The sequence below is a fragment of the Oncorhynchus mykiss genome, chromosome 13 (assembly GCF_057628025.1).
Source record: "Oncorhynchus mykiss isolate SJ-2025 chromosome 13, ASM5762802v1, whole genome shotgun sequence".
NCBI classification, from domain to species: domain Eukaryota; kingdom Metazoa; phylum Chordata; class Actinopteri; order Salmoniformes; family Salmonidae; genus Oncorhynchus; species Oncorhynchus mykiss.
The window spans coordinates 72362696-72434784 of record NC_143034.1 but is presented as its reverse complement, the minus strand read 5'-3'; the positions used below and the strand labels follow the sequence as shown (position 1 = coordinate 72434784).

The following is a 72089-nucleotide window of genomic DNA, read 5'->3' as shown; positions in this document are numbered from 1 at the left end:
GGTAGTTCATTAGGGTCACGTTACAGAAGAAAATGTTCCATAGCTTCAATACCGCCCTCGTGTGGAATATTAGTGTATAATGACTCAACATCAAAGGTAACTAACAAGGTATTCTCAGGGAGAGGATCAAGAGATTCAATGATAGAGATCATACTGCTGGTGTCCTTTACAACGGAGGGAAGCTGTTCTGCGAGTGGTCTAATAAAAAAGTTAACAAAAGTAGATAGAGGGGCCGTTACTGCATCATTGCCCGCTACAATAGGGCGCCCTGGAGGTTTTGTAACATTCTTGTGTAATTTCGGCAAAGTATAGAAAGTGGCAATTTTAGGGTGTTGAATAGCCAAAAAGTCGTATTCTTTTTTGGTCATCTGACCAAAACTTAAATACCCATCTAGGACAGTAAAGACAGTCTTCTGAGATTGGGCAGTGGGGTCACTTCTGAGGTGTTGTCAAACAGTTGTCTATGTCCTATCCATGAGTACAACTGACCGACCCTTATCAGCAGGGCGGGTAAGGACTGACATATCGGATTGTAAATCAAGCTAAGTTTGTTTTTCATCCTGAGGTAAATTATGGAAAGATGTGTACTCCTGTTTGTTCTTACGGAGATGAACAACATATTTTTCAACAAGTCTGCAATATGTCTCAATAGAGTGATTGTGATTGGCTGGAGGTATAACATAACTATTATTTCTAAAAGGAGTCGGAGTATGTGTAGGTGAGCAACCTACTTGTTCAGTACAAATATCACGATTAGGGGAGCTAAGTTATTCCCTTAAACGGATGTTTCTAAAAAACTGAAATATATCTACCTTAACATCAAAGTGGTTGCACTGAGTTGTAGGCATAAAATATAACCCTTTATTAAGCAAGGAGACATGGGCAGGGCAAAATATCTTGCTTGATAAATTAAAGACACCATGTGAACGGCCCCTTCTGCCTCTGGTAGTCTTTTAAACTAACCATCTAAACATGAATTAACTAGGAAGTCGGGGCACCATGGGAATGTGTCGTGTTTTCATTCTGAAAAGTAATGAAATCCTAGTCGGCATGAACCAGGCCTTTACTATGAATCATCCATATACAAATTTGCTCAATAATTGATTTACTAACTAATTAAACAATCACAGAATATACATTGCATAATATAATTACACAGTAAATACTGTCCCTAGTGGACTAAACAAAAACAGTTTGGTTATAACACGATAGGTTCAGAGAGGAAAAGGGGGGAAGACAAAGGAACATGGGTCTCTATTGGACATGGGAAGCTATTCCTGCATAAATTTGAATACATATGCACTTTAGCAATCGCTCGTTCGGATAAAGACATGTAGTATTTACGATTGAGCTGGTGATGTGAGCCTCTGGTTTGCCCAGTCGAGGTCGCCATTGTCCTTTGTAGATTCTGCCGGGTCGTCGTGGAGTGAGATGTTCATCTCACTTGTGGTCTTCTGCATCGGTCAGTGTTCTTACTAGATTTGATGCCTTTCCAGCTGCAGTCTGACAAGTCCTCACGTTATTTGGAAATTACCTGACTTTGGGTCACGTGGGGCTTTTATAGAAATGTAGTAAAGGGGTTGGTTCATCATTTCAAACCAATGTCTGTTCACTTGGGCGTGGCCACTGACTGGACACGAGTTACCATAAAAACAAACATTTTTAATTTTAGAGGACTTAAATCACATTGTAATCTTTTCAAAAGTATTCTTATACTTAGTCAAACATTTTATCCAACCTTTAGATGCAAGCCTCATAATTGAGGACATTGTATAAACAGAATTAGGGTAATGTGGCTGTGCTGTCTTTTCAGGGTGTCACAACGGTGAAACAATGTGGACGGATCGTAGCTGGGTCCCCCACCGACCGTTTACACATTCTCCAAAATAGGAATATTGTTACATTCTCAAATTATGGAATGTAGTAGAATTGGGCGGGAGAGTCCCTTTGCTTTACTGTGAAACTCTCTCTCCATACTGCATGGTCAGGGAGAGAAGAGTCTCTGCACAGAATTTATGATGTTGTTGTTAAAGTCATAAAACTGCCCCCTCCTAACAGAAGAAAGGGGGGGGGGGGGGGGGTTCACATCTCTGCTAGAGTGCTAGCGTCATGGCAGTCCCCCTCTGGTGTTTAAATCTTGGAATTATTCGGCATGTTGCAACCCACCATAAAAATGACCCAAAGATGTTCTGGATCATTGTCGCTGTCCCCCTCTGGTGGTTGCTGCTGTAGGGTTGGAGAAAAGTGTGACACCAACACGGCTCTTGAGGACTGCAGCTGCCCACCGCTGTGAGACAGAATTCCAGTATCAGGAAGTAGCCTGCTGAAGATTCTCACCCAGAATGTAAAGGACTGGAAGAGGATTTGAGAGTTATCTAAATCACGCTTGAGAGAGAAAGAGGATTTGGACAATAAGGTCATCCTGAGATTCCTCTCCAACTCCCTGATAGTTCACATGCATAAAGACCAACGGTGAAGAACGGATCAGTATAGTACAGCAACACTTGGTACCTACACACAGGGGAGCAGGGTGGCTGAGGGTGGTACCACAGTGTTGTGCAGTGAGAGAGTGCTTTGGCTCAGTACACAGCTCTGGGACTCCCTTCAGACGAGTCCCTTGGACATTATCCCAGATATACTGAGTTACCTGCAACAACACGGGAAGATACTATTAGCATAGGAAACAAAAGCAAGTGTGACAGCACATCTCTAGAATAGAATGTGTTACTTAATGAATTGGTTTAAAAATATTTTGAGATGATATGGGCATGAAATGCAATCAATACATGCTAAATGGGGGTGATTGACTTACAGTAACATTGGAAATGATTGGCACCCTTGATAAAGATAGCCCGAGAAAATTGTGTAAAATATTACAAATACTGAGCTACTGTATATTGTATGTTCCAAAACATCGGAAAGTAGATTATTTCATACCAATGCAATTACTCTGAGAAAAATGCATTGTTTAATTAACAAGTTAATTAAAAAAATATAATTGACATCCTTGTTTTCAACACTTTGTGCACCCTCTCCTTGCAAGGAAACTGGCACTTAGCCTTTTTCTATAATCTTTTATGAGATTGTAAGAAAACGTTGGGATGGATCTTAGACCATTCCTCTATAAAGAAACTCCACATCCTTGATATGCTTCGGTCTGTGCTTATGGACGACCTCCTCAATTCAAACCACAGGTTTTCAATAGGGTTCAAGTCCCAACACTGTGACGGTCATTGTGGTCAATATATATCCGTATACATGGATGAATGCTTCTCCCTCTCTGTCACAGATGCCATGGTTGCCCTTAGTTTGAAGATGTAATCCGGAGACAGGTGTATTATACAACAGCCTTCTGTGTATTCTCTTTTCGACTCCCTAACGCCAGAATTTTCTCCATCTCTATCATACTCTAATTCCTCTGATTTCCTCTGATTTCAAAACTCGGTTCTCCAGAAAGTGGAGAACAACACTTTGCAGTTGTACTACGTGATATCTTTCAAAAAAGCTGGGTTAGAAAGCATTACCTACACATTCTGACCAGCTCATGTTATAGACAGAAGCATTCTACATGGTAGACCAATCTGATCTCATCTCTCGTCATGTCCACTACAACCATTTTCTCAGCCAATCATGGCTAGCGGGAAGGTTCCAACTAGTCCCGTAATTTTACAACTGTATTCGTATTTAAACTTTTTTTTGAGGTATATAAAAGTTCACATGTTCCAGAAGGTAATTCTGCCATAAATGTACTACTAATTAGTTGAGTTCATGATGTAGTTGACCTTAACAAGACCCCAGGAGAATCTTTCAAACAAGCTTCTAGGGCTATTCATACAGACACTGAACTTCACTCCCTTAGCATACAGAGAAACACAGATTCAACTGGACACCATAAAAAGAAAAAACAAGCGTTTGGCAAAAAGTCCTTAAAAAAAATAAGCATCCCATTTCAACTTTGTCAACTTCAGATTATGCCAATAGCAACAACTAAAATGCAGAAGTAAGCAAGTGGTGAGTGTCCTTACAACCGGTCACAGCCAGTCCAACACTGTCTGTAGGTCCCAGAGTAGCCTTTGCCCATCTGTGGACCGTGCACCATAGCCAAACAGAGCTACAGTAGGCCTTTATTTGCAACACAGGCCTGCCATTATTCACTTTGAACTGGACTGTGTGTTTACAGGTAGTTGCAATAGCGCAACTTTAGATCATTAGAATGCATTCGCCAAAAGCCAACTGAATGGATTTCAGCAAATATGTCAATACCACTTGGGAGTCCTTTTACATTTGGAAACTTTACAGTCCTATTGAAGATTAGCTCAAATCTAACAAAGGAACATTAGATGAACCCTCTCAAACTTTCAGTTAGTTGGCCTTCAAAATGGCACTGATAAATGATGGGGAATTGTAGCCTACTCGCTCTTCTGTAGTTTGCCTGCCAACAATGCATGCTTGCATTCACCGGCTGGTACATCTTCGTCTGGGTTGTGGGGCACCTTCCTGCAGTTGCTGGCGTGAACACACGTCGACCGGTCTGCAACCATCAGAGCACCTGCAATGCACCAGTCCAGAGCTGTTGGTGCCAAGTCTTTCTGCGGAGGTCCTTGATGACCACTCAACCTCCTGGCTGAAATTTGTGGAGCTGTCTTCCCTTTGGTTCAAGCAATGCTGGGGAAAATAGACTTCAGATCACTGTTAAAAGTGCAGCACAGTAGCTTACCATTTAATCCTCGCAACTCATCAGTGTCAACCTGTTCTGTGGGCACGGGGTGTTTAGGATTCTCATGGGTCTTCCTGTGAGTATTTCATGAGATGCTAAACCAGGGGTACGATGCGCACGTCCATGCATGTATATCATATTTCTGTTACCTATGGCAATCTGGTCTCAGCCTTCCTCTGCCTACGTTGTTCGTCATATAAATCACACTTAGCACAAACCACAACTCCCCCCTTTAACACATGGTCTTGGTCATGTGCCAAGAACACTTATTTCTCCATTCTCACTTCCACAGGCCCTTTCAGATCAGAAACATCCTGTAGAGAAAACATGTTTTTAACATTTAGATGGGAAATGGACTGGACTCTACGCACCATGTTTGTACATTTGTGGTCAGTCTTCTCATTGTAGCTGTTGTATGGGCCCTGGGAGTAGTGGCCACATTGCAACTGAAGTATACAACACCAGCATCCTCCCACGGTGGGACTTAAATAACAGCCGCTCCAGCACAAGCCAACGGCAGGCTCAGGACGGGAGTTCAGTAAATAATAGCTGCCCCATTGTTTAAGAAGACGGAGATCGATGCATCAACGGGATGATTGTCCTCTTTGTACAGATGAAGAGTGTACTTCTGTAGAACTGTTTCACTGTTTAATGATCCCCTTAAGAATTCTTTGCTCAATTTGAAGGTAAAAAACTCAGTGACACAACAAAGGCCATTTACACAGATAATGTACTAGTGTAAGAAAGCCCCCCAATGCTTTAAGTTTTGCTTAGATTATGGCATAATTGGCTTAAATTATGAATTATTACTCACATGCTTACTTGTAATTTTGTATTAGGTTGAGATTAGTTTCAAAACGGTGGAATATAGTGGCAAAATTCCAAACTATATTATGCACATAATTTAAACCTTAAACCTTAAACCTGTACAATTACACTGTCTGTTTATCTTATGTAAGAAGAAGCCAGTGTCTTCCCTCTCTTGTTTCTGAGTAACTTAGTCACGTGGCCAAAGACAAAAGGCCATCTGAGAGTGAGTTTTTTGGTCCATCCTGTTCTGGTCCTATCTTTTAAGGGCACAGCTGTGTGGACATATGAAGAGAACAGATGCTAGCTTGAGCAGCAGCAACAATTCTATCATCCGACCAGAGTAAGAAAACTGGCATTATCACTTGGTTGTACGCTATGCTCCCACCATGATCTCACACGCCTGCTAAACTGCCACATAGACAAAAGAGGTTGTATTTTCCTATAAAGGCTGAGACCCAGCTCTTGTTTGTTGTGTTCTTGACCGTTGCACCGTTTGTGCGATTGTTAACCAGCTCCCTTTCTGCAAATCTTATAAAAAAGAGGAATCTACAGTCTCTCTCTTCCTTTCTGGTTAGAATTTCCATGACAACTTCCCACAGGAAGCAACCGAGAAAGAAAGTCATTTTTCTGCCATAAACACATTTTTAAAACTGACTTTTCAAAAAAACAGTAATTATTTTTATAATAAAGTATGTTTTTTTGTTGTAGTAGCTACTATCTTGTCTCATCGCTACAACTCCCGTACGGGCTCGGGAGAGACAAAGGTTGAAAGTCATGCGTCCTCCGATACACAACCCAACCAGCCGCACTGCTTCTTAACACAGCGCTCATCCAACCCGGTAGTCAGCCGCACCAATGTGTCAGAGGCTACACCGTGCACATGGCAACCTTGGCTAGCGCGCACTGCGCCCGGCCCGCCACAGGAGTCACTGGTGCGCGATGAGACAAGGACATCCCTACCGACCAAGCCCTCCCAGTCGCGGCTGGTTACGACAGAGCCTGGGCGTGAACCCAGGGACTCTGATGGCACAGCTGGCGCTGCAGTACAGCGCCCTTAACCACTGCGCCACCCGGGAGGCCCCATAATAAAATATGTTAATAACACCGTGGACGTACAGGTATTTTTTCTAATATAATATTTGTGAAATTCCCAAAATAATGTATTTAACAGTATTGATATTGTTTTTAAGTTTGAGGAAAATAACACAGCACTTGCCATGGCAAAATGTATAGAATTGAGAGAAATTATCTTTAAAACGAAATTTTCTCTCAGCTCCATGGAAAAATGTATAGATTTGTAGGAAATTAACTTTGAATCCATGCAGAATTGCAGGAAATTGTCTTAAAAACTGCTATAAAAAACACAAAGATGGTAGACTTTAAAAATTCAGCTGTGTCGACTGCACCCGTTGCCACTCCCCTTTACCACACCCTCTGTCACACCCACTTCCTAAGCCCCTTTTTTATCCAGGAAAAACCCTGCAATGTTCAATCACAGTGAAGTTTCTGCACTTCCTGTGAGGTCACGGCCAACTTCTTGCACTTCCTGTGAGGTCATAGAGGCAGCTGAGCACTTCCTGTGAGGTTACAGTCTTTCAGTGAGAGCCCTCAGCCATTAGAGGTGCCGGTTTGAATTGTATACAGGGTACACAGTGAGGACTGCGACGGCCCCCTACCAAGTCCAGCAAACAATAAATAAATGTGCCTTCATGCCTCACCAGTGAGTGGTTTGGGGGGTTGTGACAGTGTATGGACAAAGAGGAATAATACCATCCCCTAACACTGGAATTGCACACACATCAGCAGACAACAATGTTTCTCTCCACACGCTTCCCTCTCGCTCCCTGGGTTCTGTCCTGCTCTACCCACAAAGTCTGGCGAGTTGGAGAGGGTGCCGATGATGCTGTATTTTCGGGGGCCGTGGGGTCATGAGTCCCTCGTGGGCCCTCTCCGGGGTTCGCACGGCACACCACAACTGAGAGAAGAAGAAACAATCCCCCAATAAATAAGACAGGCAGTAGCTAGATCATTCACCTCTCTGTCTTCCTAACAGTTCCCGTATTATACTCATTCTCTTTCCACTGAGTGTACAAAAAATTAAGAACACCCTCCTAATATTGAGTTGCCTCCGCCACCACTTTTGCATTCAGAACAGTCTCAGTTCGTCGGGGCATGGACTCTACAAGGTGTCGAAAGTTCCATAGGGATGCTTGCCCATGTTGGCCCATGTGACTGTGAGCAGGCCTAATTGCCCAACATCAGTGCCCGACCTCACTAATGTTTGTGGCTGAATGGAAGCAAGTCTCCGCAGCAATGTTCCAAAATCTAGCAGCAAAGGGTGGACCAACTCCATGTCAATGCCCATGATTTTGGAATGAGATGTTCGATGAGCATGTGTTCACATACTTTTGTAGTGTATTTTGTCTTGCCCATTCACACTCTGAATGGCACAAATACACAATCCATGTCTCCATTGTCTTAAGGCTCCAAAATATTTGTTTTACCTGTCTCCTCCCCTTCATCTACAGGGATTGAAGTGAATTTAGACAGTGACGTCAATAAGGGATCATAGCGTTCACCTGGATTCACCTGGTCAGTCTATGTCATGGAAAGAGCAGGTATTCACAATGTGTTGTACACTCAGTGATGCTGTTAAAATACCCAAATATTTGTATTAAAACCATATTTGTGAAACCATGATGTGATGTAAACTGAGTTTACAAAACATTAAGAACACCTTCCTACTATTGAGTTGCACTCCGCTTTGCTCTCAGAACATCCTCAATTCGTCAGGGCATGGATAAGGTGTCGAAAGTGTTCCACAGGCATGCTGGCACTTGTTGACTCCAATGATTCCCATAGTTGTGTCATGTTGGCTGGATGTCCTTTGGGTGGTGGACCATTCTTGATACACACAGGAAACTGTTGAGTGTGAAAAACCCAGCAGCATTGCAGTTATTGACACAAACCGATGCCCCTAGAAGACTACCATACCCCGTTCAAATCACTTAAATATTTTCTTGCTCATTCACCCACTGAATGGCACACATACACAATCCATGTCGCAATTGTCTCAAGGCTTAAAAATCCTTCTTTAACCCATCTCCAACCCTTCATCTATACTGATTGAAGTGGATTTAGAAAGGGATATCAATAAGGGATCAATAATGTTTTGCACTCTGACAGGATTGGATGTTTATTTTTTTAAATGATTTTAGTCATTTAGCAGACACTCTTAACCAGAGCGACTTACAGGAGAAATTACGGCTAAGTGCCTTGGTTAAAAGCACATCCGCAGGTTTTTCACCAAGTCGGTTCGGGGATTCAAACCGCTCTTAACCGCTAGGCTACCTGCTACCCAATGCCAATGTTGCTTGACTTGTTTGTGTATCAGCACATTTGCTTGACCTAATCTTTGCAACACTTCGTCCATGTTGCTTGACATAGGAGTTTTCAAAGAACCTTTAGTCAGGGTGAGCTTTGCGCCGACTCAGTCTGTCTTATCAAACTTCCTGGTAGTTTGACACAACGGTGGATAACAGTTACCTGAATAACTTATTTACTTGACACTCATACCTTATTGACCTTTAAAAACATTCAGTGGAACTCACAGGGAGGGTTAGGGCATGTTTTTCAAACTTCCAAAATATCATTTTTTATTTTACTTTGTATTAGAACATTGAAATGTACAAAAGTAAGGCTGCAATTTACATGATGACATTAAAGTGATAGTGCAGCGATTTGACATATTTAGATATTTGTTTCCTTACCTTGAAAGCAGTCTATGGGAAATGTCTCGGAGTGACTGCAATCCACACTCGGAGTGACTGCAAGACCCCCCCCCCCCACACACACACACACAAACAGTTACCCTGCACCCCACCTCCCAATGGACATATCTCATTGTTAAAGCCTAAATATGTATTATTATTCTTTTTTTATTACTGTTTCATTCACTTCTCACTTCCTCCTCCCCTAATAGCCCCCATGGACATTACCCGACAGACTTTACCCTGCCCCCAACACCCAACGGTCATTTATAACTGCTACCGTTGTAAATGTGTATATGTTATTACGTGTCATTCTCTTTTTATTCATTTTATTTTTACCTGCACTGTTGGAGCCCGGAGAACAAGATTTTCACTGTACCCTATAATTACATCTGTGTCCCTATACAAGTGACTAATAAGCTCATCCAATCTAAACCTTTCACAACAGTCTGACTATGAACATCTGGATGAAAACCAAATCAAAAAAGACAAAAAAACAACTGATGATGCAATATGAAAAGAAATTGGTGGAGGAGATTAATCATAGACCTAAATTGACAAACTTTTGTTTGATTAAGAACAAATTAACGTGTGACAGAAAGGTTATGTACACCCTACAGCCGGAGATCACTATGTGCACAGGTATGAACAGGGACATTGCCCCTGCATGTGTAAACAGGCTGGTATTGTGGTGAAATAGTATAGGAGAGACTTTGTAACTACTGTGACCTCGAAGAGTTAAGGAGTGAAATTCACTAAATACTCTATTGCCCATTAAAACATCGGTGGAAGAAGGAGAGGACCAAAGCGCAGCGTCGTAAGTGTTCATCTTATTAAATGAAAAAAACTGAACACTGAATAACAAACAAACAACCGAAACAGTTCTGTCTGTTGCAGACACACAAAGACTGAAAAGAACCACCCACAAAACACAATAGAAAACAGGCTACCTAAATATGGTTCTCAATCAGGGACAACGATAGACAGCTAGCTGCCTCTGATTGAGAACCATACCAGGCCAAACACAGAAATAGAAAATCATAGAAAAACTAACATAGACAACCCACCCAACTTACGCCCTGACCATACTAAAACAAAGACAAAACAAAGGAACTAAGGTCAGAACGTGACCATGATATACGTGTCTTTCTATTCCAGAAAGCCCTCCACGTACAGTTGATGCCGGAAGTTTACATACACTTAATAAGTTGGAGTCATTAAAACTTGTTTTTCAACCACTCCACAAATGTCTTGTTAGCAAACTATTGTTTTGGCAAGTCGGTTAGGACATCTACTTTGTGCATGACACAAATAATTTTTCCAACAATTGTTTACTGACAGATTATTTCACTTATAATTCACTGTATCACAATTCCAATGGATCAGAATTGTACATACACTAAGTTGACTGTGCCTTTAAACAGCTTGGAAAATTCCAGAAAATGATGGCATGGCTTTAGAAGCTTCTGATAGGCTAATTGACATAATTTGAGTCAATTGGAGGTGTACTTGTGGATGTATTTCAAGACCTACCTTCAAACTCAGTGCCTCTTTGCTTGACATCATGGAAAAATCAAAAGAAATCAGCCAAAACCTCTGATAAAAAATTGTATACCTCCACAAGTCTGGTTCATCCTTGGGAACAATTTCCAAATGCCTGAAGGTACCACGTTCATCTGTACAAACAATAGTACGCAAGTATAAACACCATGGGACCACACAGCCGTCATACCGCTCAGGAAGGAGACGCGTTCTGTCTCCTAAAGATGAACGTACTTTGGTGCAAAAAGTGCAAATCCATTCCAGAACCACAGCAACGGACCTTGTAAAGATGCTGGAGGAAATGGGTACAAAAGTATCTATATCCACAGTAAAACAAGTCCTATATCGACATAACCTGAAAGGCCGCTCAGCAAGGAAGAAGCCACTGCTACAAAACCGCCATAAAAAAAGACAGACTACAGTTTGCAACTGCACATGGGAACAAAGATTGTACTTTTTGGAGAAATGTGCTCTGGTCTGATGAAACAAAAATAGAACTGTTTGGCCATAATGACCATCGTTATGTTTGGAGGAAAAATGGGGAGGCTTGCAAGCTGAAGAACACCATCCCAACCGTGAAGCACGTGTGCGGCAGCATCATGTTGTAGGGGTGCTTTGCTGCAGGAGGGACTGGTAAATAGATGGATGGCATCATGAGGACGGAAAGTTATGTGGATTTATAGAAGCAACATCTCAAGACATCAGTCAGGAGGTTAAAGCTTGGTCGCAAATGGGTCTTCCAAATGGACAATGACACCAAGCATACTTCCAAAGTTGTGGAAAAATAGACAACAAAGTCAAGGTTTTGGAGTTGCCATCACAAAGCCCTGACCTCAATCCTACAGAAAATTTGTTGGCAGAACTGAAAAAGCGTGTGCAAGCAAGGAGGCCTACAAACTTGACTCAGTTACACCAGCTCTGTCAGGAGGAATGGGCCAAAATTCACCCAACTTATTGTGGGAAGCTGTTGAAGGCTACTCGAAACGTTTGACCCAAGTGAAACAATTTAAAGGCAATGCTACCAAATACTAATTGAGTGTATGTAAACTTCTGACCCACTGGGAATGTGATGAAAGAAATAAAAGATGAAATAAATCCTTCTCTTAACTATTATTTTGACATTTCACATTCTTAAAATAAAGTGGTGATCCTAACTGACCTAAAACAGGGAATCTTTACTAGGATTTTGATGTCAGGAATTGTGAAAAACTGAGTTTAAATGTATTTGGCTAAGGTGTATGTAAACTTCTGACTTCAACTCTATATCCTGGCATCATGTGGTTGAGCAACGATGAAAAAAAATGTTTTAGTCTATTTTATATTTACGTTTGCCAATTTGTTTGATAAAGCCTGGAATAAAATAAAAAGTCAACCTATAATTGAATTATATACAGTGCCTTGCGAAAGTATTCGGCCCCCTTGAACTTTGCGACCTTTTGCCACATTTCAGGCTTCAAACATAAAGATATAATATGTATTTTTTTGTGAAAAATCAACAACAAGTGGGACACAATCATGAAGTGGAACGACATTTATTGGATATTTCAAACTTTTTTAACAAATCAAAAACTGAAAAATTGGGCGTATACAGCTTTCACATTTGAGTTCTTTATTGGGGCCCGAATGTGTTTAAATGCTTTTTTCAGTTTCATTCACCTGCATTTATACATCTGTATTTATTTATTTTTGTTTTTGCTTCTTAAAGGTTATTGTTATTGCCTAGACAACCTCATGTTGATTCTTTGTATGTGGTAAACACTGCACAGTACACCAGAGGACTCTTTGTGAGAATCATTGTCATTTTCTTTAAAAGTGTCAATTGAACCTGTAATGGATGAATCACCAACTGACGATTTGACACTGAAATAAAACATTAATTCAGTCATTCAGGTTTCTCACTGTTCATGTGTCTGATTTTGTAATGTAGGTAGTTGTAAGTTTTGTGTGTTCTTGGTCAGTCTAGGTCATGGAAAGAGCAGGTGTTCTTAATGTTTTGTACACTCAGTGCATGTTTGGCATGGGGATTAGGATACATTTCCCAATAGGTTGTGGAATCAGTGTCAACATGTGTTTTTGTACATTGTCCTTGCAGCCTAGTGGTTAGAGTGTTGGGTCAGTAACCGTAAGGTTTTTAGATCAAATCCCTGAACTGACAAGGTACAAATCTGCAGTTCTGCCCCTAAACAAAGCAGTTAACCCACTGTTCCTAGGCTGTCATTGTAAATAAGAATTTGTTCTTAACTGACTTGCATAGTTATATAAATATACAATATTTGGCAGATTCCCAATAATATGTAGAATCAGTGTCAACATGTTTTTTGTACTTTGTCCTTGTGGCTTGGTGCGCTACATGTATAAAAGTGTTCCTCTTTCTCAAGCTGAACAGAACCTACAGACCACCACCTGTGATTCCTTCTCTGACAGGAAAAGATTACCATGGAGAAGTTGGCCATCCTTCTGCTTCTGAGTGCTTCCATTGCACTGGGCGATGCAAACCTGACCCAGCTGCTTGGTTTAGAACCCTTACTGAAGACTAAGGTGGAACAGACTACTCCTGAGGCTCAGGTGGAAGCAGTGCAGGAGGGGATAAAGGAAGGTTCGTGTCCCTCAGACTGGTACACATATGGATCACACTGTTTCAAGTTTGTCAGCATTCAGCAATCATTCGTAGATTCGGAGCAAAACTGTTTGGCACTTGGTGGAAACCTAGCATCCGTGCATAGCCTTTTAGAGTACCAGTTTATGCAAGCACTGACAAAGGATGCCAATGGCCACCTACATAGCACCTGGCTTGGAGGTTTTGATGCAATCAAGGAGGGCACATGGATGTGGTCAGATGGGTCCAGATTTGATTACACTAACTGGGACACCGATGAGCCCAATAATGCTGGAGAAGGAGAGGACTGTCTGCATATGAACGCTGCAAGTGCGAAGCTCTGGTTTGACGTGCCCTGTGAGTGGAAGTTTGCATCTCTCTGTTCCAGAAGAATGTAGGCTAGGAAACGCCACAGCTACTTCACCTCCACCTCCAGGGGTCAACAGTCTACACTTCAATAATCAAACCAAGATCTGCCACTCACTGCAGCTCACCAACATGACAAGTAAAACCTGTATTCACAAAAAAAGCCAGCCACCTATCTAATAATTAGCTAACGAGCCATATCCAACAGTTACAAATAATGACAGAGGAATTTACAAGAAACAGCAAACAGAAAACATGTAGCTATCGAAGAAACAGTCTTTGAAGCTCAATGCAGACTTTTATACTAAGTCATTATCTGCTGTTAGCTAGCTACTGTTTAGGTAGGCTAACATTTCAGGTTAACTAACATTAGCTAAGCTTGTGATGAAACTGTGTGATGTTGCTAATTCTGCTTTTGAAAATAAAGATACATTACATACTCTGAATTGTTTTTGTTTTTGCTAATGACAATGACAAGTTGTCATGCCGCATTAATAAAGACAATGGTATATGTGCGATTTGTACCAACTGTACAATGAGTCTCACAAAGACACTAATTAACATTAAGAAATAACACTTAAAGCACACACAATCTATTTTTAAACTATAATAAATATAATCTCTCAATAACATGAACCTGCATCACTAAAAATTATTGATACATGATAAAACCTTAACATACTGTTAATATTAATTGTTAACTCTTTACTAACATACCATTAGTTAATGAATGGTTTAGATGCGGGACATTAAGGTTATATAACTATTAACTAAAATGAATTATCAGCTTTACAAACAATGTATCAATGCATTTTTTATGGCTTAGTAAAAATGCATTCAATTAATAAATGCTTAGTAGATAAATTCACTAATTATTTTTTCAGGTTAACTAATGCATTGACTAATGTTAATGTATCCTTATTGTAAAGTGTTACCTTTCCTTGTCTTTCATATCTGAGGCTAAATCCATGAGGCTGAGAAATGTGATAGGGAATGTGTCGAGAGAGAGAGAGAGAGAGAGAGAGAGAGAGAGAGAGAGAGAGAGAGAGAGAGAGAGAGAGAGAGGGCGAGAGAGAGAGAGAGAGAGAGAGAGAGAGAGGGCGAGAGAGAGAGAGGGCGAGAGAGAGAGAGGGCGAGAGAGAGAGAGGGCGAGAGAGAGAGAGGGAGAGAGAGGGAGAGGGAGAGAGAGGGCGAGAGAGAGAGAGGGAGAGGGCGAGAGAGAGAGAGAGGGAGAGGGCGAGAGAGAGAGAGAGAGAGAGAGAGAGAGAGAGAGGGCGAGAGAGCGAGAGAGAGAGAGGGCGAGAGAGAGAGGGAGAGAGAGGGAGAGGGCGAGAGAGAGAGAGAGAGAGAGAGAGAGAGAGAGAGAGAGAGGGAGAGGGCGAGAGAGAGAGAGAGAGAGAAAGGGAGAGGGCGAGAGAGAGAGAGAGGGAGAGGGCGAGAGAGAGAGAGAGAGAGAGAGAGAGAGAGAGAGAGAGAGAGAGAGAGAGAGAGAGAGAGAGAGGGAGAGAGAGAGGGAGAGAGAGAGAGAGATAAAGTGCTATTCTATTTCTCCCTGAATGAAGGACTGAAAAAAAGACAGAAAAGGAAGAGAAGGCGCAGGAACAGAGTGTCCCTCAGACAACAATGTGACAGTCAGTAGGAGGAGGGACATATGAGGAGGAAGCTGCTTCTGTTGCGCTGTTGTCGGAGGATATTAGTTTGTGACAGTAGGGTATATTGAAATTATACTTCACTTGATTAGCAAGTACAATGCTTAAGGCGATATTAGCGTATAGGCTCACTGTCAACAAGTTGAAGAAAGTGCAGTGTCAGTGACACAAATTACGATCAAATGAAAACATCTGTGTTCTCCATTCCATTATAAGTACATTTTGAAGAGAAATACACAACACAGAGCATGAGAGGACTAAAAACTAGAGTACTAATGGTCAATAGCAAATTGTAAATAGGAGGTGGATTTCAGTTAAACACCTGTTTGAATCTGTGGAAAGTCACTCCTGAACTCGACGTGTGCTACGTGTGCCACGTTTTCATTGGTCTGTACATTGAGTCAGGAGCAGATTACTGGTTATTTGGCCATTGGCCCAGTCGTTCTGCAAGGACATCTGATTGGTCAACCCCAGGATAGGGTGGGGGTTTTAAATGGCATCCTGTTCCTCTGTTCAGTGGTGTCGTGTCTTTGGCTATGTCGGATTAAATTATATGACATGCTATTCTATAAAATAATTTCTCCGTAATTAATATTACCTGATTGAGCTAATCATGTAAATGTAATTAACTAGAGAGTCGGGTACCGCAAAATAATATTTATAGAGCTGTTATCTTCCGAATAAATTCTTAAAGACCTAGTAAATATTTAACATCAATAGCAGTCAATATTAATCGTTATCTTAATTCAGTCTCATCTGAAAGTTGTAAATTATTGGTTATCTTCAAGAGCCCTGGCTAACAAGTTGAACCAGCAATACAAAATTGGGTTTAATTATGTATTTACTAAATACCTAACTAATCAAACAGAATTACACATACACATAATTAAATCATAACTTGATTACAAATTACGTCATAAAGGAAAACGTCCCTAGCGGGTGGAACAGATATGACAGGTTGTTACACAAAAGAAAAGGGGCTGGGTTTGAGTGAAAGAGCGGGAAGACTGAGGAACGAAGGGCGAAGCTGTGCTATCGTAAATACAGTATCTTATGCATTCTAAATTACCGCCCATTTGGAAAAGGAAAATGCAATAAATATTTACTCTGAGCTGTGCTTCAGTAGGTTGGTGGTAGACGGAAGGCTGTGTTGTCCAACCGAGTCCTTTGTCCTTTGAAGAATGTCTCTGGTTGTCAATTGGATACGTTATAGTAACGTCGTTGTGTGATAGACGGGATACCCTGTCTGTTCCTTCCTAACCCTCGTTTGCATCTGCTGTTGCTAACTCAACAGCTAGGAGGTATCACTTCTGTAGTGAATAAGAGTTCAAAGTTCATACCATTCGCAAGCAAAGCTCACGTTGATGTTGGCTTCGTTCTGTAGTTATTATCTGAACCATTCTGACATCGGACCGTCGTCCTCACGTCCTCGGAACAGGAGGTTATATTGTCGTCAAGACTTTATATAGGAAGGGAGAGGAGGGCGTGTTTGAAAAGTTTTATAGCCCATGTCCCTTCACATGTCCCTTCACTTCACCTTATGAAAACCCAAATCTCACATTTTAGAAGCTAAAATCACATTTCATCCCATCACGAATAATTTAATATTCTAACATTTAAATTGAACAACAATTCCATGTGAATCCGATAACTCCGATGTGTAGACTTTCCACTGTAGAGTTTATGTCATCTTATCATTGATGAGAATGTCTCAGATGACAACCGAACTGACATCATATTCATTAAGTACCACTGCATATGTTCAATTGGTCGGATTACCAGACTATAGTTCATTTCCCCCCACGTTCTGATGTTCCCAGAATCTCTATGTTAACCAAAGGGTTTGCAAATGTAACATCAGTAGGGTAGAGAGAGGAAAAAGGGGGGAAGAGGTATTTATGACTGTCATAAACGTATCCCCAGGCCAACATCATGACAGTGGGGAAAAGCTGAGGACAGGGGAGACTGAACATCTGACTCCCAGCGTAGCATCTTGAATTGTCCTCTCTGAATAAACCTATTTTTCTCCCCCTGATTTGCTTTGGAGTTCGTGTTATTGAAGAATAACATCAATTGCCAACACTGTCATGAGTGTAACAAAATGTTAAAAACAAATGATTTAAATGACTCTTTATACACATTTCGTCAGAACTCAAAACTATAAAGCGGTCGGATATGAGCTTACCTCATGCTTCAGATCGATAGTGAAGTCAATTTTGACAGGGTCCTCTCTCACTTTGTTTGTGAGCCTGGAATATCAAATCACTGTCTATTAGAATGTGTAGTTAGAACTGAATAAAAGTGTTATTACTTTACTTAGACCACTTGGAATTTTGATGACAGAATGAAATAGACAGTTTAACCTCAACGGGATCGGTGTTACCGGGACGGTTGAGCTAATGTGCGCTAATATGAAAGCTAACATTCTTGTTCATCTAACAGCACTGTCCAATTTACAGTAGCTATTACAGTGAAAAACTATCCTGCTATTGTTTGAGGAGAGTGCACAACAACAAAAACTTTCATCACAGCAACTGGTTTGATACATTCACCTCTGAAGGTAAATAATGTACTTACATTCAGTAATCTTGCTCTGATTCGTCATTCTGAGGGTCCCAGAGATAAAATGTAGCATAGTTTTGTTTGATAAAGTCCCTTTTTATATTTAAATGTAGGTTCTACAGTTTGAACCCCTGTTGTCTCTGGCTCCACACCCACACCGAAGGCTGTCACATCAGCCTTCGCTTTCGCCCCTCCTCCTGTTCAGCTCAGGCATTCGGTGTTGCCGGCCTTCTAGCTGCTGCCGAACCTATTGCTGGAAACGCCCTTCACTCATCAACCCCAAACTTATCTCGTCATCATTACACACACCTGGTTCCAATTCCCAATCTATCACTGTATACATACTCCCTCTGCAATTTGTCTTTGTCTGTCATTGTAAATGTTACTTGTTTTCCTGAGAAGAACCTCTCCTACTATTCCCTGAGTACTTTATATTTTGCACTTTGGGTTTGCCCTGTGCCTTATATTTTGAAATATTTTGGGCACAACAGCGTTTGGGTTTCATCCTGCTTTGATCTATGGTGCTTAAAAAAAATCTGTAGTTCTAAACATGTGACTGCACTGCCTACTCCTCTCTACACCAGCGACAGAATGGCCGACCCAACAAAACAGGAAGCAGCAGGACATCCCGACCTCCCCGCTGTAGGAGCGAAGCTCCGCCACCATGACTCGTGCCTGGAGCGCCTCAGGACTGCCATGGACGAGGTGCTCCGGGCCAAATGCCCACTGCAGGCTACACCACCACCTTCCCAGCTCCCCGCGGTCGTTACAGCCACCCCACCACCATCTACATCACCCTGTCCGATCAGCAACGTCCACCTGCCACTCCCGGAGTGGTTTGACGGCACCTCAGCTCATAGTAGGGGTTTTCTCCTGCAGTATGACCTCCACCTGGCCTGTCATGCCGGGATGGCTTCCGAGAGGTACGAGGTGGTCTTGGTGATCTCGGTGCTGACAGGCCGGGTTCTGGAGTGGGCGCAAGCCGTTTGGGAGATGGACGGACCAGAAGTGCTTCGGTCCGATGAGCGCTTCACCCAACTCTTCCCTGACGTCTTCGACCACCCTACAGAGGGTTGAGAGGGAGGTGAGGCTCTCCTCCGCCTACGCCAGCGGTCCAGGATAGCATCGGAGTACGCTCTGGATTTCCGGACGGTGGCAGCGTCCCCTGGCTGGAGCCTCCAGGCCCTGTTGACGGCTTTCCGCAGCACGGCTGTCCTGCCCTAGTGGACTCCTAGGCCGGTCAGTGGCCTTATCATTACGCGTTCCTCTAGTCCCTTTACAACCCCCTATCCCAGTCTCTGCCCTAGACAACCGTCCCCTAGGAACAGGACTGGTGCGCTAGACCACGATTCCCATTTCCCTCACAGTTACTCACAACCACCATGAACGCATCACTTTCCTCATCTTAAACTCTCCTGCACAGTCAGGACCAGGACTTTTAGAAGACTCGTGCCACGTGCCTGCCCCCTCATCACCCATGGGAAACCGTGGATTGATGACAGCATTCGCGCAAAACTAAAAGTGCGAACCACTGCTTTTAATAATTGCAAGGCAACTGGAAACATGACCGAATGACCGTCAGTAAAGAGACAAAGTAGAGTCGCAATTCAACGGCTCAAACACCAAACACCAGAATGTGATAAGGTCTACAGTCAATCACGGATTACAAAAAGAAAACCAGCCCCGTCGTGACATCGACGTCTTGCTACCAGACAAATTAAAAACCTATTTACTCGCTTTGAGGACAATACAGTGTCACCTACAAGGCCTGCAACCAAAGCTTGATGGGGCTCTCCTTCACCTTGGCCAACGTAAGTAAAACAATTAAACGTGTTAACCCTCGCAAGGCTGCCAGCCCAGACGGCATCCCTGGCTGCGTCCTCAGAGCATGTGCAGACCAGTTGGCTGGTGTGTTTACGGACATATTCAATCAATCCCTATCCCAGTCTGTTAGGACCTCAATCCTACAGAACATTTGTTGGCAGAACTGAAAAAGTGTGTGCGAGTAAGGAGGCCCTACTAACCTGAGTAAGTTACACCAGCTCTGTCAGGAGGAATGGGCCAAAACAACTTATTGTGGGAAGCTTGTGGAAGGCTACCCGAAACGTTTGACCCAAGTTAAACAATTTAAAGGCAATGACACAGAACTAATTTAGTGTATTTAAACTTCTGACCCACTGGGAATGAGATGAAAGAAATAAAAGCTGAAATAAATAATTCTCTCTACTATTATTCTGATATTTCACATTCTTAAAATAAAGTGGTGATCCTAACTGACGTAAGACAGGGAATTTTTACTAGGATTAAATGTCAGGAATTGTGAAAAACAGAGTTGAAATATATTTGGCTAAGGTGTACGTAAACTTCCAACTTCAACTGGACATATGATATATGTAAACCTTATTAAGGTGACTAGTGTTCCATTATTAAAATGGCCAGTGATTTCAAGTCTATGTATATGGCAAGCAGCCTTTAATGTGCCTGTGATGGCTATTTAACAGTCGGAAGGCCTTGAGATAGTAGCTGTTTTTCATTGTCTCGGTCCCAGCTTTGATGCACCTGTACTGACCTCACATTCTGGAATATAGTGGGGTGAATAGGCAGTGGCTCGGGTGGTTGTTGTCCTTGATGATCTTTTTGGCCTTCCTGTGACATCGGGTGCCTTAGGTGTCCTGCAGGGCAGATAGATTGCCCCCGGTGATGCATTGGGAAGACCGCACCACTCTCTGGAAAGCCCTGCGGTTGCGGGTGGTGCAGTTGCCATACCAGGCGGTGGTACAGCCCAACAGGATGCTCTCAATTGTGCATCTGTAAAAGTTTGAGTGTTTTAGATGCCAAGCCAAATTTCTTCAGTCTCCTGAGGTTGAAGAGGCGCAACAGAGCCTTCTTCACCACATTGTCTGTGTGGGTGGACCATTTCAGTTTGTCAGTCATGTGTACGCCGAGGAACTTAAAGCTTTCCACCTTCTCCACTGCGGTCTCGTCGATGAGGATAGGGGGGTGCTCCCTCTGCTGTTTCCTGAAGTCCACAATCAGCTCCTTTGTTTTGATGACGTTGGGTGAGAGGTTATTTTCCTGGCACCATATTCCCAGAGCCCTCACCTCCTCCCTGTAGGCTGTCTCGTCATTGTTGGTAATCAGGCCTTCTATTGTTGTGTCGTCTGCAAACTTGATGATTGAGTTGGAGGCGTGCGTTGCCACGCAGTCATGGATGAACAGGGAGTACAGGAGGGGGCTGAGCACGCATCCGTGTGGGGCCCCAGTGTGGAGGATGAGCAAAGTGGAGTTGTTGTTTCCTATTTTTACCATTTGGGGGCGGCCCGTCAGGATGTCCTGGACCCAGTTGCACAGAGAGGGCCTCGAGCTTAATGATGAGCTTGGAGGGTACTATTGTGTTGAATGCTGAGCTATAGTCAATGAACAGCATTCTTACATAAGTATTCCTCTTGTCCAGATGGGACAGGGCAGTGTGCAGTGTGATGGCGATTGCATCGTCTGTGGATCTATTGGGGCGGTAAGCAAATTGAAGTTGGTCTAGGATGTCAGGTAAGGTAGAGGTGATATGATCGTTGACTGGTCTCTCAAAGCACTTCATGATGACAGAAGTGAGTGCTACGGGGTGATAGTAATTTAGTTCGGTTACCTTTGCTTTCTTGGGTATAGGAACAATGGTGGACATCTTGAAGCATGTGGGGACAACAGACTGGGATAGGGAGAGATTGAATATGCCTGCAAACACTCCAGCCAGCTGGTCTGCACATGCTCTGAGGATGAGGCTAGGGATGCCGTCTGGGTCTGGGTTAACACGCTTAAATGTCTTTCTCACGTCGGTCACAGAGAAGAAGAGCCCACAATCCTCGGTAGCGGGCCGTGTCGGTGGCACTGTGTTATCCTCAAAGCGTGAGAAGGTGTTTAGCTTGTCAGGAAGCCAGACTTTGGTGTCTGCAACATGGCTGGTTTTCCCTTTTGTAGTTCGTGATTGTCTGTAGACCTTGCCACATGCGTCTCGTGTCTGAGCTGTTAAATTGCGATGCCACTTTGTCTCTGTTGTAACGGCCGTTGGTGGAAGAAGGTGAGGACCAAAGTGCAGCGTGGTATGTGTACATGTTATTAATTAAACTGAACACTAAATACACCAAGTAACAAAAGAACAACCAAAACAGCTCCGTCAGGTGCAAAACACACTAAACAGAAAATAACTACCTAAGTATGGTTCTCAATCAGAGACAACGATAGACAGCTGCCTCTGATTGAGAACTACACCGGCCAAACAACACAGGAATCCAAAACATAGAAAATGAACATAGAATGCCCACCCTAGTCACACCCTGGCCTAACCAAAATAGAGAATAGAAACCTCTCTATGGCCAGGGCGTGACATCTGTACTGACGTTTTGCCTGTTTGATTGCCTTCGGAGGGAATAACAACATTGTTTGTATCCAGCCATATTTCCAGTCATCTTGCCATGGTTAAATGCAATGGTTCGCTCTCTCAGTTTTGCGTGAATGCTGCCATCTATCCACGGTTTCTTGTTAGGGTAGGTTTTAATAGTCACAGTGGGTATAACATCTCCTATACACTTAGTGATAAACTCAGTTACCGTATCAGTGTATTACTCTATGTTGTTCTCGCAGGCTACCCAGAACATATTCCACTACAAGTGATCAAAACAATCTTGAAGCGTGGATTCCGATTGGTCAGACCAGCATTGAATAGTCATATTCTACTTAATTTTACATTACTGGAGACATTGTCAGAATCTTTTTTAATACCGCACAAATGATCGAAATGGCAGGCTACTTTGACACTGACAAACTGACAATCTGAGATGAATAAAAACAACCTTGTCTTGAATTCATCAATAGCATGGGCCTATTTGTGTGGAGACACATATTGTAGGCTACAATATGAGGAGGAAATTATAGTCCTAAAAATGCTTTCCAATTTCACTGACTCACTCACTTGCTGGTGATGGCCAAAAGCCTATCCCTCTCTATATCTTTTGTAAAACAATATCTGGAAGTTGATCAAATATTTTGGTAGCCTACAGCATAGAGTCTTCTCTTTGTTGGCAATGACAGAGGTCAAACGTTTTCTGTAAGTCTTCACAAAATACACTGTTGCTGGTATTTTGGCCCATTCCTCCATGCAGATCTCCTCTAGAGCAGTGATGTTTTGGGGCTGTTGCTGGGCAACACAGACTTTCAACTCCCTCCAAAGATTTTCTATGGGGTTGAGATCTGGAGACTGGCTAGGCCACTCCAGGACCTTGAAATGCTTCTTACGAAGCCACTCCTTCGTTGCCCGGGCGGTGTGTTTGGGATCATTGTCATGCTGAAAGACCCAGTCACGTTTCATCTTCAATGCCCTTGCTGATGGAAAGAGGTTTTCACTCAAAATCTCACGATACATGGCCCCATTCATTCTTTCCTTTACACGGATCAGTCGTCCTGGTCCCTTTGCAGAAAAACAGCCCCAAAGCATGATGTTGTTCTTTGGATGCAACTCAGCATTCTTTGTCCTTCAAACACGACGAGTTGAGTTTTTACCAAAAAGTTATATTTTGGTTTCATCTGACCATATGACATTCTCCCAATCTTCTTCTGGATCATCCAAATACTCTCTAGCAAACTTCAGACGGGCCTGTACATGTACTGGCTTAAGCACGTCTGGCACTGCAGGATTTGAGTCCCTGGCGGCTTATTGTGTTACTGATGGTAGGCTTTGTTACTTTGGTCCCAGCTCTCTGCAGGTCATTCACTAGGTCCCCCCGTGTGGTTCTGGGATTTTTGCTCACCTTTCTTGTGATCATTTTGACCCCACGGGGTGAGATCTTGCGTGGAGCCCCAGATCGAGGGAGATTATCAGTGGTCTTGTATGTCTTCCATTTCCTAATAATTGCTCCCACAGTTGATTTCTTCAAACCAATCAATCAATCAAATTTATTTTATATAGCCCTTCGTACATCAGCTGATATCTCAAAGTGCTGTACAGAAACCCAGCCTAAAACCCCAAACAGCAAGCAATGCAGGTGAAGAAGCACGGTGGCTAGGAAAAACTCCCTAGAAAGGCCAAAACCTAGGAAGAAACCTAGAGAGGAACCAGGCTATGTGGGGTGGCCAGTCCTCTTCTGGCTGTGCCGGGTGGAGATTATAACAAAACATGGTCAAGATGTTCAAATGTTCATAAATGACCAGCATGGTCGAATAATAATAAGGCAGAATAGTTGAAACTGGAGCAGCAGCACAGTCAGGTGGACTGGGGACAGCAAGGAGTCATCATGTCAGGTATTCCTGGGGCATGGTCCTAGGGCTCAGGTCCTCCGAGAGAGAGAAAGAAAGAGAGAATTAGAGAGAGCATATGTGGGATGGCCAGTCCTCTTCTGGCTGTGCCGGGTGGAGATTATAACAGAACATGGCCAAGATGTTCAAATGTTCATAAATGATCAGCATGGTCGAATAATAATAAGGCAGAACAGTTGAAACTGGAGCAGCAGCACAGCCAGGTGGACTGGGGACAGCAAGGAGTCATCATGTCAGGTAGTCCTGGGGCATGGTCCTAGGGCTCAGGTCCTCCGAGAGAGAGAAAGAGAGAAGGAGAGAATTAGAGAACGCACACTTAGATTCACACAGGACACCGAATAGGACAGGAGAAGTACTCCAGATATAACAAACTGACCCTAGCCCCCCGACACATAAACTACTGCAGCATAAATACTGGAGGCTGAGACAGGAGGGGTCAGGAGAACCAAGCTGCTTACCTATTGCAGATTCAGTCTTCCCAGCCTGGTGCAGGTCTACAATTTTGTTTCTGGTGTCCTTTGACAGCTCATTGGTCTTGGCCATAGTGGAGTTTGAGGTGTGACTGTTTGAGGTTGTGGACAGGTGTCTTTTATACTGATAACAAGTTCAAACAGGTGCCATTAATACAGGTAACAAGTGGAGGACAGAGGAGCCTCTTAAAGAAGAAGTTACAGGTCTGTGAGAGCCAGAAATCTTGCTTGTTTGTAGGTGACCAAATACTTATTTTCCACCATAATTTGCAAATAAATTCATAAAAAAATCCTACAATGTGATTTTCTGGGAAAAAAAATCTAATTTTGTCTGTCATAGTTGAAGTGTACCTATGATGAACATTACAGGCCTCTCTCATCTTTTTAAGTGGGAGAACTTGCACAATTGGTGGCTGACTAAATACTTTTTTGCCCCACTATATATATACTGTATATATATATTTGTGCCTCCCCCTTCTAAAACCAAAGTTGCACCTCTGATGCAGGCCATGGAATAACTGGAACATTTCCATCTTCCAGGAACTGTGTACAGATCCTTGCGACATGGGGCCGTGCATCATCATGCTGAAACATGAGGTGATGGCGGCAGATGAATGGCATGTCAGGTCTCAGGATCTTCCCACGGTATCTCTGTGCATTCAAATTGCCACAGATAAAATGCAAATGTGTTCGTTGTTCATAGTTTATGCCTGCCCATAACATAACCCCACCACCACCATGCGGCACTCTGTTTACAACGTTGACATCAGAAAACCACTCGTCCAAACGATGCCATGTCTGTCATCTGCCCGGTACAGTTGAAACCGGGATTCATCCGTGAAGAGCACACTTCTCCAGCGTGCCAGTGGCCATCTGTGAGCATTTACCCGCAGATGAGCTTCCCTGAGACTGTCTCTGACAGTTTGTGCAGAAATTCTTTGGTTGTGCAAACCCACTGTTTCATCAGTTGTCCGGATGGATGGTGTCAGCTGATCCTGCAGGTGAAGAAGCTGGATGTAGAGGTCCTTGGTTGGCGTGGTTACTCTTGGTCTGTGGTTGTGAGGCCAGCTGGACGTACTGCTATATTCTCTAAAACAATATTGGAGGCGGCTTATGTGAAATTAACATTAAATTCTCTCATAACAGCTCTGGTGGACATTCCTGCAGTCAGCATGCCAATTGCACACTCCCTCAAAACTTGAGATATCTGTCGCGTTGTGCCATGTGACAAAACTGTACATTTTAGATTGGCCTTCTATTGTCCCCAGCACAAGGTGCACCTATGTAATTATGTTGTTTAATCAGCTACATTGATATGCCACACCTGTCCTTGGCAAAAGAGAAATTCTCACTAACAGGGATGTAAACAAATTTGTGCACAACATTTGAGAGAAATAACTTTTTGTGCATATAGATAATTTCTGGGATCTTTTATTTCAGCTCATAAAACATGGGACCAACACTTTACATCTTGCATTTATAGTTTGCTCGGTGTATGATGACAGAATAGTGGATATTATAATGTGATTACTAAATGCACAGTATCACTTCCTGAAGCTGCTTGCGTGCAACGTCACAAGGGTATGAACTTACGCAGGAGTCGTCATTGTAGACAACTAGTAACCTAGCAGGCATAAAATAATTGCCAGAGCGGCGTTTGTGTCTTGCTGGTCTTTATGTGACAAAATGAACTGGTGGGGAGGTTCTCTTCGGTCCTGTTGAACCAATCCAGTAAATGTGGAGTAGTTAAGATGGAGTGTTGCTTTGTTAATGTCCAAAAGAGAAAATCACGTCACATGATCTCTTTCCATTTCCCCTGAATGTTTCTGACCCCACAGAGGGTGTTGTACCAGAGATGATAGAGAAAGGAGATTCACTGAAAACACACTACTAAGATACAGCTACGACCCCATTGAAGTTGACATTTTACATGGTTATGGTCTGTGTGTGTGTGATCATAAAAGCTTATTTTTCAACTGAATAAGACCCATTTCTATGTACTGAACACAACCCCTATTACTGTACTCCATTTACTGTACTGTCATATTCTGATCAATATTAAAACATTTACACCTCTCTTCTTTCATCTGGTTGATTAACTTTATTAGTCACATGTACATTTCATTCAGTGGAATTTACAGTGCCTTGCGAAAGTATTCGACCCCCTTGAACTTTGCGACCTTTTGCCACATTTCAGGCTTCAAACATAAAGATATAAAACTGTATTTTTTTATGAAGAATCAACAACAAGTGGGACACAATCATGAAGTGGAACGACATTTATTGGATATTTCAAACTTTTTTAACAAATCAAAAACTGAAAAATTGGGCGTGCAAAATTATTCAGCCCCCTTAAGTTAATACTTTGTAGCGCCACCTTTTGCTGCGATTACAGCTGTAAGTCGCTTGGGGTATGTCTCTATCAGTTTTGCACATCGAGAGACTGACATTTTTTCCCATTCCTCCTTGCAAAACAGCTTGAGCTCAGTGAGGTTGGATGGATAGCATTTGTGAATAGCAGTTTTCAGTTCTTTCCACAGATTCTCGATTGGATTCAGGTCTGGACTTTGACTTGGCCATTCTAACACCTGGATATGTTTATTTTTGAACCATTCCATTCTAGATTTTGCTTTATGTTTTGGATCATTGTCTTGTTGGAAGACAAATCTCCGTCCCAGTCTCAGGTCTTTTGCAGACTCCATCAGATTTTCTTCCAGAATGGTCCTGTATTTGGCTCTATCCATCTTCCCATCAATTTTAACCATCTTCCCTGTCCCTGCTGAAGAAAAGCAGGCCCAAACCATGATGCTGCCACCACCATGTTTGACAGTGGGTATGGTGTGTTCAGGGTGATGAGCTGTGTTGCTTTTACGCCAAAAATAACGTTTTGCATTGTTGCCAAAAGGTTCAATTTTGGTTTCATCTGACCAGAGCACCTTCTTCCACATGTTTGGTGTGTCTCCCAGGTGGCTTGTGGCACACTTTAAACAACACTTTTTATGGATATCTTTAAGAAATGGCTTTCTTCTTGCCACTCTTCCATAAAGGCCAGATTTGTGCACTATACGACTGATTGTTGTCCTATGGACAGAGTCTCCCACCTCAGCTGTAGATCTCTGCAGTTCATCCAGAGTGATCATGGGCCTCTTGGCTGCATCTCTGATCAGTCTTCTCCTTGTATGAGCTGAAAGTTTAGAGGGATGGCCAGGTCTTGGTAGATTTGCAGTGGTCTGATACTCCTTCCATTTCAATATTATCGCTTGCACAGTGCTCCTTGGGATGTTTAAAGCTTGGGAAATCTTTTTGTATCCAAATCCGGCTTTAAACTTCTTCACAACAGTATATCGGACCTGCCTGGTGTGTTCCTTGTTCTTCATGATGCTCTCTGCGCTTTTAACGGACCTCTGAGACTATCACAGTGCAGGTGCATTTATACGGAGACTTGATTACACACAGGTGGATTGTATTTATTATCATTAGTCATTTAGGTCAACATTGGATCATTCAGAGATCCTCACTGAACTTCTGGAGAGAGTTTGCTGCACTGAAAGTAAAGGGGCTGAATAATTTTGCACGCCCAATTTTTCCGTTTTTGATTTGTTAAAAAAGTTTGAAATATCCAATAAATGTCGTTCCACTTCATGATTGTGTCCCACTTGTTGTTGATTCTTCACAAAAAAATACAGTTTTATATCTTTACGTTTGAAGCCTGAAATGTGGCAAAAGGTCGCAAAGTTCAAGGGGGCCGAATACTTTCGCAAGGCACTGTAGTTTATTCAGAAACAAGATTGTTGTGTCAAGAATTTGAAAAATAAACAGTCTACAGACAACAATATTTCCAAACACCAAGAAGTCCAATATCAAGAAGATCAATGATTTCTAAATTAAAACAAGTGTTACAACACAATGTGGTGATTAATTACATTAATGAATGACTCTAGTTGACAATGTCTGTCAATTTCAATGGTGTGTGTTAATTAATGTTTACAATCATATGTTTACACACTAGAGAGCTATTCTACATTGCTGCTCCAGTGTGTCTTACTGAACATGACCAGTAGAGTGAAACATCATGTTGTGTTTGACACAGGGACCACCTGACACAGGGACACTGAGGAGTCATACCAAACATAAAAACCTGGATAGAGGGGCTCAGTGAATGTGGTGTGGAATGTGTACAGGTGTGTCAGTGTGTCAGAGGAGACTCTGTAGAAGGAAAGAGTGCCGGCTGGCCAGTCCAGATACACTCCTACTCTGTGGGAGCTGGAGGATGGGATGTCTATGGTAGTGGTATTATTATTGTGCCAGGCTCTGTAACTGTTGTTAGAGCAGTCCAGACTCCAGGACTTGTCATTCCATCCAAGCCTACTATCATTACCCCTTCCTCTCCTGATGATTCCGTTATATGTCACTCCCATATCAGCCCCTATCCCACTCCACTCTGCCTCCCAGTAACAGCGCCCAGTCAGACCCTCTCTACACAGCTCCTGTTCCCAGACCTCAAACCTCTCTGGGTGATCAGGATACGGCTGGTCCTTTGTACTCCATGTCACCTTTCTGTTCCCCTCAGACAGAGAGAGGTATCTGTTTACTGTGTTTGGGTCCAGAGTGAGATCACAGGCATCTGATGGATGAAACCAGACACAATATTAGAAATCATCATCAGTCACATTAGAATGTTAACTAACTTTTCACTATTTAATTTAATGTAGATGTTTCTAGGTATCAAAAGGAGAACGTAAGGTAACTTGAGACATGTTAAATGATCATATTTTATACTATATGGTAATATAAAACACACTTATTCCCATTAACTACACACACATGTTTCACACCCTGATCTATTTCACCTGTCCTTTGAATTGTCTCCATCCCCTCCAAGTGTCACTTTTTTATCCCTGTTGTACATATCCCTGTGTTTCCTGTCTCTCTGTGCCAGTTTGTTTTGTTTGCCAAGTCAACCAGCATTTTTCCTTGCTCCTATTTTTCCCAGTCTCTGTTTTGTTTCTAGTCCTCCTGGTTTCAACCCTTGCCTGTCCTGACTCCGAGCCCGCCTGCCTGACCACTCTGCATGTTCTGACAACAAGCCTGCCTATCCCAGTTTGGACTCGGATCTGGTTTCTGACCGCTGCCTGGCCTGACCTCAAGACTGCCTGGTACTGTTTGGACTCTATCCTGGTTAATGAACTCTCGCCTGTCCCCAACCTGCCTTTGCCTACTCCCTTTGTTATGATAAATATCGGAGCTCCACCATCTGCCTCCTGTATCTGCATTTGGGTCTCGCCTTGTGCCATTATAACACGTGTAATTACTGACTTCTTGACGGGCCGCCCCCAGGTGGTAAGAGTAGGCAACAACACGTCTGCCACACTGATCCTTAACACTGGGGTCCCTCAGGGGTGTGTACTTATTCCCCTCCTGTATTCCCTGTTCACCCATGACTGTGTGGCCAAACATGACTCCAACACCCTCATTAGGTTTGTTGATGACACAACAGTGGTAGGCCTGATCACCGACAACGATGAGACGGCCTATAGGGAGGAGATGGGTCACCAGATCCTCAAAAGGTTCTACAGATGCACCATCGAGAGCGTCCTGACCGGTTGCATCACCGCCTGGTATGGCAACTGCTCGGCATCTGACAGTAAGGGTAGTGCGTACGCCCAGTACATCACTGGGGTCAAGCTTCCTGCCATCCAGGACCTATATTATAGGCGGTGTCAGAGGAAAGCCCATAAAATTGTCAGAGACTCCAGTCACCCAAGTTATAGACTGTTTTCTCTGCTAACGCACAGCAGCTATCGCACGTTTTCTCTGCTAACGCACGAAGTCTAGGACCAAAAGGCTCCTCTACAGCTTCTACCCCCACAGCAATTAGACTGCTGAACAATTCACAAAAATTGCCACCGGACTATTTACACTGACCCCTTCCCCCCTTTTGTACACTGCTGCTACTCTATTTTTATTATCTATGCATAGTCACTTCACCCCTACCTACATGTTCAGATTACCTCAACTAGCCTGTACCCCCGCACTCTGACTCGGTACCGGTGCCCCCTGTATATAGCCTCGTTATTGTTATTCTTATTGTGTTACTTATTATTATTATTATTATTTGCTTTAGTCTATTTGGTAAATGTTTTCTTAACTCTTCTTGAACTGCACTGTTGTTGGGGCCTTGTCAGTCAGCATTTCACGGTAAGTTCTACACTGTTGTTGGGGCCTTGTCAGTAAGCATTTCACGGTAAGTTCTACACTGTTGTTGGGGCCTTGTCAGTCAGCATTTCACGGTAAGTTCTACACTTGTTGTATTCGGCGCATGTGACAAATAAAGTTTAATTTGATTTGACACACACACACACACACACACACACACACACACACACACACACATTTCTAATGTAACACGAACATGCCACACACATACACAGACACACACATTCTCAAAGCAACACTTTCTCAACATTTTTGTCCCTGATTTCTGCTTCTGTAGATGTAAAGCTTATATTTAATCTGACCAAGTAAGTAATGATGGTTGTCTTTGACTTTGACTCAACTTGAATAAAGACTTATTCTTAGTCATATTCTTCACAGCAGTCAACACTCACATTTTCTAAGCCCAGGTTTCATTGTCTTCTCTCCACAATGTTCCACACTGTAGCGGTAAGCAGAAGAACAGACGGTCATTGAGTGATACACACACACACACACACACACACACACACACACACACACACACACACACACACAGTTTGTCTTAAATAGTCTGATAAATCAAACATGTCTGATATGAACATTGACATAAACCCTCTACATACTTGAGTTTCTCCAGTCTGCAGTGTGGATCCTCCAGTCCAGCAGAGAGCAGTCTGACTCCTGAGTCTCCTGGGTGATTGTAGCTCAGGTCCAGCTCTCTCAGGTGTGAGGGGTTTGACCTCAAAGCTGAGACCAGAGAACCACAGCCTTCCTCTGTGACTAGACAGCCTGACAGCCTGCAAAGAGTCAAATACATTTAAAATCACACTGCTGTTCTTTGGTGTTGAAAATGGAGTGGCAGTATACTTCTTCAACATTTTCAGATTCATCAGTGTCCTGAATACCGCCATATAAATTCATGAATGGATGTATCATTACTAGAAATGACAAATTATTAAGTTTTTTATTTTAGAGACAAACATGTATAGTACAAATATTTCACTTAGACTGACCATATCAGTTTACCAAACAGTATCAGTCACAAGACAGACAGTGGCGTATAAGATGTAGATTCTATTAAGTATACAGTCCACACCATAGCTATGACAGTGAAGCTAATCATTTTAAATGTGGCTCTGTACTACAGAATTTTGGATTTAAGCTCAAATGTTTCATATGAGGTGACAGTATATAATGTCACCTTTTATTTGAAGGTATTTTAATACAGATTTTCTAAGCCGTTTCAACGCTTAAAAGAATAAAAGGACTTTATGTATCTAATCATTTGTAAAAGTCATAAGAATCCTGACCAATTCACTTATAGTGTATTAAAGTAGTCAACCGTTTAGTATTTGGTCCCAAACACATTGGTTGCATTTGCAGTTTGTTTTGGTTGTGTTTTGGTTTGTGTTTTGCCCGATAGTAACTGAATGGTAAATCATGTCCTGTCATTTTGGAGTCCAATAAAAAAAAAGGTCACATTCTGTATTGTCACCTAATTTTAAACATTCTATCTCAAATCCAAAATGCAAGCGCAAAATTTAAAGCTATAAGCCCTCCAATCACATATGATGTGGACTATGTGTGCCTGGTAAACAGATATGGATCTGGTGAACAGTTGTTACTTGTTGACCAACTACAGGAATACTGACCTCAGAGTCTCCAGTTTACAGTGGGGATTCCCCAGTCCAGCAGAGAGCAGCTTCACTCCTGAATCCTTCAGGTCATTGTTACTCAGATCCAGCTCTCTCAGGTGTGAGGGGTTTGACCTCAGAGCTGAGACCAGAGAAGAACACCCTTCCTGTGTGATTAGACAGCCTGGCAGCCTGAGAAAGAGTCACATCACATTAAAACCATACTGATATTCCTTGGTGGTCAAAATTGTGTCATTATATATATTTTTTTAACATATTCAGATATTTTATATCATGGTCCTGAATCCTGCCATATCTATTCATAAATGGATGTATCATTATTAGAAATGACAAATTATTAAATTATAATGTTTAAAAAGCAAAGGTATTAGATTTTTGATTGTATTGAATGTAGTATGGTCTATTTTGACATTGAAGCCAACATTTTACATCTGGCTCTATACTCCAGCATTTTGGATTTGAGATCAAATGTTTCACATGAGGTGACAACATAAAATGTCAACTTTAATTTCAGGGTATCTTCATACATATCTCTTCGACAGTTTAGAAATGAAAGAACGTTATGTATCTAGTCCCCCCATTTGAAGAAGTCATAACTATTCTGACCAATTCACTTATAGTGTATTAAAGTTGTCAGAAGTTTAGTATTTGGTCCCAAACTCGTTTGTTGCATTTGCAGTTTGTTTTGGTTGTGTTTTGGGTTATGTTTTGCCCAATAGTAACTGAATGGTGGGTGATGACTGGAGTACATAAGATATTTCTAAACATAACTAAATTAATATTGATGATTCCATGACTAAGAAAACTCATGAATTAATCATGAATGATTATGAGTGAGAAACTTTGTCAATCACCACTATTCACAATTCATTCATGATTATTCATAATCATGGTAGTATCCACATGAATGTAGAAGTGTTCATAAGCATCTTCTATTCTTACTTACAACACAAGTGAAGGGACTCTAAAATGACTCTCACCATTCAGTTTCTATTGGGAAAAACATAATCTAAAACACAACCACGATAACCTGCAAATGCATTCAACAAGTTTGTAGAGTACACACTCGATGTAATCACTGCAGGCAAGGAATATGGGACCAAATACAACAATTTTGACTAAGTGAATTTTTCCCAAAAATGACAACTTCTTCAAATACAGTGCCTTCGGAAAGTATTGACTTCCTCACATTCTGTTACGTTACAGTCTTATTCTAAAATTGATTACATTCTAATTTTCCCTCATCAATCTCACACAATACCCCATAATGACACAATGAAAGCAGGTTTATATACATTTAATCAAATGTGTTAAATATAAAAAAAACAGAAATACTTTATTATCAATTATCAATTATTCAGACATCTTGCTATGAGACTCAAAATTGAGCTCAGGTGAATCCTGTTTCCATTGATCATCCTTGAGATGTTTCTACAACTCGATTGGAGTTCACTTATGGTAAATACAATTGACTGGACATGATTTGGAAAGGCACACACCTGTCTATATGAGGTCCCACAGTTGACAGTGTATGTCAGAGCAAAACTAAGCCATGAGGTTGAAGGAATTGTCCGTAAAGCTCAGAGACAGGATTGTGTTGAGGCACAGATCTGTGGAAGGGTAACAAAACATTTTTTCACCCTTGAAGGTCCCCAAAAACACAGTGGCCTCCATCAATCTTAAGTGGGAGAAGTTTATAACCACCAAGTCTCTTCCTAGAGCTGGCCACCCATCCAAACTGAACAATCGGGGGAGAAGGTCCTTGGTCAAGGAGGTGACTAAGAACTTGATGGTCACTCTGACAGAGCTTCAGAGTTCCTCTGTGGAGATGGGAGAACATTCCAGAAGGACAACCATGTCTGCAGTACTCCACCAATCAGGTATTTATGGTAGAATGGCCAGATGGAAGCCACTCCTCTGTAAAAGACACATGACAACCCGCTTGGAGTTTGCCAAAAGGGACCTAAGACTCTCAGACCATGAGAAACAAGACATTTCTGGTCTGAGGAAACCAAGATTGAACGCTTTGGCCTGAATGCCAAGTGTCACGTCTGGGACTGGGAGACTAGTCAGGATCAAGGGAAAGATGAACGGAGCAAAGTACGGAGAGATCCTTGATGAAATCTACTCCAGAGCGCTCAGGACCTCAGACTGTGGTGAACGTACACCTTCCAACAGGACAACGACTCCAAGCACACAGCCAAGACAACATAGGAATGGCTTCAGGACAAGTCTCTGAATGTCCTTCAGTGGCCCAGCCAGAGCCCAGACTTGAACTTGATTGAACATCTCTTGAGAGACCTACAAATAGTTGTGCTGCAACTCTCCCCATCCAACTGACAAAGCTTGAGAGGATCTGAAGAGAAGAATGGAGAAACTCTCCAAATACAGGTGTGACAAGCTTGTAGGGCCACACCCAAGAAGACTTGAGGCTGTAATTGCTGTCAAAGCTGCTTCAACAAACTGCTACTTATGTAAATGTGATATTTCATTTATTTTATTTTTGATAAATTAGCAAACATTTCTAAAAACCTGTTTTTGCTTTGTCATTATGGGTTTATTGTGTGGAGATTGATTAGTGGGAAAAAAGTATTTAATCAATTTTAGAAGAAACGTAACAAATTCTGGAAAAAGTCAAGGTGTCTGAATACTTCCCGAAGGCACTGTACATAAAGGGCTTTCATTTCTAAACAGTAAAACAGGTATGAATACCTTCAAATAAAAGGTGACATTCTGTACGGTCACCTAATATGAAACATTCTACTCTATCTCAAAGCCAAAATGTTGGAGCATAGCGCCAAATTTAAAACTGTAAGCTTCACTGTCTAAACACATATGGTGTGGACTATGTGTGTCTGGTAAACACATGTGGATCTGGTGAACAATTATCACTTGTTGACCAACTACAGAAATACTAACCTCAGAGTCTCCAGTTTACAGTGTGGATTCCCCAGTCCAACAGAGAGCAGCTTCACTCCTGAATCCTTCAGGTCATTGTTACTCAGATCCAGCTCTCTCAGGTGTGAGGGGTTTGACTTCAGAGCTGAGACCAGAGAAGCACAGCTTTCCTCTGTGACTAGACAGGCTGACAACCTGCAAAGAGTAAAATCGTTTTAAAATAACACTGCTATTCTTTGGCTGTGAAAATAGAGAGGCAGTATATTTTTTCAACATAATCAGATATTGTATATCAGTGTCCTGAAACCGTCCATATCTATTCATAAATGGATGTATTATTATTAACAATGACAAATGATAGAAGTATTGCTTGTAGAGAGAGAAACATTTTTAATACAAATATGTGAGTAGACTGACTTGACCAGTATAAAATGCAGTATCAGTCAAAAGACAGACAGTGAGGTATCAGATTTAGATTGTATCTAGTATACAGTCCACACCATATCTATTTAGACAGTGAGGTATCAGATTTAGATTGTATCGAGTATACAGACCATATCTATTTTGACAGTGAGGTATCAGATTTAGATTGTATCGAGTATACAGACCATATCTATTTTGACAGTGAGGTATCAGATTTAGATTGTATCGAGTATACAGACCATATCTATTTTGACATTGAGGTATCAGATTTGGATTGTATCGAGTATACAATCCACACCATATTTTGACAGTGAAGCTAACATTTTACATTTGGCAATATGCTCCAGCATTTTCAGATCAAATGTTTCATACGAGGTGACAGTATATGTCACGTTCTGACCTTTATTTCCTTTGTTTTTGTATTTATTTAGTATGGTCAGGGCGTGAGTTGGGTGGGCAGTCTATGTTTGCTTTTCTATGATTTGGGGATTTCTATGTTTCGGCCTAGTATGGTTCTCAATCAGAGGCAGGTGTCATTAGTTGTCTCTGATTGAGAATCATACTTAGGTAGCCTGGGTTGCACTGTTTGTTTGTGGGTGATTGTCTATGTTAGTGGCTTGTGTCAGCACAGGTCTCATTTGTAGCTTCACGGTTGTATTTGGTTTATTGTTTTTTTGTTACTCTTTTGTTTAGTGTTCAGTGTTCTCTTTATTAAAATTCACTATGAACACATACCACGCCGCATATTGGTCCTCTGATCCTTCTCGCCTCTCCTCTTCAGATGAAGAGGAGGAAGACCGTGACAGTATATAATGTCATGACGTTGTCCTGTTGTGTGAGGTTTGTGACCGTCATAAATACCTTTCCCCTTTTCTCTCCACTCTACAGAATGGACTCTTGGAAAGCCTTTTCTTAACATAGAGTATGGTCACATCAAAAGGTTGTGAAAAAATATCAATGTTTCTGTAATCCAACCAGTTGAAAGTGTCTGTTGGTACTTAAAGAATATGATGTCAGATCAGTTGGTGTCTGGGACATTATATCTGATGATAAGACGACATAAATTGTATCTTGGAAAGTCTACACATTCTAGTCATCAGACTGACATGGAATTGATGTGCAATTTAAATGTTTAAATATGAAACTGTTTGTGAAAATATTAATTTCAGTTTCTAAATGGGAGAATTGTTTTCATAAAGTAAACTATGCTCACTCAGTGGCCATGCCCAAGTGAACAGACATTGGTTGAGAACCATGAAACACGCCCTTCTCTCCCCCACTACAAAAGCCCGTTGACGGAAGTCAAACCTCAGTTGCCGACTACGTGAGGACTGATGTCCATACGTTTAAAAGGGCAAATTTCAACCTAATGAAATTAACATTTAATTCCCGATGACGTGAGGACTGATGTTCATACGTTTAAAAGGGCAAATTTCAACCTAATGAAATTAACATTTAATTCCCGATGACGTGAGGACTGATGTTCATACGTTTAAAAGGGCAAATTTCAACCTAATGAAATTAACATTTAATTCCCGATGACGTGAGGACTGATGTCCATACGTTTAAAAGGGCAAATTTCAACCTAATGAAATTAACATTTAATTCCCGATGACGTGAGGACTGATGTTCATACGTTTAAAAGGGCTTGGAGGTGACGATCACCATGCTGGAAGGATGAATTTCGACTACACCAGTCAGAATAGAGCCTGAGCTGAGTATGGCAACTTGGTATGAACTTTGAACTGTTGATTCAACTTGTTAGCCGGGGTTCGTGAAGATAACCCATAATTGTACAACTTTCAGATGAGACTGAATAAGGTGACGATTAATGACCGACTGCTATTGATATAAAATATCTTCAGATCTTGTAGAGTGGATTCAGGGGATAGCCGCTCTATAAAAACGAATGCTTCCGTGGTGCCCCAGGTTATTCATGAGTTAATTGGTGCATGAATTAATTCAATGACATAATCAATTAAACGTTAGGTAATTGATTTGATAAATAGCACATCATCTCATTCAACCATACTAGAGACATGACATAATGACGCATCGTGCGAGGAATCTAAAATAGGATGACGCTTTCATTTTGATTCAGCCAATATAAAATTGAAAAGCAGTTTACATAAAACACCCAGATTATGTTATCAGTAGAGAGAGTTGGTGAGCCATGTGTGTGTGTTCTGGAGAATGCCTCCGTGATGTTCTCTGACGTAGCCAGGGGGTAGCGTTAGCTATACATTTATAGTACTAAGACACGATCCAACTACTTATAGAAATAGTTTGGCCAAACGTAGTGCTATTTCTGCCTCCCACGTTTCAGAAGGCTCATTATTAATTTCTTGAGTGAGGACAAAGAGCCAGCCGATTGAAATCTGAGTCGATATTAGCTTGACTAGTGATAATTATCTCTCACGTTTCCATGCGAGTAGACCAACGGTGTATGTCTTTGTTTACAGCGCGTTCCGACAAAATATTGCATAAAACCGTTCCCTTGCTGAAGGGGATCCAATGTTATTCTTGAAAGTGTATAAAGTAGGATTAGCTTGCATGAGATGCTAAGCTAACAAAGGGAAAGCTGCCATTTTTTTTCCTGTGTCACGTTGAAATTCCTCCGGCTTGCGCAACGGAAGTCCCGCCTTTTTTACTTCCATTTGATTTCAGCGTGTGCTATCACTGACCTCTGGTGGTGACGAATCGTCAGTGCATTTCTTTTGATTAGAATGTAGGTGACACCCAAATGTGGATCACGTTTAACAAGTGGTTACTTATGATATCCAGTCAGTCTCAACTGATTGGATATCGATGTCTGATTCAATTTAACTAAGAGGTCAAATTGACAGATTTATCTTTTCCAATGGACATTTTGAATAATATCCAAATGGATGGGTTTCTACAAATGAGTCAATTTAAACTTTTCCACATTAACCTTGAAACAGCAACGCTCTCAGGTTAATTAAAGTTTAATTTCCAAATAGCCTAAAAAGGTTTGATTTATCCTTAACATTGATTAAATCAGTAAAATTTGCTTTGCAAAGCTCATTCAGGACTACCCATGTGGCTTCGGCCTTAGGGACATGTGAGCCTGGTGAGGAATGTACCCTAACATTTAAACTACTGTTTACACTTATGATAATACAGACATAATCTCAATTGATTGGATATCATTGTCTCATTCAATTTAATAAGTTCAATTGTAGAACATACCTTTTCAGGTTCTTTCTACAAATGAGACAATTTAAAAATTCCTATATTAACCGAGATGAACCAACTTCTCAGGTTAATTAAAGTTTAATTCCCAGATAGCCTATCCAGTTATGATTAATCATTATCATTGATTAATAAATTCAATTTGCTTTTGCAAATTCATTCACATCCAACTGCCACATTCTCTAGTACTCTAGACGTTCCTAGCTGACATAGAGGACGCATTGGTTGGCTACCCGAATGTTACGGGTTCCACAAGCACTGCGGCAGTCTAAGCAAGCAAACCATTGACACGCAGAGTGAACTCTGCTTCCGATGATACATCTACCGCTTTGTGGGGCACTGTCATCCCTTGCAATGACACTAATGGCATCAGTCCCACAACTGACCAGATGACTCCCACTGGTGAAACACTTTGCGATATCACAGACAGAAAACCTTATCTCAGTTCGCAGGCACTGAAGAGGTTGCCACACGTGGACGCTGTGGTGACTGACAAGCCTCGATAGCCACTGAGCGTTTTGAAGCACAAACACCGGCCGCTGACAACTCATTGATAGGTTCCGACCTTTTCCTTTGTGCCTCGGATACCAACACCAACCACTGGTGGGGAGGGGGGGGGGGAGACAGAAATGGGGGGAATACTAGAAGCCCAGACCCATGATGAGCCTCATCATGAGGCCGGTGGGGGGGTCGAGACTACAAAATAAATCGGTAGGATAACTGGTCCCCTTGAGTACCATTACCAATGCCAGCACAGCAACAATCAGTAAGAGGATTAGAGACCTCACAAGTCAAATTGCTATAGATAACAGCGATAGAGGAGTCACAAAGATTTCTACACGTGTAAGGGAATCTCCAGAACACTCTTCTGATGGTTAACACACATGCCACTAATAAATAGAACCTTCCATTTAGGAGGAAAGTTATTAGAAGTCATGAAACATGAACACACCGCGTACGACTGGTTCAGTGCTTAGAGAGTACTTCCGTAGTGAGGTTAGCTCTTCTGTGGATAACATAGCTATGAAATAGACTCCTTCATACCTATCACCACTACAATGGTGAAAGACACAATGACCGCTTAACACTTGTCTTGAGGTCGACATCAATTCTTAATTACCAGGCCTTGATCTGGAACTGATCTGATGACTTCAGACTCATTCTGAACAGTTTGCAGCCTACCCGGATACTTGGTTTCTTTCCCTTGGTATGTGCGCTTGTGTAAGCACAAACACACACGTACAATGGAACATTTAATGTGGATTTATGCTCAAATCACTTAAGGGTGTGAACAAAATACCAGCCTTAGTAAAGTTGAAAATGTACTCTAAGACCATTGACTCTACAGCTACAGTACTCACCAGATCTCCACAGAGGTCCATAGGTCATGCCTGTAGACTGCCCGAAGCTGGTGCCTTACAGCTGTAGACTTATCACGTAGTTATCATCTTAGGATAGTGTCCTAAGCAACACACCGCAAATTAGGAACGCCCTAGATATGACATTAGACAATGTCATGGTAGGGTCATTTTGCAAAGACCTTGGAGGTATATAGAATACAGTCCAATTAGATGATTAAGGTGTGATAACTATATTTTGTATATATTTTGTTTATGCTTCCATTCCTTTTTCTTTCATTTCCTTTGACACTTAGGAAGTGATAGAGCCATAAACAAGTTCCCCATACAACCGTCACTTAGTGCCACAACGCCACTCATTTGGGAAGAAATGTAATCATGTATTTCGTGAGTGTGTGTGCGTTGTTCACATCTGCCTAAGTTCCTGCCTAGATCCACCAGCCTGGACGACCAGAAGACGGGTCCGGAACGGCAATTCCAATCCGGACATTCGCTGCCCATCCTTGTGGCGGCCTACTCCATTTGCAGAAATCGTACCCGGGTCAACCACCAGAAGGGGACCGCAACGGCGATCACCAACCAGGACATCCCCTGGCCATTCGTGAGGTGCTTTGCAGCTTTCAGAAAGCCTAACCGGGTCAACCACCAGAGGGGGGCCACAACGATGATCCACAACCAGGATATCATGTGGTCATGATTTTTATGTTGGTTTGCAACTTGCAGCAAAATCACAAGATTGAACCCACCAGAGGGGGACTGTCACGACGTGCTCTTTTGGGGTGAGGATCATAGCCCCCCCCCCCCTCTCTCTCTCTCGCTCTCGCTCTCGCTCTCACTCTCGCTCTCTCCCACCACAGGTTTATGATGGTCGTAAATACTGAAACTCCTTTCCCCACTCTGCCAAAATGAAAGTGGAGAATCCCTTTGCTAACACAGAGAGAAACTTTAACAACAAAAAGTTGAATAATTTAACAGTATTTGTGTATTCCAAACAATTGGAGTGGTCCGTGGACACTTAAGGAACAGCCATGTCGAATTTGTTTCATTTGTTGACCTCATGAAAGACCGGAGAACCACATTACTGTATCTTTGTTTGTATACACTTCTCAATTATTGGGTTTGCATCTGAATGTTGTATAAAATATATGATTAAATAGGAAACTATTTGTGAGAAGATGTAATGTGATGTTAGCCTTCTAAACAAGATAATTGTTTTCATATGAAGTCTGAACTAAGTCAGTGGCCACGCCCCCGTTAGCAAAGACATTATACCCAAACGTCATGGAATGCCCCCTTCCACAAAGTTAATAAAAGGACTTGTGACAAAATGTAAATTTAGTGAAGATAACGCTAGGATAGTCCCCACGTTGAAATGGCTACCACTCTAGAGATCGGAAAACATGAAGCTGTCGCTACATGTTGAAATGGTTAGCACCTCGACCAAAGGACAAGACCAGAGAACGTGGAGATCATCCCCATGCTGAAATGGTGAAGAAATCTACAAACTAAAGACCAATTATTCAGGCTGCAGCTGTTTAAATACTTTCGTCTGGTAAACGCATCCGATCTAAGAACATTTTTGAATGGTACTCTGACGTATCCATTATAACAATCTACAACTACGGAAGACTGATCTCTGGTGGACGCATCCAGAGACTCCCTGATGAACGATTATCCCGCAGACAGACTGGCGATCACAGAGAGGGACAACAAAGGCATACACTCGTAAATATGTAAATTGCTATTTATTTTTTAATGAGCGGCTATTCATTTTCAAAGTATTAGCATTTACATGAGTGTAGTTATCAACTGTATTACAGTGGATCCACTCAGAGTTTCTCGCTCTTGAGCTGTCCCCACCCATTTCCTTTGTCTACCAAGCCATCATATCGATTTTGTCCACTACAGACTTTTTATATGTATCATGTTAGTAACCAATGTATGACCTATTGTGTGTGTGTGTTTATGTAATCCTGTGATTGATTAGTTAGTAAATAAATAATTAAGCCAATTTGTATATTGCTGATTCATTATTTGATGCTATGGTTCGTGCAGATATCCAAAGGTTTGCGACATTCAGGAATGAGATTGATGAAATAATACATTAATAGAATACTGTAATCGATAAGATATGAAAATGTCTGAAGAGTTAATTTGGGAAATAGAGAATCTATTAACATTTTCCCGTGGTGCCCCAATTTCCTAGTTAATTAAAGTTACATGATTAGTTTAATCACAAATAGAGAATTGATTTATTAATTTAGTCTTCACATTTAGAGACAGCAAACACTATGACATCGGACTTGATCTCGATCGAACATCTCTGGAGAGACCTGAAAATAGCTGTGCAGCAACCCTCCCCATCCAACCTGACAGAGCTTGAGATGATTTGCAGAGAAGAATGGGAGAAACTCCCCAAATCTTGTAGCATCATCATGTAAATGTGATGTTTCAGAGTTTTTTCATTATTATTTTTTCTAAAAACCGGAAGCATAGTGCCAAATTTGAAACTGTAGGCTTCACTGTCCAAACACATATGTGTGGACTATGTGTACCAGGTAAACACATGTGGATCTGGTAAAAATGTAGCACTTGTTGACCAAACACAGGAATACTGACCTTAGACTTTCCAGTTTACAGTGGGGATTCCCCAGTCCAGCAGAGAGCAGCTTCACTCCTGAATCCTTCAGGTCATTGTTACTCAGATTCAGGCTTCTCAGGTGTGATTGGTTTGACCTCAGAGCTGAGACCAGAGAAGCACAGCTTTCCTCTGTGACTTGACAGGCTGACAACCTGCAAACAGTAAAATCATATTAAAACCACATTGCTATTCTTTGGTGGTGAAAATTGTGGCAGTATATTTTTTCAACATAATCAGATATTTTACATCCGTGTCCTAAAATCTGCCATATCTATTCATAAATGAATATATAATTATTAGAAATGACAAATTATCAAAGTATTGCTTGTAGATAGAGAAATATTAAGTACAAATATTTGAGTAGACTGACCAGGCCATTTTAAAAAGCAGTATCAGTCAAAAGACAGACATTGAGGTATCAGATTCAGAGAGTGTCGAGGATACAGTCCACACCATATCTATTTAGACAGTGAAGATAACATTTTAAATGTGTCTATATACTCAAGCATTTTCGATTTGAGATCAAGTGTTTCATTTGAAGTGACAGTATTTAGTGTCACTTTTTATTTCAGGGTATTTTCATACATATCTGTTTCACAGTTTAAAAATGAAAGCACTTGATGTATCTAGTCCCGCCACTTAAAAAAGTCATAAGTATTCTGACCAATTCACTTATAGTATATTAAAGTAGTCAAAAGTGTAGTATTTGGTCCCACACTTGTTGGTTGCATTTGCAGGTTGTTTTAGTTGTGTTTTGGGTTATGTTTTGCCCAATAGTAACTGAATGGTGGATTATGACTGGATTAATCTTCTATCTAATTGAGTAGATACAAAGTTTCTAAACACTAAATTAATTGTGATGATACCGATACCATAATTACGAAAAATCAAGAAGAAATCATGAATAATAATGAGTGAGAAAGTTAGAGTATACAACAAAACATGCTAACCTCTCACCATTACCCTCCAATAAAAGGTGAGATTCTGTATTGTCGCTTAATGTGAAACATTCTATCTGAAATTCAAAATGCTGGAGCATAGTGACACATTTAAAACTGTAAGCTTCACTGTCCAAACACATGTGGTGTGGACTATGTGTGCCTGGTAAACACATGTGGATCTGGTGAACAATTATCACTTGTTGACCAACTACAGGAATACTAACCTCAGAGTCTCCAGTTTACAGTGGGGAATCCCAAGTACAGCAGAGAGCAGCTTCACTCCGGAATCCTTCAGGTCATTGTTACTCAGATCCAGGTTTCTCAGGTGTGAGGGGTTTGACCTCAGAGCTGAGACCAGAGAAGCACAGCCTTCCTCTGTGACTAGACAGGCTGACAACCTGCAAACAGTAAAATCGTTTTAAAATAACACTGCTATTATTTGGCTGTGAAAATAGAGAGGCAGTATATTTTTCAACATAATCAGATACTGTATATCAGCGTCCTGAAACCGTCCATATCTATTCATAAATGGATGTATTATTATTAACAATGACAAATGATAGAAGTACTGCTTCTAGAGAGAGAAACATTTTTAATACAAATATGTGAGTAGACTGACTTGACCAGTATAAAATGCAGTCTCAGTCAAAAGACAAACACTGAGGTATCATATTAAGACTGTATTGAGTATACAGTCCACACCACATCTATTTTGGAAATTAAGCTAACTTTTTACATTTGGCTCTATATTCCAGCAATTTAGATTTCAGACCAAATGTTTCATATGAGCTGACAGTATATAATGTCACCTTTAATTTGAGGGTATTTTCATACATATTTGTTTGACCATTTAGAAATGAAATTACTTCATTACTTCATACTTCAATTGAATAAGTCATGAGTATTCTGGCCAATTCACTTATAGTGTATTAATGTAGTCAAAAGTTTAGTATTTGGTAACATATTCCTTGCACACAGAGACTACAACAGGCTTGATCTGGTTGTGTTTTGGTTTCTGTTTTGCCCAATAGTAACTGAATGGTGGATGACGGCCAGAGTAATTTTATTTAGAAGTGAATAGATAAAAATGTTTCTAAAAAATACAGAAATTCATCCTGATGATGCCATGATTAATAAAATGAATCATGAATAATAATGAGTGAGAGAGTTACAGAGACTAAAACAAAACATGCTAACCTCTCACCATTAACCTCAAATTAAAGGTAGCATTCATATGAAACATTGCTGGAGCATAGCGCCAAATTTAAAACTATAAGCTTCACTGTCCAAACACATTTGGTGTGGACTACCTGTCCCAGACCTTCTGTTTTCAACTATCTAGAGACAGCAGGAGCGGCAGAGACACTCTGAATGATCGGCTATGAAAAGCCAACTGACATTTACTCCTGAGGTGCTTGACCTGTTGCACCCTCGACAACCACTGTTATTATTATTATTTGACCCTGCTGGTCATTTATGAACAGTTGAACATTTTTATTTATTTTATTATATTTCACCTTTATTTAACCAGGTAAGCAAGTTGAGAACAAGTTCTCATTTACAACTGCGACATGGCCAAGATAAAGCAAAGCAGTGCGACACAAACAACAACACAGAGTTACAGATGGAATAAACAAGCGTACAGTCAATAACACAATAGAAAAAAAGAAAGCCTATATACAGTGTGTGCAAATAGCGTGAGGAGGTAAGGCAATAAATAGGCCATAGTAGCAAAGTAATTACAATTTAGCAGATTAACACTGGAGTGATAGATGAGCAGATGGTGATGTGCAAGTAGAAATACTGGTGTGCAAAAAGGCAGAAAAGTAAATAAAAAACAATATGGGAATGAGGTAGGTAGATTGGGTTGGCTATTTACAGATGGGCTATGTACAGCTGCAGCGATCGGTTAGCCGCTCAGATCGCTGATGTTAAAAGTTAGTGAGGGAAATATAAGTCTACAGCTTTAGCGATTTTTGCAATTTGTTCCAGCCACTGGCAGCAGAGAAGTGGAAGGAAAGGCGGTCAAAGTAGGTGTTGGCTTTGGGGATGACCAGTGAGATATACCTGCTGGAGCGCGTGCTACGGGTGGGTGTTGTTATCGACACTTATCTCAGTGAGCTGAGATAAGGCGGAGCTTTACCTAGCATAGACTTATAGATGAACTGGAGCCAGCGGGTCTGGCGACGAATATGTAGCGAGGGCCAGCCGACAAAAGCATTCGCAGTGGTGGGTGGTATAAGGGGCTTTGGTGACAAAACGGATGGCACTGTGATAGACTTCATCCAGTTTGCTGAGTAGAGTATTGGAAGCTAATTTGTAAATGACATCGCCGAAGTCGAGGATCGGTGGGATAGTCAGTTTTACGAGGGTATGTTTGGCGGCGTGAGTGAAGGAGGCTTTGTTGCGAAATAGGAAGCTGATTCTAGATTTAATTTTGGAATGGAGATGTTTAACATGAGTCTGGAAAGAGAGTTTACAGTCTTACCAGACAATTAGGTATTTGTAGTTGTCCACATATTCTAAGTCAGAACCGTCCAGAGTAGTGATGCTAGTCGGGTGGGCGGGTGGGGGCAGCGATCGGTTGAAAAGCATGCATTAGGTTTTTACTAGCGTTTAAGGGAAGTTGGAGGCCACGGAAGGAGTGTTGTATGGCATTGAAGCTCGTTTGGAGGTTAGTTAACACAGTTTCCAAAGAAGGGCCAGGTGTATACAGAATGGTGTTGTCTGCGTAGAGGTGGATCAGGGAATCACCCGCAACAAGAGCGACATCGTTGATATATACAGACAAAAGAGTCGGCCCAAGAATTGAACCCTGTGGAACCCCAATATAGACAGCCAGAGGTCCGGACAACAGGTCCTCCGATTTGACACACTGAACTCTGTCTGAGAAGTAGTTGGTGAACCAACATCTTGGCCATGTTCTGTTATAATCTCCACCCGGCACAGTCAGAAGTCAGAAGAGGACTGGCCACCCCTCATAGCTTGGTTCCTCTCTAGATTTCTTCCTAGGTTCTGGCCTTTCTATGGAGTTATTCCTAGCCACCGTGCTTCTACCCCTGCATTGCTTGCTGTTTGGGGTTTTAGGCTGGGTTTCTGTACAGCACTTTGTGACATCGGCGGATGTAAGAAGGGCTTTATAAATACATTTGATTGATTTATGGACTACGTGTGCCTGGTAAAACACGTGGATCTGGTGAAAAGTTATCACATGTTGACCAAATACAGGAATACTGACCTCAGAGTCTCCAGTTTACAGCGGGGATTCCCCAGGCCAGCAGAGAGCAGCTTCACTCCTGAATCCTTCAGGTCATTGTTACTCAGATCCAGAACTCTCAGGTGTGAGGGGTTTGACTTCAGAGCTGAGGCCAGAGAAGTACAGCTTTCCTCTGTGACTCCACAGCCAGACAGCCTGACATAGAGATCATCATGATTTCACAAACACACTGTTAATTTAACAACAGTAGTGAGAAGGACAATGGCAGATGCATATGGTTTATTCTCACAAACAACACATAAATTCATGTTCCGTCCTGTTGTTTTTGACTAATGTCAAATCAAAGCATTGATTTAAATATGTTTTTCAAAAATATATATTTTCTCGAAACTGAATATTTATTTCTGATGACTAGTACTTAAATGTCATTTTATGGACTCACAGAGCAGCTTTGGATGCTTTGACCACTGGCAGTAGCATCAGAACACCTTCCTTTGATCTGGAGTATTTTTTCAGGTCAAACACATCCAGCTCCTTTTCTGAAGTCAGCAACACAAAGATCAGAGCTGACCACTGTGCAGGTGAGAGTTCTTCACAGGAGACACTTCCAGATCTCAGGTAGCTTTGGATCTCCTCCACTAGAGAATGGTCATTCAGTTCATTCAGACAATGGAACAGATTGATGCACCTCTCTGGAGAGGGATTCTCCCTGATCTTCTCCTTGATGTACTTGACTGTTTCTTCATGGCATTGTGAGCTGCTTCTTGTCTTTGTCAGTAGACCTCGTAAGTGCTTCTGATTGGACTCCAGTGAGAGGCCCAGAAGGAAGCGGAGGAAAAGGTCCAGGTTTCCCGTCTCATTTTGTAATGCTTTATCCACAGCACTCTTGTAGAAAGTAACGTCATGCTTGTTTCTGAACAGCGCAAAAAAGTTACTGGGCATTGATTGAGGTTTGACCATTAGATTTTCATTGTTGTTAATGAATGAGAGGAACACATATACAGCAGCCAGAAACTCCTGAATGCTCAGATGTACGAAGCAGTACACCTTGTCCTGGTACAGCCCACATTCATCTTTAAAGAGCTGTGTGCACAATCCTGAGTACACTGAGGCTTCATTGACATCAATGCCAGCCTCTTTCAGGTCTTCTTCATAGAACATTATATTTCCCTTCACAAGCTGTTGAAAAGCCAGTTTTCCCAGTGACAGAATGCTCTCTTTATTCCAGTGTGGATCGGTCTCTTCTTTCCCAAGATACTTGCCATTCTTTTGTTTGGTCTGAAACACCACAAGGTGTGTGTACATCTCAGTCAGAGTCTTGGGCATCTCTTCTCTCTTATGTTTCAGCATATGTTCAAGGACTATTGCAGAAATCCAACAGAATACTGGAATGTGGCACATGATGTGGAGGCTCCTTGATGTCTTTATGTGCGAGATGATTCTGCTGGCCAGATCCTCATCACTGAATCTCTTTCTAAAGTACTCCTCCTTCTGTGGGTCATTGAACCCTCGTACCTCTGTCACCTGGTCAACACAACCCGAAGGGATCTTGCTGGCTGCTGCAGGTCGGGTAGTTATCCAGAGAAGAGCAGAGGGAAGCAGATTTCCCTTGATGAGATTTGTCAATAGAACATCTACTGAGGTTGACTTTGTGACGTCACAACAGATCTTGTTCTTCTGGAAGTCTAGGGGCAGTCGGCACTCATCCAAACCATCAAAGATGAACAGAACTTTGTACTTGTCATAATTGGAGATCCTTGATTGTTTGGTTTCCATTGAGAAGTGATTGAGAAGTTCAATTAAAGTGTGTTTTTTCCCTTTTATTAAATTCAGCTCCCGAAAAGGGAATGAAAATACAAATTGAACATCCTGATTTGCTTTTCCTTCAGCCCAGTCCAGGATGAACTTCTGCACAGAGACTGTTTTTCCAATGCCAGCAACTCCCTTTGTCAGCACAGTTCTGATAAGTTTGTCTTGTCCAGTTAAGGGTTTGAAGATGTTGTTACATTTGATTGGAGTCTCTGGTCTTGCTTGTTTCCTGGTTGTTGTCTCAATCTGTCTCAGCTCATGTTCATTATTGACCTCTCCTTTTCCACCCTCTGTGATGTAGAGCTCTGTGTAGATCTTATTGAGAAGTGTTGGGTTTCCTTGTTTAGCGATACCCTCAAATACACATTGAAACTTCTTCTTTAGATTAGATTTGAGTTCACGTTTGTATATCACAGCAAGCTCATCTGAATGAAGAAATAACACAGGGATATTAATATTACTTCTGTTTTAATGCCTACAGTGTTATAGGACTGTGCTATAAAGTTGGATATTATAATAATTTACTATATTAACTACCTGTATAAATTTGTAATTTCTTCATATTGCGTTACACACTGGTGTGACTGATTATATTATTAATGGTATTATTGATGGTATTGTTCATGTGGTCTCTCTCTCTCTCTAACACATCCCTCCTGCTACTTGATGAAGTCACTAGGTGTTGTGTTAAGGCTGCTACAATGCCATTGAGTTACACAGCTACTTTAGCTGTACTTTAGCTACAGCTTTTAAATATTTGTTATAAAATAGCATTCCACATTAGGCAGACAGGTCTTACTTTTCTCCAGTGTGTCAGCAAGCTCCTTCTGGTTCATTTTACTCAGGATGTGCAATGTGATCTTCAGAGCCCCCTCTCTGGCACTGCTCTCCTGCTTCTCATCTTCAGCGTCCACCACTTCCTTATCCTGCTTCTGACTCTCAAAGCCTTCTGGGATTCCTGGACTAAGAATCCTCTTGAACATTGTCAGCTCATTCTTCACAAATGTCATAATATTCTCTTCAAGCAACTGAAATAAATAAAGTAAATAAGTTAAGCAAGAAAATAAAAGCTTTCTCATTCACACATTAATGAATGATTGACAGATCATCTTTACTTGAGGTAAACAAAATCAAATGTATGTAACAGTACCACATACACTGAATATGGAGGCCAGGTCTGTTTGATGACTCTGGGAAGACTGACCACTGAAAATCTCTGATCGATCCTGTTGGTTTCTTTGAAAAAAACATGAGATTACATTTCCTCATCCAGTGAGTGCACACACACTCACACACAGACAAACAAACACGGGGATACTGTCACAAAGCTAACTAAAAAGCAGCATTCCCCAAGTGAGGATGGCTTTCACTTCAGCATTGATAAATTCATGAACTTCTTTGAGGAAAAGATCATGATCATTAGAAAGCAAATTACGGACTCCTATTTAAATCTGCGTATTCCTCCAAAGCTCAGTTGTCCTGAGTCTGCACAACTCTGCCAGGACCTAGGTACAAGAGAGACACTCAAGTGTTGTAGTACTATATCTCTTGACGCAACGATTAAAATAATCATGGCCTCTAAACCTTCAAGCTGCATACTGGACCCTATTCCAACTAAACTACTGAAAGAGCTGCTTCCTGTGCTTGGCCCTCCTATGTTGAACATAATAAACGTCTCTCTATCCACCGGATGTGTACCAAACTCACTGAAAGTGGCAGTAATAAAACCTCTCTTGAAAAAGCCAAACCTTGACCCAGAAAATATAAAAAACTATCGGCCTATATCGAATCTTCCATTCTTCACAAACTTTTTAGAAAAAGCTGTTGCGCAGCAACTCACTGCCTTCCTGAAGACAAACAATGTATACGAAATGCTTCAGTCTGGTTTTAGACCCCATCATAGCACTGAGACTGCTCTTGACCTTTTAATGGCGTCAGACCGAGGCTCTGCATCTGTACTCGTGCTCCTAGACCTTAGTGCTGCTTTTGATACCATCGATCACCACATTCTTTTGGAGAGATTGGAAACCCAAATTGGTCTACACGGACAAGTTCTGGCCTGGTTTAGATCTTATCTGTCGGAAAGATATCAGTTTGTCTCTGTGAATGGCTTGTCCTCTGACAAATCAACTGTACATTTCGGTGTTCCTCAAGGTTCCGTTTTAGGACCACTATTGTTTTCACTATATATTTTACCTCTTGGGGATGTCATTCGGAAACATAATGTTAACTTCCACTGCTATGCGGATAACACACAGCTGTACATTTCGATGAAACATGGTGAAGCACCAAAATTGCCCTCGTTAGAAGCCTGTGTTTCAGACATAAGGAAGTGGATGGCTGCAAACATTCTACTTTTAAACTCGGTCAAAACAGAGATGCTTGTTCTAGGTCCCAAAAAACAAAGAGATCTTCTGTTGAATCTGACAATTAATCTTGATGGTTGTACAGTTGTCTCAAATAAAACTGTGAAGGACCTCGGCGTTACTCTGGACCCTGATCTCTCTTTTGACGAACATATCAAGACTGTTTCAAGGACAGCTTTTTTCCATCTACGTAACATTGCAAAAATCAGAAACTTTCTGTCCAAAAATTATGCAGAAAAATTAATCCATGCTTTTGTTACTTCTAGGTTAGACTACTGCAATGCTCTACATTCCAGCTACCCAGATAGAGCACCAAATTATCTTCAGTTAGTGCTAAATACGGCTGCTAGAATCCTGACTAGAACCAAAAAATTTGATCATATTACTCCAGTGCTAGCCTCCCTACACTGGCTTCCTGTTAAGGCAAGGGCTGATTTCAAGGTTTTACTGCTAACCTACAAAGCATTACATGGGCTTGCTCCTACCTATCTTTCCGATTTGGTCCTGCCGTACATACCTACACGTATGCTACAAGACGCAGGCCTCCTAATTGTCCCTAGAATTTCTAAGCAAACAGCTGGAGGCAGGGCTTTCTCCTATAGATCTCCATTTTTATGGAATGGTCTGCCTACCCATGTGTGAGACGCAGACTCGATCTCAACCTTTAAGTCTTTACTGAAGACTCATCTCTTCAGTGGGTCATATGATTGGGTGTAGTCTGGCCCAGGAGTGTGAAGGTGAATGGAAAGGGTCTGGAGCAACGAACCGCCCTTGCTGTCTCTGCCTGGCTGGTTCCCCTCTCTCCACGGGGATTCTCTGCCTCTAACCCTATTACAGGGGCTGAGTCACTGGCTTACTGGTGCTCTTTCATGCCGTCCCTAGGAGGGGTGTGTCACTTGAGTGGGTTGAGTCACTGACGTGATCTTCCTGTCTGGGTTGGCACACCCCCTTGGGTTGTGCCGTGGCGGAGATCTTTGCGGGCTATACTCGGCCTTGTCTCAGGATGGTAAGTTGGTGGTTGAAGATATCCTTCTAGTGGTGTGGGGGTCTGTGCTTTGGCAAAGTGGGTGGGGTTATATCCTTCCTGTTTGGCCCTGTCCAGGGTATCATTGGATGGGGCCACAGTGTCTCCTGACCCCTCCTGTCTCAGCCTCCAGTATTTCTGCTGCAGTAGTTTATGTGTCGGGGGGCTAGGGTCAGTTTGCTATAGCTGGAGTACTTCTCCTGTCTTACCCGGTGTCCTGTGTGAATTTAAGTATGCTCTTTCTAATTCTCTCTTTCTCTCTTCTCTCTCTCTCTCTGGGGACCTGAGCCCTTGGACCATGCCTCAGGACTACCTGACATCATGACTCCTTGCTGTCCCCAGTCCACCTGGCCGTGCTGCTGCTCCAGTTTCAACTGTTCTGCCTGCGGCTATAGAACCCTGACCTGTTCACATTATGTGCTACCTGTCCCAGACCTGCTGTTTTCAACTCTCTAGAGACAGCAGGAGGGTAGAGATACTCTTAATGATCGGCTATAAAAAGACAACTGACATTTACTCCTGAGGTGCTGACTTGCTGCACCCTCGACAACTACTGTGATTATTATTATTTGACCATGCTAGTAATTTATGAACATTTGAACATCTTGGCCATGTTCTGTTATAATCTCCACCCGGCACAGCCAGAAGAGGACTGGCCACCCCTCATAGCCTGGTTCCTCTCTAGGTTTCTTCCTAGGTTTTGGCCTTTCTAGGGTGTTTTTCCTAGCCACCATGCTTCTACACCTGCATTGCTTGCTGTTTGGGGTTTTAGGCTGGGTTTCTGTACAGCACTTTGAGATATCAGCTGATGTAAGAAGGGCTATATAAATACATTTGATTTGATTTGATGGGAATGTTGTGTTTGTTTGATATTGTTTTAGGACTATGAACATGGAAAAAGGGATTAGAACACGGATTATGAAAACAACAAAATACATGGGAAAATTGGGGAGGAGAAATGACTAGAGACAGTGCTATTTAACTCACTGACCATGACCATGTTAAAGATGGCGCCGGAGAAGAAGGCATGACGTTTTACATGTCCCCAACCCATTGTGTTTTTTTTATTTTTTATTTGCGTTGTTTGTAACTTAATTTTGTACTTATTTTGTACATAATGTTGCCACTACCATCTCTTATGACCGAAAATAACTTCTGGACATCAGGACTGCGATTCCTCACACGGACTGACAGAATCCTTTTTTTCCTTTAACGAGTCTGACGAGCCAGACGTGAATGATATACTGCTTTCTCGGGAGCCCAGATCCCTGTGATTTGCATGTAGAGGAGATGAAGAAAAAGGGGCCAGAGGGTGGGCTGCCTTCGGAGAATTCGTAGGCGATCGAATAAACCCCCACTTCCTTCCATTCTGCTAGCAAACGTGCATTCTTTGAAGAATAAAATCGAGGATCTACGCGGAAGATTAAACTACCAACGGGACATTCAAAATTGTAGAATCTTGTGCTTCACGGACTCGGAGTCTGGTAAGACAAGGGGCGGCGGACTATGTATTTTTGTAAATAACAGCTGGTGCACGATGTCTAAGGAAGTCTCGAACTATTGAATGCCTGAGGTAGAGTATCTCATGATAGGCTGTACACCATACTATCTACCTAGAAAGTTTTCATCTGTGTTTTTCATAGCTGTTTACATACCACCACAGACTGAGGCTGGCACTAAGAACGCATTGAATGACCTGTATTCCGCCATAAGCAAACAAGAAAATGCCCACCCAGAGGCGGCGCTTTCAGTTACTGGGGACTTTAATGAAGGGAAACTTAAATCTGTTTTACCAAATTTCTATCAGCATGTTAAATGTGCAACCAGAGGAAAATAAATCTAGGCCGCCTTTACTCCACACACATACAAAACTCTCCCTCGTACTCCATTTGGCATATCTGATCATAATTCTATCCTCCTGGTTTCTGCTTACAAGCAAAAATTCAAGCAGGGAGCACCAGTGTCTAGATCAATATAAAAGTGGTCAGATGAGGCAGATGCTAAGCTACAGGACTGTTTTTCTACCACAGACTGGAATATGTTCTGGGACTCCTCCGATGGCATTGAGGAGTACACCACATCAGTCATCGGCTTCATCAATAAGTGCATCGATGACATCATCCCCACAGTGACCGTACCTACATACCCGAACCAGAAGCCATGGATTTCAGGCAACATCCGCACTGAGCTAAATGCTAGAGCTACCGCTTTCAAGGTGCGGGACTCTAACCTGGAAGCTTATAAGATATCCTGCTATGCCCTCCGAAGAAACATCAAAAAGGCAAAGCATCAATACAGGACTAAGATCGAGTCTTACTACACCGGCTGTAAAGCTTGTCATATGTGGCAGGGCTTGCAAACCATTACAGACTACGAAGGGAAGCACAGCCGAGAGCTGCCCAGTGACACGAGCCAGGCAAGCTAAACTACTTCTATGCTCGCTTCAAGGCAAATAACACTGAACCATGCATGAGAGCACCAGCTGGAAGACTAAGGACCCTGGGACTAAACACCTCCCTCTGCAACTGGATCCTGGACTTCCTGACGGGCCACCCCCAGCTGGTAAGGGTAGGTAACAACACATCCGCAACGCTGATCCTCAACACAGGGGACCCTCAGGAGTGGGTTCTCAGTCCCATCCTGTACTGCCTGTTCACTCATGACTGTATTGCCAGGAACGACTCCAACACCATCATTAAGTTTGCAAATGACACAACAGTGTCAACCTGATCACCGACAACGACGAGACAGCCTATAGGGAGAAGGTCAGAGACTTGGACGTGTGGTGCTAGGACAACATCCTCTCCTTCAATGTGATCAAGACAAAGGAGATGATTGTGGACTACAGGAAAAAGAAGACCAAAAATGTCCCCATTCTCATTGACAGGGCTGTAGTGGAGCAGTTTGAGAGCTTCAAGTTCCTTTGTGTCCACATCACCAACAAACTAACATGGTCCAAGCACACCAAGACAGTTGTAAAGAGGGCACGACAAAACATATTCCCCCTCAGGAGACTGAAAAGATTTGTCACGGGTCCTCAGATCCTCAAAAGTTTCTACAGCTGCACCATCGAGAGTATCCTGGCTGGTAGCATCACTGCCTGGTGTGGCAACTGTTCGGGCCTCCGACCGCAAGGCACTACAGAGGGTTGTGCGAACGGCCCAGTACATCACTGGATCCAAGCTTCCTGCCATCCAGGACCTCTATACCAGATGGTGTCAGAGGAAGGCCCTAAAAATTGTCAAGGACTTCAGCCACCCTAGTCATAGACTGTTTTCTCTGCTACTGGTACCGGAGCACCAAGTCTAGGTACAAGAGGCTTCTTAACAGCTTCTACCCCTAAGCCATAAGACTACTGAACATCTAATCAAATGTCTACCCAGACGGTTTGCATTGCCCCCCCCCCCCCCCCCCCCATTTTTCACTGCTGCTACTCTCTGTCGTTATCATCTGTGCATTTTCACTTTAATAACTCTACCTACATGTACATATTCCCTCAACTAACCGATGCCCCCACACATTGACTCTGTTCCTATACCCCCATGTATATAGTCTCGCTACTGTTATTTTACTGCTGCTCTTTAACTACTTATTAAGCATAGTTTTTACTCTCATTTTTATTTTTATTTTTACTGCATTGTTGGTTAGGGGCTCATAAGTAAGCATTTCACTGTAAGGTCTACAACTACACCTGTTGTATTCGGCGATTGTAACCAATACAATTTGAATTTATTTGATTTTGATTTCTTCTTACCTTTGTTCAGGTGAAAAGTCTCCCTCTCTAAACACTATAGGTTGACGCATAGACCGATCACTCTTCATGGACACACAGCTGGGTACAGGGAAGGCTGGTCTCTCCTGCTTGATTGGACTTCAACACAACAGAGACACAAATTACATCTCTCATCTACTCTGAGCTCAGATGGGGAAACATAAGAAGAGTTTCATTCCAGAATGTCATACGTTTTCAGAAATGTTGGTAAACTAGCTTTTATTGTTTAAAAAAATTATTAAAGAAATGTTTGTGTTTTTCTACAATCTAAACATGTCATGGGGTTGTTTAAATGACAGACATATTTGTTTAAAATCTATCACTTGATGGTTTTATTTCAGAGAGACAAATAATAATTGTCTCAATCAATTGAGTTCTATTTAGGTTAAGTAAGTTGTCTCAATATATTTAATGACGTGTAGCCTAACATTTACACAATGATGTGCCAAATCTGTGATATTGTGCATTTTTATTGGGTAAGCAAGAAAATAAGCCATAGGTGCTAATATCTCTCTAGGAGCTTATCCCTTGTCAGTATTTTGAAAAAATTATAATGTTAAGGAAATATTTGAAGGGAGTAAACTGATCCGAGAGCAGCTATCCCTTTCTTTCAATCATATCAGTATCGATACATCCAGTTTCTGCTGGTCAGACATGGAACCCTGACCTATTCACCAGACGTGTGACCTTGTCCCGAACCTGCTGTTTCAACCCCCCCCCCCTTTCTCTCTCTCTCTCTCTCTATTTTCCAGCTTTGAAAAACGGGGTCAAATTAAGATATGACATCTGCAAGTGCATTCATTTTAAGATAGATTAGACAACCACATATCACAGTCAAATATACCATATACGAACACTCCATTCCAGCTAAACAAACTTAAAGGACCCATATTTACAAATACTCCAGAGAAATATGCTGGAAGTGGGGTGTTTGCTGGATATTAGTGACCACTGTCCCTTTGCATGTGTCAGGGGTATACGGATGCCTCAATCCAAACCTCGTTTTATCAACAAGATAAATTTGAAACATTTCAATGAACAGGCCTTTATTTGTGTGTCACGCCCTGGCCTTAGTATTTTGTGTTTTCTTTATTATTTTGGTCAGGCCAGGGTGTGACATGGGTTATTTATGTGGTGTGTTTTGTCTAGGTTTTTTTGTAGGTTATGGGATTGTGGTGTAGTATAGTAGTCTAGGAAAGTCTATGGTTGCCTGGAGTGGTTCTCAATCAGAGGCAGGTGTTTATCGTTGTCTCTGATTGGGAACCATATTTAGGCAGCCATATTCTTTGAGTGTTTCGTGGGTGATTGTTCCTGTCTCTGTGTTTGTTGCACCAGATAGGCTCAGTCACTTTGGTTTTTTCTTTTCACTTGTTTTGGAAGAGAAGAGAACGAGCGCCATTCTCCTTGCGGAGATGGTGCTAAATACATCAACACGGTCGGTCCCTGGGATTGGGCTGGCTAACACGATTAGGTTTGCTTGGAAGGAAAAGGAGATGGAGCCTTTAGGACGGGAATCTTTTGGAAGGATAATATTGATGGGGATTCTAAAGCTGACGGTGAAGGGCGTGTTTTGTTTCCAAGGCAACTCGTTGGAGGGAGCATACGACGTGGCACTATATACAGAGGCAAAACACGATGATACCCTGAGAAGGGCAAGAGCAGTGGGAGGTGAGAGGCCGATGTGCCACTACGAAATAACAAGCCTGGCGAAGAATAATTTTAGGGTTGTAACTGTCAACATTTACAACCCTTACGTTAAGGACGAAGAGGTGAGGGCTTTTCTGGGGAGATATATGGATAACGTCTCCTCAGCAAGGCACCTCAAAGACTCCCTTGGGTTTTGGAATGGGAGGAGAGGTTTCCAGGCCCTCCTCAGAGAGGACCCAAAGGGACATGGTGGCTACCTCCATCCTCCTGCTATGTTCTCCCTAGGGGCTGACAGGGGGACGTTGTTTTATGCACGTCAGCCCCCATTTTGCAGACGCTGTATGGCCTACGGTCACATATTCGCCTCATGCAGTACAAGAAAATGCAGATTTTGTGCATCTGAGGATCATGAGGCGAGGGATTGTGACAAGCCTAAGACGTGCCATGGGTGTGGCTCGTCAGCACACCTGTGGCGGGGGTGCCCGGCCCGTCAGCGGTCATATGCGTCTGCGGCTGGGGGGGGAGCAGGGGCGGGGGATGGGGGAAGAAGAGGAGGGGAAGGAAGCACGCCTCATGATCAGAGTACAGGTCCAGAGGGGAAGGCCACAAGGAAGGAGGAGGAGCAAGAAGCGGCGGAAGGAAGAGAGAAGGAAACGGAAGGCACGGGAGTAGGAGAACCAGGAAAAGCGGCGGAAGACGGCAACCGAGTGGAGGAGCATGAGAGAGAAGAAAGCGATGGAGGAGTGGTGGTGAAGGAGACGGTGGAAGAGCAAGTGGACTGGGGGGAATGTGCCCTGGTGGAAGAGATGAGGGGTATGGTGGAGGAGCTGGCGGGGGGGGGTTGGTATCTCTCCACTGCCGTCATCACCGAAGAAGAGAATGAAGAGGAGGGAGCGATTGGCCGACAGTGAGAGGGAGGGGATGGCCAAGAGAGTGATGGGGGTGGGCGAAACCTCTGGGTTGCTGCTGGTTTCCACAGGCTCTCAATATCTGTTGGGTGGGGACACACCTAACAGGACTCAGGACTGGGTACAGGAGGAGGTGGGGAGTTTTTTGTTTGGGGACTCAGCCTCCCCGAATTTTTTCCAATCCAGCTGCAGCACTGGGGAGGGGGAGGATTGTGGGGGTAGACCCAGGGTGCAGGGCACCCCGGAGCCAAACACTATTCCTGCATCCTGGGTTGGTGAGATGGAGGAAGAGGGGGGGATGTTGGGAGTACAGATGGTGTCATCACCGGTAGATATGGAGCAGGGGAGCATCGGGTGAGTCTCCTGTTTTTGTTTTTTTCTGTCTGGGTTTAGAATTTGAGTGTATTACATGTTTTTATTTTATTCTTTCATGGGGTCTGATTTTACTTTTGTTAGTTTAAATGTAAGGGGTTTAAGGGATGGTGTTAAGAGGAGGGCGGTTTTTAGTTATTTGGAGGATGTGGAGTTTGATTTTTGTTTTTTACAGGAGGTTCACCTGAGGGATGGAGGGGATGTTAATAGGTTTAAGAGGGAGTGGGACAAGGGGGAGTCGGTTTGGGGTGTTGGGGGGGTGCACTCATCGGGGGTAGGGATTTTGTGTGGGCACAGGGAGGTTAAAGTGGAGGATTCTTTTGTGGTAATGCAGGGGAGGGTTATAGGGGTGGATGTCACGATAAGGGATTGTAATTTTAGATTAGTGGTGGTGTATGGACCACAGGTGGTGGCAGACAGGAGGGAGATGGTGGACTGTCTGACGCCCCTGTGTGTCACAAATAGGAAATTGGTGATAGGGGGGGATTTTAATACAGATTTAGGAAGAGGGGGGGATAGCAGTGCAGGCGCCATTGCCAGGCTAATGGCTTGCCATGGTCTGGTAGATGGTGGTCTGCACACTACTCCGAAAATGGACGGTCCTACATGGCGCAACTCCAGGGGGGTTGAGCGGAGGCTCGACTATATTTTTGTACCCAGGTCTTTGGGTAAGTTGTCTGGGCGGCTGTTGCCTGTTTTCTTTTCGGATCACGACGGGGTGCTCCTGCAGGTGGGGTCGCCAGTCTGCCTCTTTGGTAGGGGGTACTGGAAGCTAGATCGGGATGTGCTGGAGGAGCAGGCTTTTGTTGACGGGTTTTATGGTTTCTTTTGGAGGCTTGAGGGTCTCCGGTTCATGTGCGAGGGGGTGTTAGAGTGGTGGGATTTAGTTAAGGTGAGGATTAGGGCTTTTATAATAGGATATTGCAAGAGGAAAAAAAGGGAGGAGAGGAGGGAGGTGGATCGTATCCAAAGGTTAATTGAACTCGAGTACGAGGCAGGCAACCTCGGCGGGTCGTTTGACTGGGAGAGATCCGCAACCCTAAAGGCGCAGCTCAGGGAGTTGCAGGAGCGGAAGGCTCGAGCTTTCCTGGAGCGTGCGCATAGTGGCTTTCTAGAACACAATGAGACTTGTTCTGCTATGTTCTTTAAGTCGGTTAGGGCCAGACAGAGTAGGAAGGTAATGCATGGCGTTAGGGAAGAAAATGGTAGTATAGTTAGAGAACCAGAGGATATGGTCAGGGTGACAACTGATCATTTCCAAGGTTTATTTAAGGAAAGGGAAATAGATGTAGAGCAGGGAAATGTGTTTTTAGAACACTTGTCCAGGCGGTTGCCGGAGGACATTAGAGAAGTGATGGAGGCCCAGATCTCACTAGAAGAGGTTGAGAGCGCTCTTAGGAGGATGGGAAAAGGGAAGGTGCCTGGGATAGATGGGCTGCCGGCTGAGTTTTATCTCAAGTTTTGGGGTATACTTGGACCAGTGGTCCTCGAAGTCTTGAAGGCCATCCTTGAGACGGGGGTCCCGGGGGGATCAATGGCTGTTGGTGTGCTGTCACTTTTATATAAGAAGGGGGAAGTAACAGACCTTGGCAACTGGCGGCCGTTGACCATGCTGTGTGTAGATTACAAGCTACTTGCAAAGGTTTTAGCAGACCGGTTGCGCACAGCCCTTCCCTACGTCGTCCATGAGGATCAGACGTGCGGGGTAGAGGGCCGCTCTATTAGATGGAACCTACAGTTAATCAGGGACTCCATCGCTTGGGTTGAAGATAGAGGGCTGCCTTTAATGGTAGCAGCGCTAGATCAGGCGAAAGCCTTTGATCGCGTGAATAGATCATTTTTATTCAGAGTGTTAGGTCGATTAGGATTTGGGGAGAAGTTCATGGGATGGATTCGTACATTATATGTCGGAGCGGGGTGCCGAGTTAGTGTAAATAGTCACTTGGGTGACGTTTTTGACCTCTCGTCTGGGGTCAGGCAGGGGTGCCCACTCTCGGCTCTCCTCTTCGTTCTGTACATGGAGCCTCTGGGGGCTGCCATTAGGGCAGACACAGGGGTGGAAGGCTTGTTGATCCCTGGAAGTGGTGGGCTGCGTGTTAAGATGACGCAGTACGCCGACGACACTTCCTTGCTGCTGTGCAAGGACTCGTGCCTGACAAGGTCCCTTGCCATCTTTGGGGATTTCACCCGAGCGTCGGGAGCAGTTCTGAACCATGCAAAGTCTTCCGTCAAGTTTTTCGGAAGATGGCGCGGTAGAACGGATGTGCCCGGGGGGTTATCTCTCTGTGAGGGGGCCCTGAGGATTCTCGGGGTCCATTTTGAGACCTCCGGCTCAGCGACGCTAAACTGGAACATGCGTATCGCAGTGGTACAGAGGAAGCTAGCAATGTGGAAGGCTAGGTATTTGTCTTTTATGGGCAAAGTCCTGGTTCTAAAGGTGGATGTGTTGCCGTCTCTTTTGTATTTGGCGTACATCTACCCATTGCCGGCTAGTCTGAGGAGGCCTCTAGTGAGGCTTGTGTTTCAGTTCATGTGGAGTGGCAGGTGCGAGTGGGTCGCCAGGGCACGCATGCTTTGTCCCATCGGGGAGGGAGGTAGGGGGGTACCACATTTCCCCCTCAAGCTGGACGCAATTTTTGTTTCTTTCTTGTTAACGGAGCTTGCTCATCCAGTGATACACCCGTCCGGTTACCTCCTGCGGGTGTTCTTCTCGTATCAGGCGAGAAGCGTAATGGTGTGGTCTAACACGGGTCCTCGGGCGGAACAGCTGCCGTGGCACTTTGGTCATGCGGCCAAGTGGCTGCGTGAGCACCCTGAGGTTGAAGTTGCCCGAGTAGGTTTAGATCACAGGCACCTGTACGAGGAGGTCAGAAAGGCAGGGAGTCCGGCGCCTGTAGTGGGCATCTCGGAAGTGGTCTGGGAGGGAGTGCAGGCGCGGGGTCTGGACAACAGGCTCAAGGACCTGAATTGGTTGAGCCTCCATAAGTGCTTGCCGGTACGTTCCATCATGTACCGGTATAGTTTGGTGCAATCCCCCACCTGTCCAAGATCTTCTTGTGGCAGGGAGGAGACTGTGCGCCATGTCTTTTGGGACTGTGCCTTTGCCGGAGTAGTATGGGCTAGGGCACGGGTGTTGTTAGGTTTGGTAAGGGGGGATTTTGTATTGACGTGGGCCAGGTTAGAGAGAGGTGTAGGGAGAGCGAGAGGGACGGATAGGGACAGGTTTCTGCTCTGGCTTCTCATGAGTCTCTTTAAACGGGGGCTGTGGGAAGCCAGGCAGAACATGGTGAAGACAGGGAGAGATTGGGGGGTGGAAGGGATAGTGAGGAGGGTGGAAAGAGATTTGAGGGGGAGGATGAAGAGGGAGGAGAGGAAGTGGGGGCAGCATGCTGCCCGGGAGAGGTGGAAGGGGGGTTTAGGGCTGGGTGTCATTTAGATTTGTAAGGGGATAGATTAGGGATGGGGAGATAGGGAAAGGTAGTTTGTAGGATGACGGGGAGGGAAGATGCTCCCCTGAGGTTTTGTTTGGGGTTTTTGTTTTGTTTAAATTAAAATACCACTATTTGAGTTTGTATGGAAATTATGAGTTGTAAAGAATGAATGGTATTGATGATAATAAATTATTTTTATAAAAAAAAATAAAAAAAATAAAAAAAATAGGGCTGTTTTGGGTATTCACGTTTATTGTTTTTGTATACTGTTCGTATTTTTCATCTTTATTAAAGATGTATAAAGATAACCACGCTGCATTTTGGTCCTCCTCTCCTTCACCAGAAGAAAACCATAACAGAATCACCCACCACAACAGGACCAAGCGGCGTGGTGATAGGCAGCGGCAGCAGGAGCAGCGAAGTATGGACTATACGACTTTGGAGGAAATAGACAGGTGGGCGGTCGACCCAGGGAGAGTGCCGGAGCCCGCCTGGGATTCGCTGGAGCAGTGCGAGGAGGGTTATAGGAGAATGGAGTTGGAGAGACGAGCACGACGGCGTGGATGGAAGCCCGAGAGTCAGCCCCAAAAATTTGGGGCACACAGGGAGTATGGCGAAGCCAGGTAGGAGACCTGCGCCAACTTCCTGTGCTTACTGGGGGGCTAGAGAGACCGGGCAGGCACCGTGTTATGCTGTGGAGCGCACGGTGTCCTCAGTGCGGGTGCATAGCCCGGTGCGGTACATACCAGCTCCGCGTATCGGCCGGGCTAGAGTGGGCATCGAGCCAAGTGTAATGAAGCCGGCTCTACGCATCTGGTCTCCAGTGCGTCTCCTTGGGCCGGCTTACATGGCACCAGCCTTGCGCACGGTGTCCCCAGTTCGCCTGCATAGCCCAATGTGGGCTATTCCACCTCGCCTCACTGGCAGGGCGACCGGGAGCATTCAACCAGGTAAGGTTGGGCAGGCTCGGTGCTCAAGAGCTCCAGTGCGCCTGCACGGTCCGGTCTATCCAGTACCACCTCCACGCACCAGCCCTCCGGTGGCAGCTCCCCGCACCAGGCTTCCTGTGCGTGTCCTCGGCCCAGTACCACCAGTGCCAGCACCACGCATCAGGCCTACAGTGCGCCTCGCCTGTCCAGCGCTGCCGGAGTCTTCCGCCTGTCCAGCGCTGCCGGAGCCTTCCTCCTCAGTCCCGAGCTATCCCTCAGTCCCGAGCTACCTCAGTCCCGAGCTGTCCCTCAGTCCGGAGCTGTCCCTCAGTCCAGTGGGGCCCTTGGTTAAGGTTAATAGGCCAAGGTCAATAGGCCAAGGTCGGCGGCGAGGGTCGCCAATCTAAGGACGCGTAGTAAGCAGACTAGGACTGTGTTAGAGTGGGGTCCACGTCCCGCGCCAGAGCGGCCATCGTGGACAGACGCCCACCCAGACCCTCCCCTATGGGTTTAGGGGTGCGGCCGGGAGTCCGCACCTTGGTGGTGGGGGGGGGGGGGGGGGGGGTTAAAAACAGTGTTGTTAACAAAAGGCTAAGCTTGTGTTTGAATATATTTATTTCATTTCATTTGCGATTTTCATGAATAGAAAAAGTTGCGTTATGGTGATGCGCTTGAGGCTGTGATTACGCTCCCGGATACGGGATTGCTAGTCACTAGTAGTTAACAGCTTCTACCCCTAAGCCATAAAACTCCTGAACATCTAATCAAATGTCTACCCAGACGGTTTGCGTGTCCTCGGCCCAGTACCACCAGTGCCAGCACCACGCATCAGGCCTACAGTGCGCCTCGCCTGTCCAGCGCTGCCGGAGTCTCCCGCCTGTCCAGCGCTGCCGGAGTCTCCCGCCTGTTCAGCGCTGCCAGAGTCTCCCGCCTGTTCAGCGCTGCCAGAGCTGCCAGTCTGCAAGGAGCCGCCAGAGCTGCCAGTCTGCAAGGAGACGCCAGAGCTGCCAGTCTGCAAGGAGCCGCCAGAGCTGCCAGTCTACATGGAGCAGCCAGAGCCAGCAGTCTGCATGGAGCAGCCAGAGCCGGCAGTCTGCATGGAGCAGCCAGAGCCGGCAGTCTGCATGGAGCAGCCAGAGCCGCCAGTCAGCATAGAGCCGCCAGTCTGCCAGGATCCGCTAGTCTGCCAGGATCCGCCAGTCTGCCAGGATCCGCCAGTCTGCCAGGTTCCGCCAGTCTGCCAGGATCCGCCAGAGCCGCCAGTCTGCCAGGATCCGCCAGAGCCGCCAATCTGCCAGGATGCGCCAGAGCCGCCATTCAGCCAGGATCCGCCATTCAGCCAGGATCCGCCAGTCAGCCAGGATCTGCCAGAGCCGGCAGTCAGCCAGGATCTGCCAGAACCACCAGTCAGCCAGGATCTGCCAGAGCCATCAACCTGCCTGAGCTTCCTCTCAGTCCCGAGCTTCCCCTCAGTCCCGAGCTTCCCCTCAGTCCCGAGCTTCCCCTCAGTCCCGAGCTATCCCTCAGTCCCGAGCTATCCCTCAGTCCCGAGCTACCTCAGTCCCGAGCTGTCCCTCAGTCCGGAGCTGCCCCTCAGTCCAGTGGGGCCCTTGGTTAAGGTTAATAGGCCAAGGTCAATAGGCCAAGGTCGGCGGCGAGGGTCGCCAATCTAAGGACGCGTAGTAAGCAGACTAGGACTGTGTTAGAGTGGGGTCCACGTCCCGCGCCAGAGCGGCCATCGTGGACAGACGCCCACCCAGACCCTCCCCTATGGGTTTAGGTGTGCGGCCGGGAGTCCGCACCTTGGGGGGGGTTAAAAACAGTGTTGTTAACAAAAGGCTAAGCTTGTGTTTGAATATATTTATTTCATTTCATTTGCGATTTTCATGAATAGAAAAAGTTGCGTTATGGTGATGCGCTTGAGGCTGTGATTACGCTCCCGGATATGGGATTGCTAGTCACTAGTAGTTAACAGCTTCTACCCCTAAGCCATAAAACTCCTGAACATCTAATCAAATGTCTACCCAGACGGTTTGCATTGCCCCCCCCCCCCCCATTTTTCACTGCTGCTACTCTCTGTCGTTATCATCTGTGCATTTTCACTTTAATAACTCTACCTACATGTACATATTCCCTCAACTAACCGATGCCCCCACACATTGACTCTGTTCCTATACCCCCATGTATATAGTCTCGCTACTGTTATTTTACTGCTGCTCTTTAACTACTTATTAAGCATAGTTTTTACTCTCATTTTTATTTTTATTTTTACTGCATTGTTGGTTAGGGGCTCATAAGTAAGCATTTCACTGTAAGGTCTACAACTACACCTGTTGTATTCGGCGATTGTAACCAATACAATTTGAATTTATTTGATTTTGATTTCTTCTTACCTTTGTTCAGGTGAAAAGTCTCCCTCTCTAAACACTATAGGTTGACGCATAGACCGATCACTCTTCATGGACACACAGCTGGGTACAGGGAAGGCTGGTCTCTCCTGCTTGATTGGACTTCAACACAACAGAGACACAAATTACATCTCTCATCTACTCTGAGCTCAGATGGGGAAACATAAGATGAGTTTCATTCCAGAATGTCATACGTTTTCAGAAATGTTGGTAAACTAGCTTTTATTGTTTAAAAAAATTATTAAAGAAATGTTAGTGTTTTTCTACAATCTAATCATGTCATGGTTTGTTTAAATGACAGACATATTTGTTTAAAATCTATCACTTGATGGTTTTATTTCAGAGAGACAAATAATAATTGTCTCAATCAATTGAGTTCTATTTAGGTTAAGTAAGTTGTCTCAATATATTTAATGACGTGTAGCCTAACATTTACACAATGATGTGCCAAATCTGTGATATTGTGCATTTTTATTGGGTAAGCAAGAAAATAAGCCATAGGTGCTAATATCTCTCTAGGAGCTTATCCCTTGTCAGTATTTTGAAAAAATTATAATGTTAAGGAAATATTTGAAGGGAGTAAACTGATCCGAGAGCAGCTATCCCTTTCTTTCAATCATATCAGTATCGATACATCCAGTTTCTGCTGGTCAGACATGGAACCCTGACCTATTCACCAGACGTGTGACCTTGTCCCGAACCTGCTGTTTCAACCCCCCCCCCTTTCTCTCTCTCTCTCTCTCTATTTTCCAGCTTTGAAAAACGGGGTCAAATTAAGATATGGCATCTGCAAGTGCATTCATTTTAAGATAGATTAGACAACCACATATCACAGTCACATATACCATATACGAACACTCCATTCCAGCTAAACAAACTTAAAGGACCCATATTTACAAATACTCCAGAGAAATATGCTGGAAGTGGGGTGTTTGCTGGATATTAGTGACCACTGTCCCTTTGCATGTGTCAGGGGTATACGGATGCCTCAATCCAAACCTCGTTTTATCAACAAGAGAAATTTTAAACATTTCAATGAACAGGCCTTCATTTATTTTAGTCTAGGTTTTTTTTGTAGGTTATGGGATTGTGGTGTAGTATAGTAGTCTAGGAAAGTCTATGGTTGCCTGGAGTGGTTCTCAATCAGAGGCAGGTGTTTTGGGAACCATATTTAGGCAGCCATATTCTTTGAGTGTTTCGTGGGTGATGGTTCCTGTCTCTGTGTTAGTTTGCACCAGATAGGGCTGTTTTGGGTTTTCACTGTTATTGTTTTTGTATACCGTTTGTATTTTTCATCTTTATTAAAGATGTATAAAGATAACCACGCTGCATTTTGGTCCTCCTCTCCTTCACCAGAAGAAAACAGTAACATTGTGACCTTTATTTTGGTGACTTTGATTTTATTGCATCTATACCTGACCCAGAGTTGGCTCTGAACCACTTCTCAAATGTTTTCAATTGTATTGTAGATAAACATGCTCCCTTAAAAAATTAAGAATTAAAAATGGGTCTTGCCCTTGGTTCAGTCTAGAGCTATCTGAAGTCATACACAACATAGATACTGCCAGTCGGGCACAGACTGGCAGTCTTTTAGGCGGTTGAGAAATCTGTGATTAAAAAAGCAAAATCAGATTATTATGTTAATACACTATCTGAATGTACAGGGAACCCAGCTAAAATTTGGAAAGCTGTTAAATCACTGAAGGGTTGTATCTCCTCTTCTCTCCCCCAATAAATGAATTTAGATTCTGGCCTTATTACTGACTAAATTGATATCATTAATGCATTTAATCACCATTTTATCTCTGCAGACTTTATAAACTCAGCAAAAAAAGAAAGCAAACTTGACATGTGTAAATATTTTTACGAACATAAGATTCAACAAGTGAGACATAAACTGAACAAGTTCCACAGACATGTGACTAACAGAAATTGAATAATGTGTCCCTGAACAAAGGGGGGGTCAAAATCAAAAGTAACAGTCAGTATCTGGTGTGGCCACCAGCTGCATTAAGTACTGTATTGCATCTCCTCCTTATGGACTGCACCAGATTTGCCCGTTCTTGCTGTGAGATGTTACCCTACTCTTCCACCAAGGCACCTGCAAGTTCCCGGACATTTCTGGGGGCAAAGGCCCTAGCCCTCACCCTCCGATTCAACAGGTCCCAGACCTGCTCAATGGGATTGAGGTCCGGGCTCTTCGCTGGGCATGGCAGAACACTGTCATTCCTTTCTTGTAGGAAATCATGCACAGAATGAGCAGTATGGCTGGTGGCATTGTCATGCTGGAGGGTCATGTCAGGATGAGCCTGCGGTAAGGGTACCACATGAGGGAGGAGGATGTCTTCCCTGTAACGCACAGCAGTGAGATTGCCTGCAATGACAACAAGCTCAGTCTGATGATGCTGTGACACACCGCCCCAGACCATGACGGACCCTCCACCTCCAAATCGATCCCGATCCAGAGTACAGGCCCCGGTGTAACGCTCATTCCTTTGACGATAAATGCAAATCCGACCATTACCCCTGGTGAGACAAAACCGTGACTTGTCAGTGAAGAGCACTTTTTGCCAGTCCTGTCTGGTCCAGCGACAGTGGGTTTGTGCACATAGGTGACGTTGTTGCTGGTGATGTCTGGTGAGGACCTGCCTTACAACAGGCCTACAAGCCCTCATTCCAGCCTCTCTTAGCCTATTGCGGACAGTCTGAGCACTGATGGAGGGATTGTGCATTCCTGGTGTTCCTCGGCCAGTTGTTGTTGCCATCCTGTACCTGTCCCACAGGTGTGATGTTCGGATTAGCTGTTCCTGTGCAGGTGTTGTTACATGTGGTCTGCCACTGCGAGGACGGTCTTGTCTCCCTGTAGCGCTGTCTTAGGTGTCTCACAGGAGCTGATCATTTGGATCTTGGTCTGCTTAAGTGTGCAGCACCCCTTATTGCTGGCTCAGTAGCCCACATGTTTTATTATACATTTTTATCAGGAAGTATTCCAACAGCTTGGAAATCTGTATATGTGCTGCCAATTCTTAAGGTTGGGGATACAAATGATCTTGACAACTATCGCCCCATTTCAAGACTACGTTGTTTAGCTACAATTTTTGAATTCTTGGTTAATGTACAACTTTGTTCCTTTTTATCTGATAATTGTATTAGTACTACTACAGCAACCATGCTAGTTGTTAATGATCGCGTCAATGCCTTGGATGCTATAAAAAGAGCTGTGCTGCCCTGTTCATTGACCTGTCAAAGGTGTTCGACACTGTTGATCATTCTGTTTTGCTGTAGAAATGATCAAGAGTAGGTCTGGGATATACAGTCTGTTTATGGTTTCAGAATTATTTTAGCAACAGAATCTTGATAGATGAGGTTAAATCAGAATTTCTTGAGATTCTAAAAGGTGTTCCTCGGGGTTCAATTTTGGGTCCATTATTGTTCACTTTGTATATTAATGACATAGGAAACACTGTTAAATCTTGTAGCATTCATCTCTATGCAGATGACACAGTTTTGTATTCCTGTGCCACCTCAGTGCAGAAGGCCATTCGTGAACTTCAGCATGACTTTGATTCAATTCATTATTCACTTACAGATCTAGAATGTGCGTTAAATACAAGTAAAATACAAGTAAAATGCAAGTAAAATGCAAGTAAAATACAAGTAAAATACAAGTAAAATACAAGTAAAATACAAGTAAAATACAAGTAAAATGCAAGTAAAATACAAGTAAAATACAAGTAAAATACAAGTAAAATACAAGTAAAATGCAAGTAAAATACAAGTAAAATACAAGTAAAATACAAGTAAAATGCAAGTAAAATGCAAGTAAAATACAAGTAAAATACAAGTAAAATACAAGTAAAATACAAGTAAAATACAAGTAAAATGCAAGTAAAATACAAGTAAAATACAAGTAAAATACCAAGTTCAAGTCATGAAATGTTGACCCTGAGGACCTGTATATATACCTTATTAATTTACAAAGCAATCTGACAGAAACTCCCTCCATATGTAACTTCATTAATTAAGATAAGAATAATAAGTTACCAAACCCGTTCTCAGGAATGGATAACATTAGAGATCCCTTCAGTCTCCACAGATTTAGGAAAATGTGCGTTTTGTTTTTTTGCCCCTAATTTGTGGAACAATCTGCAGAGTTCACTGCAGCTATATGTACTGGTGCCACTCAGGCAGTTAAAATTATTGATTGAGGACCTCTATGTAGTTGAATGTGATTTATTAAATGTTTATTTTTGTTAATTGCGTGCTGAATTATATTGTTTTATACACATGTGTATGTTTTAATATTCTGTTTTTATTGTAATGTGGGCTCTCTTGTAAAATAGATTTTTAATCTCAATGCGACTCCCTGTTAAAATAAAGGTTAAATAAAAAATTTAAATTAATATATAGCGTTTTTGCAAAAACAACACATTTTCATACACATCTAAAATATATGAATAAAAAATCTGAGAACAGTAATATTTTACACACAAATGAAGGTATCCAAAAGCAATCGTTTCTGATGAAAAAACACAAATGTGAAAAAATTGTGGATATAGCACTTTGGAAATAAACTCTTCATAATTTATTTAACAAAATTGCCATCTCACCTCATAGCTTTCCTGTCATGTTCCCCAGAGAGACTCATTTTAGATGTAGGGGCCCCCTCCTCTCTCTCCCCAGAGAGACTCATTTTAGATCACTGACCCCTAAACAGAAATCAAGCATGTTGGATGTCGTTAACACAGTCACAACAAATGATTAAATGTCAATTCTCTTTTATTCATTTTATCCTAGAAATAAAACATTTACTAACAGACACATCTAAACAGTCAGGTGATTTAATGCAATCACATGAACATTGTCATGTTCTTCTAAAATAATTTAAAAAATTGTCTCTCAGAAGGGGGAACTCGCAAAGAGTCACTAACAACAACAAAAATATAACATGTGGGGTTTACGTAGGGTTTCACAAATAGTAGGGTTTAACTCATGGGGTTGATGAGAAACCGATTAATAATAATACATTATTATACGATCACATGAACATGTAATCATGACAGAATTTTTCACCTCTCCTGTAGTGGACTGTCTTTTAAATAATTTCACTCATTCTAGTGTGTTGCTTTATTCAACAGCTATGCTGTTATTATACTATTACTACATTTAGTTCATAATAACAATGTTAAGAAAAGTATGTTCAGTGGTTTCATACCAAATTACACAGAAAGCAGGAGATCTGGTAATTATGAAAACAACACATTTTCCGATATTCTGAAAGACAATTTACAACAATGATACATTAAAAAAATACCCACAATATACGAATAAATGAACAACGTGTTTTTCAATTTGACTTGCCTACGCCCAGTTAGCGCCATTTTGTATGATTGAACTGTCACGTAGCTTTCCCAGGGGAAATGGACTGTTAAGTGTTTTACTTCCATTCACTAATCAAAAAATTACACCATACATTACATTTCTCTACACACTTTACAATAATCCCTGGAAAGATTCTTACCTTGTAGCCTGAAATAAATCACAACCAGAACATGTCAAGACATTGAGGCACCTTTCGGATGACAAGTGGCTCTCTATCTATGTTCTAGGTACTTTACAGTTGATCTTTGGATGCAATAAATTTGGTCCAAGTCTAGTGACTCAACCCCATAGTATAGCATAAACATAGCAATAGTTTAACCTTTGGCCAGTAGAGGCCATGGCATACTGTAAAATGTAGAATCATTATGATGGATCCAACATATCTCTAACTTTGAAGTATACAGCGGGGTTCCAAATAATTTCCCCCCTTGAAAAGGATTAGCAAAAAGTTCTCAAAAAAATACATAATTCAAATACTGAGCACATTTGAATGAAAAAAAAAATGGGGAACACAATTGCTCAGAGAAAGAAGTTTTGTTTAACAAGTGATACTTTTTTTCTTCAAAAAGGTGGGAGTCAAAATTGACACCTCAGTTTTCAATACCTTTCAATACCTGACCTTGCGAGGATAACACGTATTTTTGTTAATTGTGTGCTAAATTATATTGTTTTATACACGTGTATGTTTTAATGTTCTGTTTACTGTAATGTGTAC

At 42.8% G+C, this 72089-nt stretch overlaps 2 protein-coding genes across 2 annotated transcripts; one reads left to right on the top strand and one right to left on the bottom strand.

The window, feature by feature from the left end:
• Positions 1-13251: 13251 nt before the first annotated feature.
• mbl-1 (C-type mannose-binding lectin) lies at positions 13252-14228 on the top strand (the record flags this gene model as incomplete). Its single annotated transcript, NM_001124605.1, is given in 1 exon segment — positions 13252-14228. A coding segment is annotated over 1 exon segment (558 nt). The 5' UTR covers positions 13252-13275.
• A 14003-nt stretch (positions 14229-28231) lies between these two features.
• LOC110485300 (NACHT, LRR and PYD domains-containing protein 12) lies at positions 28232-71641 on the bottom strand. The gene is made up of 15 exons (XM_090197441.1): positions 71514-71641; positions 70603-70701; positions 65978-66094; positions 56280-56396; positions 50293-50371; positions 49935-50163; positions 47769-49560; positions 47348-47521; positions 44334-44507; positions 43147-43320; positions 35555-35728; positions 32633-32806; positions 31604-31777; positions 31394-31440; positions 28232-29409 (listed from the first exon to the last, which is right to left on the bottom strand). The coding sequence occupies exons 2-15, from the start codon at positions 70683-70685 to the stop codon at positions 28856-28858; spliced, it is 4062 nt and encodes a 1353-aa protein (XP_090053567.1). The 5' UTR covers positions 70686-70701; positions 71514-71641; the 3' UTR covers positions 28232-28855.
• Positions 71642-72089: the final 448 nt, after the last annotated feature.

Bases quoted from the DNA above. Each gene is read 5' to 3' on its own strand.
- LOC110485300 (XM_090197441.1), bottom strand. From the start codon at position 70,685: ATGAGTCTCTCTGGGGAGAGAGAGGAGGGGGCCCCTACATCTAAAATG. The intron at 32,807-35,554 runs GTTAGTATTTCT...ACTCTTTCTCAG, and splicing joins TGTAAACTGGAGACTCTGAG to GCTGCCAGGCTGTCTAATCA. The intron at 29,410-31,393 runs GTGAGTGTTGAC...TTCATCCATCAG, and splicing joins GAAACCTGGGCTTAGAAAAT to ATGCCTGTGATCTCACTCTG.